Source organism: Onychomys torridus, chromosome 5, assembly GCF_903995425.1.
Source record: "Onychomys torridus chromosome 5, mOncTor1.1, whole genome shotgun sequence".
Classification (NCBI taxonomy): domain Eukaryota; kingdom Metazoa; phylum Chordata; class Mammalia; order Rodentia; family Cricetidae; genus Onychomys; species Onychomys torridus.
The window spans coordinates 12,807,608-12,878,896 of NC_050447.1; the positions used below are offsets into that span (position 1 = coordinate 12,807,608).

General features: G+C 46.2%; 2 protein-coding genes across 2 annotated transcripts in view; one reads left to right on the plus strand and one right to left on the minus strand.

Moving 5' to 3' along the window:
- The first annotated feature begins 9,871 nt into the window (after window positions 1-9,871).
- On the plus strand, window positions 9,872-44,710 carry Gpt2 (glutamic--pyruvic transaminase 2). The gene is made up of 12 exons (XM_036187696.1): window positions 9,872-10,017; window positions 10,234-10,498; window positions 20,605-20,694; window positions 22,532-22,640; window positions 26,107-26,237; window positions 28,443-28,686; window positions 32,705-32,784; window positions 34,583-34,719; window positions 35,883-36,057; window positions 37,977-38,132; window positions 40,160-40,272; window positions 42,419-44,710. Exons 2-12 carry the CDS (start codon window positions 10,256-10,258, stop codon window positions 42,507-42,509), a joined length of 1,569 nt encoding a protein of 522 aa, XP_036043589.1. The 5' UTR covers window positions 9,872-10,017; window positions 10,234-10,255; the 3' UTR covers window positions 42,510-44,710.
- Window positions 44,711-52,377: 7,667 nt separating this feature from the next.
- The window catches only part of Dnaja2 (DnaJ heat shock protein family (Hsp40) member A2), a 21,374-nt gene continuing 2,462 nt past the window's right edge, over window positions 52,378-71,289 (minus strand). Inside the window, exons 4-9 of the mRNA XM_036188052.1 lie at window positions 65,497-65,577; window positions 65,128-65,261; window positions 62,814-63,010; window positions 54,825-54,969; window positions 54,563-54,690; window positions 52,378-54,149 (exon numbers count right to left, since the gene is read on the minus strand). Of these exons, the coding sequence (XP_036043945.1) occupies window positions 53,958-54,149; window positions 54,563-54,690; window positions 54,825-54,969; window positions 62,814-63,010; window positions 65,128-65,261; window positions 65,497-65,577 (877 nt within the window). The 3' untranslated portion in view covers window positions 52,378-53,957. The remainder of the gene's footprint in view (window positions 54,150-54,562; window positions 54,691-54,824; window positions 54,970-62,813; window positions 63,011-65,127; window positions 65,262-65,496; window positions 65,578-71,289) is intronic.

Here is a 71,289-nt window from a genome sequence, read left to right on the forward strand (position 1 = left end):
ATTAATTTGTTTCTCTTCATCTACATTTTGTCTCCGGCTTTTTACCTTTCTTTCTTCTGTGCTACTCCATGTCTGCTGGCTGGTGGCAGCCTGGCTGGCTGGCCCTGGGCATTGCCCTCTCTTTCTCCCTCATTCTATCTTTGTCTTGTTCTCTCCCTAGCCTAGATTCCTCCTCCTACTTATTCTCTCTGCCCGCCAGCCCTGCCTAGCCCTCTACTGCCTAGCTATTGGCCATTCAGCTTTTTTGGGGGGGAGGGGTGGTATCGAGACAGGGTTTCTCTGCAACTTTGGAGCCTGTCCTGGAACTCGCTTTGTAGACCAGGCTGGCCTCAAACTCAGGAGATCCACCTGCCTCCCGAGTGCTGGGATTACAGGCATGCGCCACCACGGCCTGGCAGACATTCAGCTTTTTATTAGACTTTTTTTTTTTTTTTAATCAGGTGCCTTAGGCAGGCAAGGTAAAACAGAAACACCTCTTTACATCATTGAACAAATGCAACATAAACAAATGTAACACATCTTTACATTGTTGAACAAATGGAGCATAAACAAATGTAGCACATCTTCATATAGTTAAACAAATGCAGCATAAACAAATGTAACACATCTTTGCCTAGTTAAAGTAATATTCCGCAACAGTGTTTTGCCATGCAAGCATGAGGAGCAGAGTTTACTGTCCAGCATTTATATAAAACAGCCAGGGGAATGGAGAAATGTTTCAGTAGTTAAGAGCACAGGTTGCTATTCCAGATGACCCAAGGTTCAATTCCCAGCACCCACATGACAGCCCACAACCATCAGTAACTCCAGTTCCAGGGGATCCAATATCCTCTTCTGGCCTCCAAGGCACCAAGCATAATTATGGTGCACAGACATACATGCAGGCAAAAGACCCAAACACATACAATAAATATATTGATTAAAAAAATCAAGCTAGGTATGGTAGCATGCACTTGTAATGTCAGCACTTGGAAGGTGGAGACAGAAGGATTCCTGGGGCTTGCTGACCAGCTAACCTAGCCTAATAATTGAGTACCAAATCTCTTTGAGACTATCTAAAAATAAAACAATATAGACAAGTCCTGAAGGACAACACCGGTTGTGGGATATTTGTACATTGTGTGAAAATGTATTGCTGTGATTGGTTAATAAAAGCCAATAGCTAGGCAGGTGATATAGTCAGGACTTCCAAGCAGAAAGAGAGAGAGAGAGAGAGAGAGGAAATAGGAGATGAATCTAGGCACACGAGACGCTAATGAGACATGGATGGAGTCAGACATACAGAATGAAAGAAAGGTAAAAAGCCACAAGACAAAACATAGATTAATATAAATGGATTAATTTAAGTTATAAGAGCTAGTGAGACAAACCTAGGCTACGGCCGAGTTTCATAGTTAATAAGGAGTCTCTGTGTCCTTATTTGGGAGCTGGCTGGTGGGACAGAGAAAGATTTGTTACAAACACCCAAGGTTGACTCCTTGCCTACACACCCATATGCTCCTGCCCCCCACAGAACACACAAAAGAAATAAAAGGCAAAAGAAGTGACTTTAAAAAGGAAGATTTTGTATATATACCTTTATATAACAAAAATATGCCTAACAGAACATTCTGATATCTAAGAAAGGGATGGAAGAGCTGTGAGGGAAATAAGATGCCAAGCCAAGGTGCAGAGAATTCAGCATTTGAGTTTGGAAACGAAGACCGGGAACACAATCATCCTTTGTGTCTCAGGTCTAATTAGCATGTTTGAGGCCTGGGATTTAAAAAGTTCTATTCAGAAGGAGAATTTACACTCCATTATAGCAAATGTTCAGTTGGAGTCCACAACTTCCATCCAGCTGTGAGTTAGTTGAGTTTAGGAAACAGCTGTGCAGGCAAGGAGCGTGACAAATAACAGATGGTTTATTAATCAGTGTGTTGTATCATATAGCACAGACTGAGAACCAAACTGTGACTCAGAGTCCTAAGGTCTAGAGCAGTATTAGTGAATCAAACTTCATGTTGGATGTCCCATAAAAGTAGTTATTCATCAGCTATCCCTGAAACCCTAAAACAACCTCAAAACAAAATAAGCTCCATTCTGCAAATGGCAGGAACTTGGAAGCTGATTGGGGTGGGGCGGGGGCAGTGAAAGAGACAATGAAAAGAGCCGTTTCCAGCCGTCTATCCCAGACACTCGAGGAACCTGCTTGGACCCCCAGTGCTCTGCCTCCCTGGCTAGAGTCTTTGTTTTAAGCAGCACACACTGGTCTTTATCCAGGCAGTCATGTATTTACTAAGTACTTGGCTGTGTAATGATTACCCTATCACACACTGTTACCAAATATGAGGGTCACGGTAATGGTAAGGACTTATCAACGTTCTAAGCATATTAAATCAATTTTGTGTCTCACGGATCTTAAGAGGGAGAAAGCTGATAGCTCCCATTTACACAGAGAAGTTTGATAATTTATCAAGGTCATCCATGCTTAATTGGGAAAGCCAGTAATAGAAGCAAATGGTCTTCACTACAACCCACACTCTCAACCATGTGATATATGCTGCTTCTTAAGAAAGGATGCCATCGTCCCTGCCATGGTCCCTCTGATAAGTATGCCTTGTTTTCTACCTACCTCTTCCTTCAAGAGTTTCTGAAGGAGCTGCACTCCCCATTGCTAATCGCAGCAGGGTAGCCTGGGACTAGATGGGAGCCCCCCAGCATGCCAGCTGTCCCCTGACCCTCGAATTGTCTCAGGCTGGAATTCTGACCCAATGAGATCCAGCAAGTTATGAAAGAGCTGCTTCTTAGGCTTCCAAGACGAACCCCTGTTTTCTTTTCTTGGGGTTTTGGCCTATGAGGAGCAGCCACTTCAGCCCTTTGCTACTGTGCAGTAGGATTATCCAGGGGGACAAATAGCAGGGAAGACAGACTAGAGAAGGACATAGGTTCTGTACCAGACCTACAGTGCTCAGTTTTCAAGAATACAGGGCCCCAGATGTTGCCCAAGCCTTTCCTTCTTTTGTCTTTATTTATTTTTATTTATTATTGCCATTATTAATTTATTCATTTTTATTTATTTATGTATTTATTTATCTGGTTCTTTGAGATGGGTAACATTGTGTAGCCATGGCTGGTCTGCAACTTACTTTGTAGGCCAAGCTGGTCTTGATCCCAAAGAGAGCCACCTACCCCTGTGTCCCCATTGCTGGGAACCAAGAATGTGTGGCCACTGCCATCCCTATCCTGCTAAATGTAGCCACTTTTTTTTTTTTAATCCATGAGCTGGAGAGATGACTCATCAGTTAAGAACATGAACTGCTCTTTCAGATGACCCAGGTTTTATTCCCAGCACCCACGTGGCAGTTCATGACCATCTGTAACTCCAGCTTCAGAGGATCCAATGCCATAGTATGATTTTAGAAGTACCAGGCACATAATGTGGTATACATACATACATGCAGGTAAATCACCTGTACTCATAAAATGAAATTTTAAAAATATATCTATTCATTTAACAGTTTTAAATCATTGACTTTCTCAATTTTTACCCAGAGCCAAGTCTATCTGTGAATAAACCCACAGCATCAAGTTCCTAATAGGGAAATGCAGGTGCTCTAAAAGTGTCCAATACCTCCACACAATTTGGGTCTGTTAACTAATATACAGTGGACATTTTGTTTTTGTTTCTGAGCTTGCTTTGTTTTTGCAGTATCAGCAATTGAACCCAGGGTCTTATTTATATCGGGCAAGTGCTCTACCACTGAGCTGACATGCCCAGCTCTGTTTCCTTTTATTTTGAGACAGGATCTTCCCCAGTATGCTCAGACTGGCCTGAATCTTGTTAGCCTCTCCAGCAGCTAGGATTATAGGGGTGTACCACCACACCTGGCCAATATGTAACTTTTAGTTTTGTATTGTGTGCCAGGGACAGGGCTCTAAAATTTTAACTACTCTTGGGTGTTGTTACAAAGGACAGCAAAAGCATAGATAATCCTTTAAAACTGTTCATTTTCATCATCATCATTGTCTGCTGTTAATGTTAGAATTCCCCAAAATGCTGTCTCAGCAGGGCGATGGTCAGGGACCAGAGTCTATTGAACAAAGGGCGAAGTCAGTTCAGGCATCAAAAAATAGTTGTCAATGATAAGATGACGCAGTAGCAGGTAAGAGCACACGCTGTTCTTGCAGAGGATCCAAGTCTGGCTCCCAGCACTCAAATTGGCTACTTCACAATCGCCTGTAACTCCAGTTCCAGGGAATCTGTGGTGCTTTGAATTGGAGGTCCTAGATATTCTCAGGCATTTGAACACTTGGTCCCCAGGTGATGGTTCTGGGGATCTTAGGAGGTGTGGCCTTCTTGGGGGAAGGTCTGTCACTGGAGGGTGGCTTTTGAGTCTGTTTGCTCTGCTAGGTGTGAGCTCTCCGTTTGCAGCTCTAGCCTCCTTGCTTGCTGCCATGCCTGCTGCTTCCTCAGGATAGCCATGGTCTCCATCCCTCTGGAAACTTAAGCCCAAATAAATCCTTCTTCTATAAGTTGCCTTGGTCATGGTGTTTTATCACAGCAAAAGAGAGGTGACCACTACAAGATCCAAAGCCTTAGTCTGAATGAACTCTGAGGGTGCTTGCACACATGTGCACATATCTGTACACACACACACACACACACACACACACACACCACTTTAAAATAAGTCTTTTTAAAGATGTAAAACATAGTGATTTGAAATATGTACATCATGAAATGATTACCAGTCAAATGATTTACACAACCCCTATCGCACAGTTATTTTATGTGGTGATAGCATTTGGCTTTTAGATTCTGCCTTCTGAGATAGGGTCTTGCTATGTGGCCACAACTGATCTCAAACTTGCAGCAATCTTCCTGCTGCAGCACCCCAAGTGCTGGGATTATAAGTACATGCCTGCTGTCATGCTCAGCCACTTCTTAAACTGAGTGTACATTAAAAGCAGGGAACAAGTCATGGGTGACTTCATTACTTTTTTTTTTTTTTTGGTTTTTCCAAGACAGGTTTTTCCACATCATCAATCAGCCTTTGCAAACTCAGCTTCTTTCCAGGGATTCTTGTTCACACACATGATAGCTGCTCTAATTATATCCCAAGAACAGCATATAAGAGTCCCTCTCCTCACATCTTATCCAGTGTGCGCGTGCGTGCGTGCGTGCGTGCGTGCGTGCGTGTGTGTGTGTGTGTGTGTGTGTGTGATAATAGCCTTCTAATTGGGTGAGATGACATCTCACTATGGTTTTGATTTGCCTTTCTCAGATGATGATTAGTGATATTGAACACCTTTTCATATATCTGTTGGTCATTTTTCTTCTCTTGAATGTCTATTTAGCTCACTGTCCCCTTTCTCTCCTGTGTATATGGCATGTGCATGTGTGTGGGAACATCTGCATGCACACATGTTTGGAGACCTGAAGTTGAAGATAGGAGTCTTCTTTGATCACTCTTGACCTTCCTCATTGAGAAAGGGACTCTCAGCTGATCCCAAAGCTTGGTGGTATGGTTAGTCCACAAGGTAGCTGCCTTCTCAAATCAGGTTATTATTATTATCATCATCATTATTATTATTATTATTATTATTATTATTATTATTATTTTGTTTTTTGTTTTTTCAAGACAGGGTTTCTCTGTGTAGCTTTGCGCCTTTCCTGGAACTCACTCTGTAGCCCAAGCTGGCCTGGAACTCAGAGATCTGCCTGGCTCTGCCTCCCAAGTGATAGGAAATCACATGTCCACACGGTTGGGCTTTCCCGGTGGACTGCCTAGTTATTTCCGGTTCAAAATAGCCATTTCCAGGTCAGAACATCTCGCATGGCTTTACATGGTTACGTAAAGCACGCGGCCAGGTAATCTACGCGCATGCGTGGAGTAGCCACATGCAGTCCTGTACACATGCGTGGTCCACTCTTTAAAAAGCCGGCACCATTTTGCACAGGTCTCTTCTCTCCCTCTCTCTCTCTCTCTCTCTCTCTCTCTCTCTCTCTCCTCTCTCCTCTCTTCTCTCCTCTCCTCACTCATGTGTGTGCTTCACACAGGCCTGTCACATTCACATTTCTATCCTCTTTAATACAAACTCTTCTGTGGTCTTGTCGTGTTCGTGACGTGTTCCTCGCAGGGTAAGAGCGCCATAAATAACTAACACCGAGTGCTGGGATTACAGGTATGCGCCACCACCGCCCGGATTATTATAATTAATACTATTATTATTATTATTATTTTGTCCCTCAGTTTCTTGGATATCTGGATATTAAGCCCCTATCAGACTTGAATTCTGTATATTGTTTTGATGGGGGGCTAGGGAGAGATTTATTTATTTTGTGTATGTGTGCTCATGTATGTGGAGGGGCACGTGTGCCTCAGTCATGTGCGGAGGTCAGAGGGAAATTTTAGGAAGTCAGTTCTCTTCTTCAGTTTACATGGCTAGTCTGTTTCCTGCTTCAAGAAGACCCTTGTCCCCTCGAAGACCACACTGTCAATACTGCTGTCCTTTATTATTCTCCAAAGCTCACAGGCCACTTAATCTAGCTAATTCTTACTCAGGCTTCTTTGCTCTCCCAGAATGCCATCCCGTTCTTGCCAGTAGTTATTACAGTTTGGGTGTGGGATGAATTCAATGGCATCTGCTTTTGTTACGAAACGGCTCCATGCAGGGACAGTCTGTCTGAGTTACTGATTTCTTAGTACTCAGCACAGTGCCTAGCACAGGATGGGGCTCCAAAAAGACCTTGTTGCACTAAGGAATGAAGTACCAGGTCTTCCAAACTCCTAACCAACTGTGTGGGTAGACTGCATTTGCTGCGTGTTTGGAACACTCGTCTTGCTTTGGGGAAGGACATTCATGATCGTTTCAGTCAGGTTTTATTTTCAATATTTAGGCTCTTGTTCATACTGGTCCCCAGCTGGGAGAGCAAAATAAAAGCAAAGTTCACAGACTTGCCACCCCCTATTACAAGTACCATGAAGAAACTTTTCAAAGCTTAGTGCATTGCAATCAACAGTTCAGATTTCCAAATTCAGAGAGTTACACAAGACTGGTCCTAGAGTCCCAGCAAATTGGAGGGGCAGGGGTGCATAGGCAAGGGGGGCAGACAGGACTATAATGCCTGGTTTGAAGCATAGTTCCTACTCCATGCTCCTGGCTGGCTGAACAAGTTGCTTAACCTGAGACTGCCGAGTAGAAATAATATTGCTTGCCCTCTTGTGCTTTGTACACAGTTGAGGGTGGTTCACAGGAGAGGCGTTTTGTTTGTTGTTTCTGTCGGGGCTCTCCCTCCCCACCTCAGAACTGAACTCTGGACCTCAAGAATGCTAGACAGGCCGTCTGCCACTGAGTCACACCGCCAAGCCTGGGGGTGCTTTCTTATGCAATCCCAGGGACACGAACTGCCCGTGTTTGCAACGACGATGTGGGAGTGGGAGTATGCAGCGTGCTGCGCCTTCTGGGAAGCCTCCTCCCCGAGCCCTCATTCCTACTGATGAGGGTAGAGTCAGCTAGGACAGTACAGTGACTCAAAGGACAGTGAATAGATCAGAGTTAAGGGTGTTTTGGAGGTGGAGGGGTGTGTTTGTGCGGCGCTTCAACTAGTCAGCATGATTAATAATGGGACATAAAAAGCAGTGACGTACTCAGAGGTCTGACGCCCCTGGGAGAACCTTCAACCTGGAGACTGAATGTGTGGGCACTGAGACAAAAGTCAGGAAGGAGACCTGTTGACAGAGGTGCTGGTCAGTTAAAAGCCCAAACATGGACTAAAGAGATGTTCTGTGGTTAGGAGCACGGATTGCTATTCCAGAGGACTCAGGTTTGGTTCCCAGCACGGACAGGGCCACTTACAACTGTCTGTAACTCCAATTTCAGGGGATCTGACCCCCTCTTCTGGCCTCCATGGGCACTGCACCCACATGGTGCACACACATGAAGACAAAACACTTGTACACATAAAAGAAGAAGAAGAGGAAGAAGAAGAAGAAGAAGAAGAAGAAGAAGAAGAAGAAGAAGAAGAAGAAGCAGAAAAAGAAGAAAAAGAAAAAAAAGAAAAGAAAAACAAAAGCCCAAACAGCGCCTCTTCCTTCTTGCTTTCTGGGATGCAGGCCTCAGGGAAGCCTGGCTCACCTCTGTGCTCCTCTGCCTTAATGAACTTTCTCTTTTCTTGTAAGAGAGGAAAGACAATGATGACAGAGCAGAATGGGGAGAGGCAGCAGCACTTCCTACGCCACCCAAACGACTTCTTTGCTAGGGCTTGAGGAGTCAGGCCAGTGTGCTAAGGAGGGAACACTCAGCGCCATGTTTGGCTTCTGCTCACATCCCTGTCTCGTGAGTACCCAATGTGTTTGATCAAAGCATTCGGTATCCCTTGAGGAGGGACCAGCAAGAGTGGGGTGCGACTTCAGGATCCAAGTTCTGCCAAGCTCCTTTGAAAGTTTCTCCTCAGGTGCACATGGTAGGTACTGTTCGCATTTGTGGATGGTGACTGTGCTTAAAGTCAGGTGACTCAGAAGTGGTTGTAGGGGCTAGAGAGATGGCTCAGAGGTTAAGAGTACTGACTGTTTTTTCCTAAGGGACCCTGGTTCAATTCCCAGCACCCACATGACAGCTTACATCTGTCTGTAACTCCAGTTCCAGAGCATCTGGCACCCTCATACAGACATACTTGTAGGAAAAACACCAACACACACAATAACTAAACAAATTTAATTAAATTACATTTTTTTAAAAAAGAAGTGGTTGTATAAAGTTATTCTCAGTGCCCCCACTTCCCGCCACTGTTTCCCCTACACTGATGTGTTCATTCAGTGTCTCCTCTCCCAACTTTCACAAGCCTTATGTGTCTGTTTGTTGGGGCTGTGCAAGCCCTGGGCTCTTCTGTCTGAAAACTCCCAGAATCACACAATTTCCAAGGCAACAAGGGAAAAGACAGGCCATTTAACCCGATTTATCTTGCCAATGGGGAGTCTGAGGAAGAGAGATGGGACGCACCTCCTCCACCATGTCCTCTTTGTAGATGTTTGTGGCTAGCTTGGGTGACCCTACATTTGCACCAACTGCACACCCAACCCAGTCTTGTCCCAAGCTTGCTCCACACATTCAAAGCCCACGTGTGAAGGACCCTACTGGCTGGATACTTTTGCCCAAAGTAATTGCCACCATGTCCTGTGCATTCATTGTTCAACAAATATTTACTAAGTGCCTATGTGCTAGAGATGTGAAAACAGGCAAGAAAGACGTTGTCCCTGCCCTTCTGAGCACGAGCACGTGAGAAGTATCTAAACGAGGTAATTTTAGATGGGGCGGGGTGGGAGGATAGAAAGAAAATAAAATAGAAATAATACAGGTGAGGCTTCAGACAGTGGTATTGAAAAACCTTATCACTCGGTGTGTGGTCCTTTCTGATAGCCCTCCTCCCCCCAGCTCTTTGCTGACAAGAACACTGAAACTGAGAAGCCTGGGTGGCATATGAAGTCGTAGTGGCCCTACTCCCTAACCAACTGCCCCTGAGCGGCCAGTAGAGCCATCTGGCCTGGATGATGAAACCCAAGGCGAAGGCTGCATCACCTCGCCGTCCACGTCTCCATAGGTGTCGCGAGGTGAGGTTGGAGGGAGGCGGAGTCTGCGGCTAGGGAGAAGCAGCCAAGCAGCAAATAACTAAATTCCAAAAGCCTCTTCTGGAAAGGACAGCTGCCGCTGTACAGCCGGGATTCTCTGTCCCCACAAGAGCCCGCCCAGACGACCACTCCCCGCCCCCTGCACAGCCCGGTCGGGCCTGCGCCAGGCCTTAGAGGACTTGTAGTTTATCTGGCTCCTCACAGCATCGTTGGTACGACCAAGACAACTACAAGACCCAGAAGCCAGCGCGCAGGCCCGAGGCGGAGCCGGCGGCGGTGGGTGTGCGAATGCAGGGGGCCAGGAGGTGCGGGTGCCTGGCGCCGGGATGCGGTGGCCGGCCACTCAGCTTGGGAGCAGCCCAGGCGCTCACTGACCGGAGCGGTGCGGGCCGTCCGGCGGCGACAGGCACGTTGCATTCGCACCTTAGGTTCAGCCCCGGCCACCCAGCGCGGTGCAGCGTCTTAGTGCTGCAGTGGCGCGGTGCGGTGTCCCGGTAACCAGGGGGTGGGAATCCAGCCCTGGAGCTAGGCTGGCTTGCTGGCCCAGAGCCTTGGGCTCTTGGGGGACTAGTGTCCACCCGGGGCTGTGCGCGATGTCTTGCTCTTGTTCTTTCTGGACCAGGGTTATCCTCGGCAGGTTCGCGATGCAGCGGGCAGCGGTGCTGGTGCGGCGGGGCTCCTGCCCCCGCGCCTCGGGCCCCTGGGGCCGTAGTCACAGCAGCGCTGCAGCCGAAGCCTCCGCGGCGCTCAAGGTGCGACCGGAGCGCAGCCCTCGGGACCGAATTCTTACCCTGGAGTCCATGAACCCGCAGGTGAAGGCGGTGGAGTACGCGGTGCGCGGACCCATCGTGCTCAAGGCCGGCGAGATCGAGATGGAGCTGCAGCGGGTGAGCGCGGGGCCTGCGGGGCGCGAGGCCAGGGGGCGCTCGTGGCGGGAAGAGCCTTAGGAAACCCCTCTGGGGTCCTCCAGCGGGGCCTCCATCCCCGACTTCCAGCTTCTTCATTGTGCCATTGTGGGCTGGAACGAGAGAACGCCCCCTCTCGCGCCCGTCACCCACCAGTGCCCCGCATCTGGCACAAAGTGAGGCCTTCCGACGGTTCACTTGTTGAATTGTACCCAATTATTGAGCGGCCTATGCTGCCAGGCACTGCATGTTCCCTAAGTGTCCTCGTGGAACCAAGATCCCTTGAAAGGAGGAAACAAGTGAATATGGAAGTGAGAGTTTCAGATAGTGAATAAGTGTGCTTTGAAGAAAGTAAGAAGAGCGAGCCTGGGGGTGGTGAGAGGAAAACCCTGTTAGGTAGGAGCGGAGGGAGGAGGGGAGGTTGTGCGGCTAGTTTGTTCCCGAACCTTTTTTCAGACTGAGGCTTGTTGGGTCTTTGCCAGCCACAGTTGCTTGACAAGAACCGGACTTAGCAGAAGAGACCGGCAGAATGCCTTCTTTTGTACCCCGAGAACTGTGACTGCTGTAGTCAGAGAGCTGGGTCCTTGTGGCCGGAATAAGGCGACCCTGGGACTTCATCTTGGTGGTGTCGGGGATGTTGGCTTGAGTTCATAGCTGTTGTAAAAATTTTGGGGTGATCTCTCCCTGCCCCAACCAGGGTGGCTTGGCTGTATGTAAGACATGCCCTTGGATGGAACCAAGTTCTTTGTTCTGGGGACAAGGTCTGGCTGGCTGTTGTAGCCCAGTTGGCCTTGGACTTCACATCCTCCTGCCTCCACCTCTCATGTGTTGGAGCTTACAGGCACATACCACAGCGCCCTGCTAGGAAACTGAGGGTTTTGTTGTTGTTGTTTGTTTGGGTTTGTTGTTGCTGTTTTAGTTTTTTGAGACAGGGTTTCTCAGTGTTGCTTTGGAGCCAGTCTGTAACTCGCTTTGTAGACCAGATCCGCCTACATCTGCCTCCTAAATGCTGGGATTAAAGGCATGGACAGCCGCCACCACCCCCACCACCCCCCAACCCCTACCCCCCGCTGGAAACTGAGTTTTAACCTGGGTGGAATTTGGAAGGCAGAGTCAAGAGGGAACATCAAAAGGAAAACTCCCGAGATGAATAAGAATAGCCGGGCGGGGGTGGTGCATGCCTTTAATCCCAGCACTTAGGAGGCAGAGGCAGAGAGGCAGAGGCAGGCGGATCTCTTTGAGTTCAAGGCCAGCCTGATCTACAGAGCAAGATCCAGGATAGGCACCAAAACTACACAGAGAAACTCTGTCTCAAAAAAACAAACAAAAAAAAGATTAATAAAAAAATGTTAGCCGGGGGATGGTGGCACATGCCTTTAGTCCCATTGTTTGGGGAGGCAGAGGCAAGTGCATCTCTTTGAGTTCAAGGGCAGCCTGGTCTACAGAGTGAGTTCCAGGATAGGCAGGGCTTCACAGTGAAACCCGTCGACAGATGGGAGGGTTTCTTGATTTTGTTCCCAGAGTCACCAGATCCCAGTGTCTCCAGGACAGTGTGGTCACTCAGTATCCTTGATAAGTGAAAGGAACTCTCAGGGTCTCCTCTTTCCATGGAGTTTGATGAGGCCTACCAATACCTCCTCAGACACTCAGTTCTACTCAGACAAATTCGAATCCAGTGCTGACCCTTTTGTGGGGCTGGTTTTCTGGTTTTTTTTTTTTAGATTTATTTTTATTATTTTTAAAATGTGTGTGTGTGTGTGTGTGTGTGTGTGTGTGTGTGTGTGTGTGTGTGTCCAACCAGAAGTTGGACTTCGCTGGGGGATGAGGGGTATATCACATGCCTTTAATCCCAGCACTCAGGAGGCAGAGGCAAGTGGATCTCTGTGAGTTCGAGGCCAGCCTGGTCAACAGAGTGAGATCCAGGACAACCACAGCTACACAGAGAAACCCTGTCTCAAAAAAAAAAAAAGACAAAACAAGAGTTGGATCTTCTTGGAAGCTGAAGTTACTGGTGCTAGTGAGCTACCTCACGTGGGAACTGAACTGGAGTCCTCTGCTAGAGCAGAGTGTGCTGTTAACCCTGCACCATCCCTCTACCTCACAGGCTGTTTAACGTTGGCCCAGAGAAGGCTGGCTCCATTCTGTGCCTGCCTGACACGCTGGTAGGCATAGAGCATGAATTTTTCTTTTCCAGACTTTGGTATCTGGGAGGCCACAGCTGTCCCTCCTTGAGGCAACAGTCTCTCTGCTAAAACAAAGCTAGGATTAAAGTGTTCCCTGTTTTATCATGTCACAGTTGATTTCTCTGGTTCCAGAGCTGGGAGAGATTCCAGGAATTATCTCTACCTTTTGCAAAATAGCTTCCATGTTGGCTTCATAGTGTAGAAGATGATGAGGACCAAGGGAACACTGACCTTACTTTCAGGCTGCCATATTGTTAGTCCAGTCCTGTCTCCCCAGTTCATTAAGGTTTGGTGGGATGTTCAGCAGGCAGAGAATATGTGTGAATGTTCCAAGAGCAGGCAGTGCTGTGACCAGTGTCGGGAAGTCGGGAAGTTCTAGGTTTGCAGGGAGGGGTCAGTGCACTCCGTGGAAGCCTGTGGCAGAGGGAGGCAGGGTGAATGAGATGGAGAAGACAGACAGAAGTCATTTGGATGACTCAGGACTTTACCATGCAACTCCATGCATCTTGGCTGGACATGGGGGCGTAGGAAGGGTTTCTAGCAGTGGTGTACAGCTTATACCACATGTAGTCATTGGGCCAGAAGCATCCTGAAGTTTGAGCCAAGTTTGAGCCCCCAAGTTAGCTGAGAAGTTCTCTCTGTCCACTACATTCTCTGATGTCTAGTTTTCTTTTTTTTCTTTTTCTTTTTTTTTTTTTTTTTGAGTTGAGGACCGAACCCAGGGCCTTGCTCTTGCTAGGCAAGTGCTCTACCACTGAGCTAAATCCCTAACCTGTCTATTTTTCTTTTAAGACAGGTTCTCACCATGTAGACTTAACAGAACTGGAACTTTCCATGTAGATCAGGCTGGCCGGGAACTCAGGTCCATCCACCTGCCTCTGCTTTCCAAGTACTGAGATTAAAGGTGTGCACCACACCCTCTCTGGTCATATGGCTCGACTGTCGGCCATCTTTGTGAGTTGTTTCATTTCTTTTGGGAAGGGGCGCTGGTTGGTGCTGGGGACTTGAATTTAGGGCTTTACTGATGCCAGGCAAGCACTCTACCATTGCCCTAGACCTGTATTCTGAGCCCCGTTTATTTATTTTTTGTTTGTGTTGGCTTTGCACAGGTTTATTTTTTCTGCCTCTGTTTTGAATTATAGCAATCTAAATTGAATAAATATTCTAAGGGGTTTTATCTGGTCAAGGGGTTTGCATGGAGTATGAAGACTGGCAAATTCCATGTATTCTCTGGGCATCAGTTTCCCTGTCTAAAGGAGGCAAACAGCTTAGCTGGCCCACTTGTTCCATTCTCTAAGCCTTGTCCTCCGGGAGCTGAGATGACCTCTGTGATGGGTCCCAGCACCTTATGCAGCTTATGGAATTGTTTCAGTGAGTGCTTGCCCATAGTACCGGCTGGACACGTGGCCTGGTGTTTGTTTTCAGGGCAGCTGGCAGGGCTTAGTCCCCATGCTTTTGCTTCTCTGATAAGGTAGCCTGAAGGAAGAGGAAAAGAGGCTAAGGGGTAAGAGCCAGGCCAGGGGCCATCTCTCCCTAGAGCAGCTCCACCATGGGAGAGCCTGCTGTGGGGTTTCAGATCCCATTGTTCATTGGGAGCAGCACTTTTTAATAAGCTGCGCTTAAACAGGGGTTTGAGAGGACCTGACAGTTTGCTCAACCTACTTCTTTTTATGTTGCTTATTTAAGGACAGGGATCAGAACTTGGCACCGTAAAGCGAAGGAATGGCTTTACTTTGCCAATTGTAAAGCAAACACCAGCGAGGGGTGGGGTGGGGGTGGGGCTGTAGATCTAGCTACTTGGGAATCTGAGACAGGGGGATTACTTGAGTCCAGGAATTCAGGGCCAGCCTGAGCAATATAGGAAAGCTCTGCTTCAGAAATTAAAAATATAAAAGTGTTTGCCATATAAGCATGAGGGCCTAAGTTTGATTCCCCAGAACTCAAATGAAAAAGCCAGGCATGGTGGTGTGCACTTGTATCCCCAGTGCTGGGGAGGTAGAGACAGGAGGATCCCTGGGGTTCCCTGGCCATCTCAAGACCCCGTCTCCAAACACAAGGTGGATGGCTCCTGAAGAACCACCCCAAAGTTGACCTATGACCTTCAGCTGCACACATATACACACCTGCACCTAGAGGAACACATACAAAGTAAATAAAACAAATAACCGAAAGCTCACAAAGAGCCAAACGGTTTAGAATTAGGAAGACTGGTTACTTGTGTTACCATCAGTGTGTGTTACATGTAAACATGGGGTCCTGGCACGTGCTGTCGTTAGCTGGATAAAATTCATAGCCCTGGGTGTGCTAAGCACAAATGGTTGAATCTCACTGGTCATTTTCAGAGTTTAGATTTTACTTTAAAATGTGGAAAATTGCCAGGTGTGATGGCGCACATCTCTAATCCCAGGACTGGGGAGGCTGAGGCAGGTGGCTATCTTCTGAGGATTTGAGGTCAACCTGGTCTACATAGTGAGTTCTGGGTCAGCCAAGCAGCCAAGGCTACAAAGTAAGACCCTGTCTCAAAAGAAAAGGGAAATTGAATAATAAAGAAGAAAATGATAAGATTTCCTCGACAGGATGAATCCTGCACCCTGTAATGGTGGTAGACCCGCACCCCAGACTTCGAGGGGTGTGGCCCTCAGGCAGTTCATCCAGAGTGTGTTGGCCTCCATTCACTCTTCACAAGCTGGTTTGCATTTTAAACAGAAGCTAATTAAAACTGTTCAACAGTCTTTATTCTCAGGCCAGTGTGGCAAAGCCTGCAGTCCCAACTACTCTGTTGACTGAGGCAGGAGCCCCGGACCGATCGTGGGCAGCACAGCAAGACCCCTCTTTGCTCTCAAACTTTTTCTTCTTGGTTTTTCGAGACAGGGTTTCTCTGTGTAGCTTCAGCTCTGGCTGTCCTGGAACTCGTTCTGTAGACCAGGCTGGCCTGGAACTCACAAATTATCTGATATATGCACCATCGCCCTGCTTTTTCTCAAACTGGTACAAATTGCTTGAGTGCAGAAGTACACAAGATTGCTTCCTACCTCTGAATCTCTCCATGTGGGGCTTCCTGGGCTGCAGCTTTGCTGGAATAAGGATCCTGAATGGAAATCATTCAGTTTTTAATTTATTTACTTCAAAATTTTTATCCTTTTTATTTATGTGTATGTGTGTTTTGTCTGTATGTATGTATATATACCGAGTGGGTGCCTGGTGCCTGTGAGGCCAGAAAAGGGTGTCAGATCCCCTGGAACTGGAGTTAGAGATAGTTGTGAGCTGCTATATGGGTGCTGGGAACCAAACCCAGGTCTTCAGAAGTAGCAGCAAGTGCTCTTGTCTGCTGGGCCATCTTTCCAATCTTGCTCCACATAAATCTTGATTTCCCTGGTTGTCTGTGGGGACCAGGGCTTGCATTGTGCTGAATCTTAGCGTCTTCTGTGATCTATCTGTTTTCAGGACCCGTGGGACCTGATAGGGTTTTGTCTTCAGAGCGTCTTCAGGACTTCTTGCCTGCTCTAGTCTGATTAATTGTTCATTTGAATCTGGGAGGGAGGGACTTTCATACAAGCTTTCTGGGGTCTGGAAAGGCCTTGTTCCCACCCTGTACCCAACCCCTTTCCTGTACCCACTTTTGGAAAAGATTTATTTGTGTGTGTGTTCAAGTGTATGTTAGTAGAGGTGCCCACAGAGGCTGGAAGGCATGGAGCAGGAGTTAGACAGCTGTGAACAGCTGGCCATGAGTGCTGGGAACTGGGCTCGGGTCCTCTTACCCGCTGAGCCATCTCTGTAGCTCTGTACCACTTCTTATTCTTCCTGTATCTGGTCCCCACCCGCCTTCTCTCACTATCCTGTTTGCTCTATGGGAATATTTGTTGAACAAAGGGGAGACTGGTCTTCTTGAGCATATGTCTCAGGAAGTGACTTGAACAAGGAAATTAACTTGCTCTTGTGTCTGCCTCCTCTCCAACTCCGCTGGGGTGTGCATAACTGGCAGACACAAAGTGTGCCCATTTAAGATGTTCATCCTGGGGGCTGGAGAGACGGCTCAGTGGTTAAGAGCACATGCTCTTACAGAGGATCCAGATTTGATTCACAGAATCTATATTGGGAAGCTCACAACCACCTGTAACTTGAACTCCAAGGGATCTGATAACCTCTCCTACCCGCTGAGAATACCTGCACATGCCTCCCAAACCCTGGGATTAAAGGCATATGCTGTCATACCTGACTAGCTCTTTTTAATAGTGTTTTGTGTGTGTGTGTGTGTGTGTGTGTGTGTGTGTGTGTGTGTATGTGTGTGTATGTGTGTGTGTGTATATATGTGTATGTGTGTGTATATGTGTATGTGTGTGTATATGTGTGTGTATGTGTGTATATGTGTATGTGTGTGTATATGTGTGTGTATGTGTGTATGTATATATGTGTGTGTGTATGTGTGTGTATGTGTGTGTATGTGTATGTGTGTATGTGTGTATATATGTGTGTGTATGTGTATGTGTGTATGTGTGTGTATATGTGTATGTGTGTGTGTATGTGTGTGTATGTGTATGTGTGTATATATGTGTATGTGTATGTGTGTGTATATGTGTATGTGTATATGTGTATGTGTGTGTGTGTGTATGTGTGTATATATGTGTATGTGTATGTGTGTGTATATGTGTATGTGTGTGTGTGTGTGTGTGTGTGTGTGTGTGTGTGTGTGTACACATGTAGGGTGCACGTAGAACCCATAGGACAACATTGGAGTCATTCTTTGGATGCTATACACCTTAGATTTTAAGATGGGGCTCCCATTTGCCTGGAACTCATTGAGTCCTCTGGGCTGGTGAACCCTGGGAGCTCACTTGTCTTCTGTCCCCAGTGCTGAGATTGCAAACATACACCGTTGCATTTTTCAGTGAGATTCTGGGGATTGAGCTCGGGTCATTGTACCTGCCTGAGCCATCTCCTCAGCCTTGTTCCTGTTTGACTTGTCTACTAGTCCGGTGACCTTTAGAGGTGCTGGGCTGTGGACTGGAAAGTCAATGATACATCTTTTTCTTCCTTCCTCTGGAGAAATGTTTCCCCACTGTTGACCCCTGCCTAAGTCCAAGTGGTAGGAAGAGAGCACCCTCCATCCCCTGGACCCTCTCAGTGCCGCCTGGGATGCGGCTGTGGGTTGGACATGGGAAAGTAGTAGACAGATGAACTCTAGAATGTTCTGAGAGACAATCAGAACACTGCGTGCTTGTTAGCCCCTCTGTCAAGGTGCCTAGCTGGGGGCAGTGGCACCACTGAGCGTACATACCAAGCCTGGATAAGCACTTTCAGCCAGAATCTTTCTGGGGTATCTTGGTATTTCCCAGCCCATGTGGACCTTGTCTGAGTGGTTGCTTTTGGCTGTGTAGAATGGACTGCTTGTCTATTCAAGGGAGCTGCTTTCCTGGCCCAAGCTCATCTGTCATGCAAAGTGTCCATGGTCTGTAGGCACAAAGACCCAAGAAAGGGGGTGCTTAGTGTTCCCAGGCTTTGTCAGCAAGCCCTGAATTGGCTAAATAGTGCCTGAGGAAGGGCACAGGGAAGGGACTTCAGGGCAAGATTCCAGGTATTATTTTCTTCTGTAGTGGGCTGGCCCAGGGCCCAGGCCTATAACTGTGTGTTGAGTCTTGGCCTTCTTGGCTGTGACAGATTTATTTCTTACTGAAGAATAAGCTCTGGCCATACCACAGAAGTCACCTGTGTTCAGTAGCTGTGGGCGTAGAGCTACTGTGATTTAAAGGCTGATGTAGGGCTCCTCAACAGGAACCCAGGACAGTGCTGGGGGGTATGGGCCTGCCTTTTGTACATAGTGACTTAGGTAGCCTTCTCATGGGCCCCCAGCCTTCGAGGCTCCCACCTGTGGGATGAGCCTTGCAGCTACGTGCCCACTTCTCCTGCTCTCACCCCGACCCAGCCTGGTGCAGTAAGTGCTGCCACCACCTGCCCTGGTCTAGAGATGTTTGACTGCCAGGGGAAAAAAGCTCCATCTTGGCCATCTCTGACTATCTCAAAGGATGGGACACAGGTGTTTGCAGGGTTCCCTGTCTCTTAGACACATCTTTCAGAGACTCGGGCTCTGTTTGTGAAGCTCAGAGACCCTTTCTAGGCTTCTTTACCCGGCCTACTTTGCCTTGTAAATAAGGGCTATAAAGAAGGTTCAGGAAAAAACTTACTTGGCAGCTGCTTTTGTTTCTGGAGCCCACTGTCCTTTTATTTATTTATTTATTTAAATTGAGTGGTACATTACTCATCGTAAAAGAAAGCATGGTGGGGAGGGCCGGAGAGAAGACTGGGTGAGTGTCCATTATGTAAGCGTGAGTCTGAGTTCGAATCCCCAGTGCCCAGGCAAAAAGCCAGGCCTGGTCCCACCTGTACCTGAAACTCCAGTGCTGGTTGGAGCAGACACGGAAGTTCCAGGTCTGGCTGGCTGTCGGCCTGGCCCACAAACAGCGAGCTCCGGGGGCAGTGAGACATACTATCTCAGAGCAACGGGGTGGAGAGCTATGGAGCAAAGCTGAAATGCTCCTCTGGCCTCTCCGTTTGCTCATGTTCAAGCACACATCTAAGCGTGTGGTTCGCATACATGCACACACATGTGCAGACACACAGATGCACCTGTACACATGCATGCGCGGGCACTCGCACACACACTCAGGAGAACAAGCTTCACCAGTGTCAGAACCGTAGAGGTGGATCTTCAAGGACTGTGTCTGGGAAAGCAGGGCTGGAATTGGGAGGCAGCCAGGCCTCCCACCCTTACACCTTCTTCCCCCAGTGATACTCCGGCCTCCTTCCTGGACTAGCTGCTGGGTAAGCTGCTGTTCCCTTCTGGTTATCTTCTCAGTCACCCAGGTCTTTCAACCTGTCTAGTCTTTTCCTCCAGTAGCTAATTCTGTATTTATTGGGGACCTGTGTAGAATCCCATGTTTCCACATCTCTGTGATCCATTTTACCTTTGTAGCAGCTGAAGTGTCTGGAAGTGTCTGTCACCGACTCCCTCCCTCGTATCATCTACTCTCTCTTTGTTTTGTTTTTTTAGACAGGGTTTCTCTGTGTAGCCCTGACTGTCCTGGATCTCGCTCTGTAGACCAGGCTGGCCTCGAACTCACAGAGATCCACTGCCTCTGCTTCCCAAGCGCTGGAATTAAAGGCGTGCGCCACCACCGCCCGGCTCAGATTTCTCCGAGTTAGTCCCTCTGTGGTTCCTGTCTAGTGCTCACTTCATTGTCTTTTATCCTTTCTGCCAAAAAAGAAAGAAAGGGAACTAGCCATTGTGTAAAACCAGGGTTGCGAGAGAACAAGGCCAGGACCTAATTCCCAGGGATGGATATCTTCCGGAGGGGACCATGAACTCTGTCTCACAGGGGACAGGGACATCGACGCTCTCCCCCTCTGGTGTTTGTCACGTTTTGCTGCTGGCCTCTGCTGCTTCTCTACCACAACGTTAGTCCCAGGGCCTTCTTTTAGACATCCCAGTGAAGTGATGCTGTGGAGCTGTTTCAGGATGCTCCAGCCACCTAACAGCGCTTCCAGTTTGTGCAGACGGGGGCAGGAGGGAGGGGCGGGCAGGCGGGCGTTAGAGCAGAGCATCCTGGGGCCTGGATTCCAGAGTTCTAATCCTAATGCTTGTGTTTATCAGTTGTGTGACACCGAGGAGTTTGTTAGTCTTTTGGAACCTCTGTTTCCTCATGGTGGAATGGGGTTGCTGCTAGCTCTTCTTCGTGGTTGTGAAGATTAAATGGGACTGGGCGTATCACAGGCTTAGTTAACACTGCTTGACATTTGGTGAGGCTCAAAATAGGATTGCTTATTAATATCTTGTGGTAATTCTACAACTTGGCGTCGGGAATGTAGGGTCTAAGAGTTGTTAAATAACCACCTGCCACCTTCTCTCTGCAGGGTATCAAAAAACCATTCACTGAGGTAATCCGAGCCAACATTGGGGATGCCCATGCTATGGGCCAGCAGCCAATCACCTTCCTTCGTCAGGTGAGCCAGCCCTCTGGAACAGGCCTTCTGGAGCCCTAAACTGGAACCTGGGAGGGGCCAGTACAGCAAACACTAGAATCCCTGAGGGATGTGCCATGGAAGTAGCAGCCCTTTCAGGCACCTGATGTCCCGTTTCTCTCTCTCAGCAATTTCCTTCCAAGGGTATCAAAAATGCCTTGACCCATTTGGGGTGGTCTAGGGTAGGAAGCTTCCAGGAAAGCTCTTCTTCGGTGCCCAGTTGTGTGTGGGGTAATGCCATGGTGAAAATACAGCCCAAAGGGAGCCCCTGGGTGTGAGTGCTGGCTGGCCTTGTGCAAGTGGAAACCATCGGGGTGCCTTGGAGGGCAGTGGAGGTCTCCCTCTGGCCCAGCGGGAAGTTCAGGCTGTCGCCATCACTGCCCCGCTCTTAGTTGTCTGCAGTGTAACCCCCCCCCCCCCAATAAGGGTCCTGGGCGATGGCGGGTTTCAGTGTTCATGTCTGAGCATCGGTGACAAAATGTCGAATGAGCTAACGGTGTAGGATCAACAGGCTAGAAAGAGGGAAAGCATGGTAGGAAAATGCCACCGGTCACCCTGATCAGGAATAGGAGACCTAGCTATGGAAAGCTTTTTCCTGGAGAAGGATTGGGCCTGTTTTGGAGTACTGTGTGTGGTTAAGGTTCACAGGCAGGGCAGGTAATGAACTTTCCCTTTTCCCTACTACCTTCAGAAGTGGCACACAGTGGGGGTCCCCTCATTTTATACAGCCCCTGTGTATAACAGAGGAGAGAGCATACAGCTCGTCCTGGACTGACGAATGCCCTGCTACCATTACTGCTGACCTTCAGAGGACTGTGGATATGGGTGGATTAGGGCCCAGGATGCAGAAGTGGGGAGACAAGCAGTAGCTCTGTCAGAGTGGAAGCAGGTGGGAGGAAGGCCGAGATCCCTGATTGTCAGCAGAGGTTCCAGATGTGGGCCTGGTCTCAGTTCATGAGTAGGTTCCCAACAGTACTTACCTTTACAGGCTCTCAAACTCATCCCCAAAGCCAACCTAACCCTGGACCCCAGTTGTCCTAAACTTGTCTTGCATGGTGTCAGCCACTTGTAACCTTCATCTGCCTCCTGTGAGATGGGTAGGCTAGGCTATTGCTCATTATCCAGAGGAATAAAAGCCGAGAAGTGGGTTAGTCACCTGACTGGTATCAGAGCTATGCCCTGTTCTCCCCTGTGGTGAGCCTGGCTTGGTTCCTCAGCTGCCAGCTTTAGACAGGTGTGCTGGGTTTTACTGGCACCTTGTCACACATGGCCTTGGTTAATCCTCTCAGTTTGTGTGTTTAGGGTGATTTTATGTTACAGGGAGGTAAAAGCCTTTCCGGCTTTCGGACCTGAAGATTAGTCTAGAGGAAGAACAGGATGAAAAGGGCTTCAGGCTGTGTGTCTGCAGGGGTGTTACAGCCTTCTTCCTGTCAGCAAGATTTTGCTGCCCACTGGAGCCTGGCCCCTTGCCCAGGAGACCCTCTAGTTCTTATGCTCCTGGATGTTTGGGTCCAGTGTTCTTCATGGATGAGTGGAGGCCAGGGCTGTGGAGCATTCTCACACTCTGCCTTGGCTCCTCTTCTGACACCTCGTTCTTGGGCCAAGCCTTGGGAGTGGTGCCTTGGCCATCAGAATCTCTGCTGCCGCAGAGTCAGCGTCTTCCTGTTTGCTGCCCTCAGCTCCCGTAGCCTTGGCTCTTGTGGAAAGGTGTGCTGCGGTGTGGCGTTTGGAGTTGTCATCTTCTCGTTGTAGCTGCCCAGTCAGTGTCCTCTGGGCTCGAGGACCATAGTATAAGCTCAGCTGTACCCTCTTTCTTTAGGTGATGGCACTCTGCACCTATCCAAACCTGCTGAGCAGCCCCAGCTTCCCAGAAGATGCTAAGAAGAGAGCCCGGAGGATCCTGCAGGCCTGTGGTGGAAACAGCTTGGGTGAGACCCAACTTGCAAGGTCCTCAAGGACATGAAATGAATGTGGGTTCCAGGAGGGGTCTGGGCCCATCACCAAGCACAGGGCTCAGTGTGTGGAAGGTGGCCGATGTGCAGAGTGTGTGCAGATGTGCCTGCTCTTCCTCCCTCCAGTTTACTAAGTTAGTGGTATACATGCCATCTTTTGGTGGGTCGGATACTCAAGTTCAGGTACCTCCATTCTTCTGGATTTGGTTTGTTAGGCTGGCGGAGGTTTAGTTCAGCGACCAGCTGGAGGCTAAATAAAAGGGAGTTCCCAGCCCTGCCCAAGCTTCTTGTGGCTGTGGCTTTGTCTGAGAAATGGCTGCTGCCTTCTGAGGACAGGAGCATCCGGGTCCCCTCTGAGCCCCCTTTGTTTGGCTTTCTTCTCTTTAAGTGTCCCCATTACCCCTCCCACTCTGTAATGTCCCCTCCAGCCTGCCTCTGTTCCTCTTTGTGGAGAGTCCAGGCCCAGGCCCAGCAGTCTGCCTCCTGATAGAAGCAGTGCCCTCTGGCTCCATGCAAGGAGGCTTTGAATTTGACCTCTGTAGATGTGAAAATGATATTCTCCCTCCCTACCCTGCTTAGAATTCAACGCTTGGCCCCTAGCTCTCTGTTCTCATCTCATTTTCTTTCCTGTTTATTTCTCCCCCACTTTCCCCAGGGCCTGCACAGCATGTCTCAATCAAAAATCCAGTTGTTCTTAAAGCTTTCTTAGGATATGTGCCCTAATGTTCTGAGACCTAGAGTCAAGAGTGAGACAGATATTTTTCTGAATTGCTCAGTCAGGGAACAGCTCCTTTGTCTCTGCCTCACTCCCCGATCCTCTCCCCCTTTTCTGCTCTGTCTCTTATGGGCTCTGTGCTTACCTGCTGGCTGTGGTGACCCTATTGGCACTCTCGATTTGGGCACTGTGGTATGTCTCTTAGGAACAGCCAGCGCCCTCTGCTTCCCTGCCTGCCCACCTGAGGTCTAAATCATGTGGTACAAAAGCATTTCTTGTCCTGTTCTCTGCCCAGCACGGAGGACAAATGTATTTCTCAGAGACCCGATGGCCCTGAGATCTCCAGAAGTTCCACTGGAGAGGCAGAAGGGGAAGGGGAGTTTGCTTTAAGTGTGTCTGATGGGGGGGGGGGTAGGGAATGGGCCTTTGTTCCACCCACTAAACCTTATCTGAGTTTTACCCCTCCTTGTCAGCTAGAGCTAGGGGGTTAGGTGAGAGGCTGTGTCTATGGAAGGGTCGTCTTGGGGTGTTATAGCAAGACACTAGTAGACCATAAGGGTTTTGTGGCCTACACTAGGCTCTGTCCCAGGAACACAGATGAGGGAAATGGATTCTGAGCTATCCTTCTCATCTTTCAACCAGAACTATTTTGTCTTGTTAGAAAGGCTGACGTATCTGCTAGAGCCGTTTATTAGATGTAGAGATGTAGCCAGGTCCTGTCCAGGGCAAGGAGCAGTTAGTTAATTTCAAACATTTTTGTTTTATATTATGCATATGGGCGTTTTGCCTGCACGTGTATCTGTGCACCATTTGCGAGCCTTGTGTCTGTGGAGGTGAGGCGAGGGCATTGGTTCTCCTGGAACTTGGAGTTAGTTATAGATGGTCGTGAGCCACCATGTGGGTGCTGGGAGTTGAACCCAAGTCCTCTGGAAGAGTAGTCAGTGTTGATGACCACTGAGTCATCTCTCCAGTCCGTTTTTAAGTGTTTTTAAAATGTATGTATATGTTTATGCCTGCTGCTCTGTGCCCCAGGTGTGCAGTGCCCATGGGGCCAGAAGGGGGTGTTGAGTCCCCTGGAACTGCAGTTAGTTACAGGAGGCAGTGAGCTACCACATGGGTGCTGAGGATTGAATCTGGGTCCTCTGCAAGGACAGCCAGTCCTCTTCACTGCTGAGCTGTTTTTCTAGGCCCTGGGCATGAAGTCTTAAGTCTTAAAGTTCACCCATGTTTTTCTCATGACCTTTAAAATCGTTTTTTTACTTGGTAGGGCGTGGTGACATGCCCTTTAATTCCAGTAGTCATGAGGCAGAGTCAGGCAGAATTTGAGATCAACTACAGCTAAATAGAGGCACCCTGTCCAAAAAAAAAGTTTCTCACTAGTGCTTTCTTTATTGTCTATCTGACAAGTACTTCAGTCCTTAGGCTGTGTCCTGGTTACTAAATACCCTGGAGGAAGGAGGCGGGAGCTGTGAGCTCTGTCTAGCCTGACTCTGGGGACATAGCATGTACCAGGTGCTATTCCTCACACTGAGGGACACAAGTGATTGGGGTGAGGAGTTTCTGTGCCACTTTTGAGAGAAGCAGACACTAACAGTAGTCAGGGCTGGAGAGATGGCTTAGCTGTCAAGAGCGTGTACTGTTTTTGCAGAGGACTGGGGTTCAGTTCCCTGCACCCCTGTCAAGGCTGCTCAAAGCTGCCTTTAACTCTTGCTCCGGGATAGAGGAGTGTCCAACAATTTGGGCTTCAGTGGGCGTCTGCACTCACGTGCATATACCCACGCATGGACACATACACATATGTAATTCTTAAGAAAATAATTACTGTGAATTTTATGTCATTCCCAGCATTCATGACTTACTGGAGAAGGGACATAAGCTATAGGATTACATCAAGGGGTCCAAATGTAGAGGGAGAGTTTAAGAAACCAGATTGGAGCTTGGTGTGATGGTACACACCTTTAATCTCAGTGCTCAGGAGGCAGAGGCAGATGATCCATTGTGGTTTACATGGTGACTTCCAGGCCAGCCTGGGCTAGATGTAGAGACCCCGTCTCAAAAAACCAGAAAGAAAACAAGGGGACAGGGTGGCATTCAAGCTCAAGAGGAGAATGAGCAGAAGAGAATTTGCAGATGCCTTCCAGATAGGGCGCAGCCTGGGTAAAGACCTTGAGGTGCAGGACAGTGTGATCCAGTGAAAGGACTAGGTTATTCAGGGTGGCTAGGGAATCTGGCAATGGTGATGTGCCAGTTTATAAACTGAAAAGTAGGGGAGTGACTTCTAAGCAGAAGTGTAGTGTGGAGGGGCCCGTGGTGACCAGATACTAGGATCAGTCTCCAGGATCTGTGTTGGTGCCACTGAAGAGTCCTGAGCTATTTTGGAGTACTAGTGTTAACCCATTCTCTCAAGTTCTGTAAAACCATGTGTAAGAAACTAAAGCATAGAAACCCCAGATCTAATGGGTATGGTATCATAAAACATGTCTGTGTCCCAGGTATTCAGGGCTTACTGTATAATAGGTGCTCAGTAAACATTGGGTGGATGGGTGGGTGAGCCCAGATAAATAGGTAAGCAGCTTGCCACAGTTCCAGAGCCCAGAACAGCAGGAAAGAGGCCCTACTTTAGTGTCCACGGCCATCTTTATTCCCAGTTAATTATATGGATGTCACACTCATTTTGTTGAATGAGACATCTTGCCCCTAATCATTATCTTGCTTTTTGTCTCACAGGATCTTATAGTGCGAGCCAGGGTGTGAACTGTATCCGTGAAGATGTGGCAGCCTTTATCACCAGGAGAGATGGTGTGCCTGCAGACCCAGACAACATTTACCTGACCACTGGAGCTAGCGACGGTATTTCTGTATGTGCAAAGATGGCCCATTCTTATCTCAGAGTTCACTCGTGTGAAGAGCAGCCTTGCAAGTTAGGGCCAGGGGTTTGAACTAGCTGGCCAGGAGACAGACTGGGTGGGCAGAGTGGGTCACCCGCTGGTACCCGAGTCTTAGCAGCTTCTAGTGCCTGATAGTTTCATGCCCCTGGATACAACTGCAGTGTCAGTTTCCCTCCAGGGATCCACCAGCAGGTCTGACTGGTGGGGACCTATGGGATGCTTGAGGGTGTCCCTTGGCCTCTCCGTTGTCAGCACTTACTGCTGTTTCTCCTCTGCTAGGCATTGTGCTAGGTGGTGAGGCCTTAGGGAACCAGGTTCACCACTTGGCCTCTGCCTGCGTGCCGATGTTCGTTGACATTCTATGACATTCTAGCATTAACACCATGTACAGAAAGGTCAGCTCAGGAGTTTTCGTTTCTGTTCTGTAGTGAAGAGAGAGACAAGTGCTGTAATGGCCATGGTGGGTCTGTAGAAGGCTCCTCTGGAAAAGTTGGAAAGATACAGGCATGCTTGGGAAGGTGGGGGACTGCAGTTTTCTAAGCTGAAGGTCAGTGTAAGAAAAGATCTTGATCTGGAAAGAGGCTTACTGTTTTGGAAATGAATTCAAGGTGGGTGAGCTCACACTCTGAGGGATAGTTACCAGAAATAGGACCAGGGAAGTGAGTAATGGCGAAGTTCTGTAGGGTCCTGGAAGCCATGCTGAGGATTTAGACCATCCCAAGAAGAATAGAGAACCATCGGCACTTCAGTAAAGGGAGGGAGGCCACATGACTCAATCCATAGTCAGTTCAACTTGGGCCTGGCCAGAAGGAGCCCTTAAGAGGTGAGAGAAGAGCTAGCCCAGGCTTGGAGCCAGTCAGCAATGGTATGGGGTATGTGGACTAGAATCAGTGGTTACGTGGCTGATGAGTCAGTGATGGCATGAGGGCAGGTGGACTGGAATCAGTGGTTACGTGGCTGATGAGTCAGTGATGGCATGATGGCAGGTGGACTGGAATCAGTGGTTACGTGGCTGAAGTCTAGAATTCTAGGCTTTGGGAGAGGGCTTGTGGCCTCCTGGGGTTCTGTTGTTGGTTTGTTCTGTTTATTCTTCAGTGCCGAGGATCAAATCTGGCCCTCAGTATGCTAGGCAAGTGCTATACCACTTAGCTGCACACACCCTGGTCCTCCATTCACTTTCAGCGTGTTTCTCTCCGGCTCCAGCTCTGTACTAAGTGCCATTAACTCATGTATCCTCCCGACTTGAGCTGTTGTTATTATCTTTTCCATCTTATCAGGGCTCTTCGTCTCCTGACCTCACAGGCTCTTGTTTTGATGTTGAGTGTTTGTTTCCCAGAGCCTTTAAGTAGAAGCATTGATCTCATACTCAAGCCCATGAGGAAGTAGGTCCTGAGCCAGTAAATATCATCATGCTTTCCAGGCTGGTGGGATTCTTGCAACAAGAAATTGATCCTGAGATGGACCTTGTGCCCACGTGTGAGATGGAAGGTCTTCCTGCAGAAGATTTTGGCTTACTAATTCAGTGAACTATTGCCACTTTGACCAACACCTCACTGGATGCCCATGTTTTCTTAGGGCGTCTATAAATATGTGCCCTGCTTAGCTTGAAAACAGGTGAAAGTGGCTCCTGGGAGCTGGTGATACCATTTCAACAGTCTCCTGTTTAGAAGTCCGTCCAGCCATGTGTGGGCAGCTGATGATTGTTGATGAAGTGGAGTTCAAATGAGAATATCAGGGTGAGGTCAGAAGAGTTCTAGGGCAAGACCGGCTGGGATACTGTTTTAGAAAGTGGTTGGTTGGTTAGGCCTTTTGAGATAGGATCTCACAGTGTAGCCCAGGCTGGCCTCAAACTCATGCTGGTCCTGCCTCAGCGACCCAAGTGCTGTTATTATGCATGTGTTGCTCCATACCTATCAAGTGTCCAGTCCTTTACTCCATGCCATTCATATGTCAAGAAAGAACTTGAAGACACTTTGTGTTTTGCACTGCCTACAGCACCCCTCATGTTCCAGCTAGGAAACAGGGAAGTGATGCAAACTTGATGGGGCCACACTAGAAGCAGACAGTGGGCTGGGTGGAGAGCCGAGGCTGGGCCTCCTCAGGCTTGTCTGCTCATGGCCTCTGGAGGGATGAGAAGCAGCAGCAGGGACCCTGTAGATGTCCTTTTCGTTGCAGACGATCCTGAAGCTCCTGGTCTCTGGGGGTGGCAAGTCGCGGACAGGCGTGATGATCCCCATCCCACAGTACCCTCTGTACTCTGCGGTCATCTCCGAGCTGGACGCCGTCCAGGTGAACTACTACCTAGACGAGGAGAACTGCTGGGCCTTGAACGTGGATGAGCTCCGGCGGGCAGTGCGGCAAGCCAAAGACCACTGTGACCCCAAAGTTCTCTGCATTATCAACCCCGGGAACCCCACAGGTCTGCATTTCACTCTCTTGCCACTTTCTCGGGGCTTGGAGGGGCTGGTATGCCAGATGCGTGACTCCGGAAGTATTCAGTGACAAACACAAGGTTCTCTCTGTCCCAATTTCCCAATTCATCTCACATTTGCTAACGCCTGTGAAACTCACCTCAGGCCACCTCAGGAGATGAGGAGCAGGTGGTTTTTAGGGTTGTACTACCAACAGGACCTGTTCTTTTTCCTATTTTACCTCCATTTGTAAAGACTCACCTCCTCAGGTAATTCACACAAACTGTCACCATCCAGCCTGGGGTGCATTTTATGTTTACTTCCTTTTGTTTTTCTCAACTGGTTTCAGAATGCTGGTGCGTGGAGTTTGGCTGGTTCTTTGAGAAGAAAATGCTGTATTAAAAACAAACAAAAGAAAAAATAAGCCTGTCTCTAGAAGTTGAAAAGCACCCCAAATTCTGCATGTTTTTCTTAGAGAAAAAAAAGTATGCGGCTCTGCCTGTTTTCATTCCCGACTGCTGGTTCATGTGTCTTTAGGGCTGTTTGGATGAGAGGACAGAAACTCCCTTCTCCTTCTTTGTTGAGCTGAGTTGGATTGGGGCCAAAATACATCAGAGTTGACGGTGGAATCTGCTTCTCTGAAATGTGAAATGATGCTTCAATCAGTTGAAAGCAGCCACTTTAATTCCTGAATGCAGCAAGGGTGCACCCAGTGCAGACACTGGTTTGGGTGCTCCCGTGCCTTGTAGGAGTGGTGAAGAGTCTGTTCTACCCATGATGCATCGGGGAAATGACACAGAACTCTGTTCTCAATTAGGCTTTAGATCAGTATCACAAAGCGAGCTTTGAAAACCTCCCAGGCCAGTCCAAACATCAGCGTTCTTAATGCTGATGAGAACTACTTCCTTAGGACACTGGTTCCTAAGTGTCTAGCTTGTTAAAGTACAGAATGTGGACTCTGCTCACCACTATTTTAATGACGGGTAGGGCTGGAGAGCTGGCAGGTCCACCCAGTCCAAGATGACACTCCTGCTGGCCCCAGGCTCCTGAGTCAGTCCTTTTTTGTCTGTGTCTTTGGAGACAGTGTATCCCTAGCTGTCCTAGCACGGGCTGTGTCATCCAGGCGGGCCCCAGAGTCACAGCAGTCCCCTCCTTCAGCCTCTGAGTGCTGGGATCACAGGCATATGCCGCTGGCCTGTCTTTGAGTCACGATTTTCTGCTCAGGTATTTATGTAAGTCTTTTTACCTCCCTGCCTAGGAGAACATACCTCCACCAAAGACTTGCCTGTACTAAGTAAAGGAATCCTGTGAATGTGTATTATAAGTAATTCATTCTCTTTCTCTCCCCCCCCCCCCCCCCCTCTCTCTCCCTCTCCTATGTTTTTTTGAGACAGGGTTTCTCTGTGTAGCCCTGGCTGTCCTAGATCTCACTCTGTAGACCAGGCTGGCCTGGAACTCACAGAGATCCGCCTGCCTCTGCCTCCCGAGTGCTGGGATTAAAGGCGTATGCCACCACCACCCAGCCTTACAAGTAATTCTTATGAAGAGTGACTTATGAGCAGGTGCCATCTACCTTTGTTCTCTGGGGTTTTAAAGTTTGGAAGTCAGTCAGCTGCTGGAAGAGGGGTGGCAGGAAGTGAAGGCTTCCAAACCACACACCATAACCAGCTTGGCTAAAAGATGTCAAGGTAGCCTGAGAGGTTAAGCTTTGGCTTTCAAGAGGAAAGACCCGTGGTGGAACGTGAAATCTGGTCATAAGGCAGTATGTGAATCAACATTATTGTGGGAGCGGTCTCAGTTCACACCTAAGCTTTGCTGTCATCTGGGTCGGACTCATTCCTCGGATCTGTCCGTGGAGGGCCTTCGGCAACTCCATCCCTTGCCCACCAGCTGAAACCTCAGAGTCCGTCTCCTGTGATATCACTGAGTCCTACTTACTGGCCCATCTCAGAACCAGTCAGATCACTAGGACTTTGATAAGACAGCAGAAGTCCATGATAGGCTGGCCTGGAGCTCCCAGCCCTCCTGCTTCAGCACACCAAGTGCTTGGATTAGAGGGGTGTGCCTAGGCCGGTGCCATTTCTTTTCTCTCCTGCTGGGGGTCTTCACAAGACAGCTGTGGTATGCTACAGGCATGAGGGGATGAAATCACAGATGTCCCTATCAGTCTCTGGGGAATTCCTTAGGCCCATCTTCTGGTGTGAGGCATCAAAGCTGTGTCCTGTGTCACCCAAGCTGGGCATAGCCTGGCCCCTGTAAAGCCATATTCGACTCTCTCTTATTCTCCATAGCTGTTCATGTTTGCCTCTTCGGTGTCTTCATGGCTGTGCCCTAAGTGATTGCTGAACCCCAGGCCCCGGGTAAACATCAGCTTGTCTTTATCTTCAAGTGTGCATATCAGGGGAATTTTTGCATCCATTCGATCTCATTTCCTCCACCAGGCTGAAGCCCTGTCAAGGCTCTGGTCCTTCAGTTTCTCCTTGTGCCCCCCTTAGCAATCTGTGAACATGGTTTAGTAGATTCCAGTGCTCACATCTCTGCTGGTGTTCCAATAGGATGTAGTTAGGAGATGACAAGATTCACAGAGGCTTTGCAGGCAGGCTCTACCCACAGAGAGGCCAGCCCCATCTATGAGAGCATGCTGGTAACATAGCAACCAGGACCTGCTACTCTGCCGGAGTCCCAGAACCCTGAGCTTCTTTTTCTTTCTTTTTTTTTTTTTTTTTTTCCGAGACAGGGTTTCTCTGTGTAGCTTTGCGCCTTTCCTGGAACTCGATTTGGAGACCAGACTGGTCCTCGAACTCACAGAGATCTGCCTACCTCTGCCTCCCAAGTGCTGGGATTAAAGGCGTGCGCCACCACCGCCTGGCGAGCTTCCTTCTTATGAAGCCTGGCTGGCACTCTATGGCCAAAGAAAAGTCAGTCCCTTACTAAAGAAGTTGGCTCATTCTTGAGTAGAGGAAGGTAGAAATCCTGGCTGAATCATAAGATACATTTCTATACTTTTATAAATATTTTTCATGTCATTCCATAGATAAGTATATGACATTTTTTTTTCTTCTGAGCCCAAAGAAAACAGTCTACATGCTTTTCTGCATTAAGATGGCTATACATGCAGAAATAATACATGTATATATGTTTATATGTTATAACATAGATATGATGGACACACAGTACAGAAGTCAGCAGGCCTGATTGAGCACACCAGAAACCCCTGGTGTTCCACTCAGAGCAGGAGAAAGTACAGGGAGAGCTCCACCTCCGTCTTCTTACCCTCCGCTCTCTGTTCCTGTGGTGTGCCTGTAGGCTGCTGACTGAACCATCTTGCTGTTTGCCCCCATTCTCTGCCGAGAGTGGTGGGTGTCTTTCCTGCTGGTACTGAGCATGTCCTGAAGGAGGCCAAGGAGCACTGTGGTGTGCTCCCTCAGGGTCCCTGATGGTGCCCGTTCTCTCTGCAGTAGCAGCTGACAGGAGACACCAGCCTGGCTCATTCATTTGGTATTCTGCAAGTACTGATTTGAACACTTGCCAGCTCTGAGGGTAAATGATGAGCTGAGCTGGGACAAGCCTGTCGCTTCCTTGTGGGCGTGTGCACCTGCCTTTCTGGGAAGACACCCACAGTTCTTCAGTAACTCCAGCTCAGTTACCATATCAACCAGTGCAATTTTCTGCATTACTTGCTGCTGGTGCATAGTAGAGGAGTTGGGGGTAGCTGACGAAATTAACTCCTTCAGTTTTATTTTCCTGTCCACTCTGACATGCTCATGCCTTTCTGTCCTCCAGAAAAGACAAACATCATGCACACATGTGCATGCCTCAGTCGTAAGAATAATGAAAAAGTTAGGCGTGAAATGCTCTTCCTTGCCCGTGCCTGACTTCATTGAATTAGGCAGAACAACTAAGGGGATGGTCTCCTGGGCTCTTCAGGGAACTCAGAACACCCAAGTGATTCGGGTGGGAGCATTACTTGGGGACAACTTCAGTAGCATTACAACCTACATGTTGGTTTTTTTGGGGATTTTGTAGGCCAGGTACAAAGCAGAAAGTGCATAGAAGATGTGATTCACTTTGCCTGGGAAGAGAAGCTTTTCCTCCTGGCTGATGAGGTAAGAGCAGTCCCAGAGATGGGTGGGCAAGCTCAGAGAGGGAGGGGGCAAGCCTTCTCTTATAGGGGAGGGAATCCAGGTCTGGTTATTCTATAGCCAGAGAGAACATTCTAGGCAGAGTGATTCTGGGTAAGCAAAGGTGAGGATAGTCATTCTTAACCTATGAATTTGGGACAGAAGTTATCTCTTTGTTGGCTTGGACTCTACTTGTAGTACACACACACACACACACATGTTCTCCACATATGTGGGGAAAGGGAGACTGAGACTTTGTTATGTAACCCAGGCTGCCCAAGAACTCACTGTATAGGCCAGGCTGGCTTTAAACTCATAGCAACCCTCCTGCATCAGTCTCCCAGTGTTGGCACTACGGGTGTCAGCTTTAAATTACTTTAAACTGGGATGATGATGATGGTGGTGGTAATGGTGATGATGGGGGTCACAGATATATGGCTGGACCCTGGATTCAAACTTTGTCTTCCAAGTCCTCTCCTTTCATCTCTGTATGACAGACTGATTATCTTCCCAGCCTAGAAAGCAGCTTTCCATCCTTGTAGTTCCAGCAAGTTTACACCTGATTGGTTCCGCCACAATTATTGGACCAATCACTATAGCCTGGGGTTGTAATATGCAAATTGACCAGGCCCAGGCAAGGTGCAAGTTTGTCTGGTCTGCCCTTCCCAACCTCCCACCCAGAAAGCTAGGGGGGGCCGTCCCTGAGGGAAATCCATGGGCTCCTACCTAAGAGTGGGGTGTAGCTGCCCTGCAGCAGAAATGGCCCACGCCACTCTGAAGGTGTAGTTCTGGGCCTCTTGGGAGTTCTCATCATCTGTCTCGTTTACTCTCCTACCGCCTGTGAGCCTGTGAGGATCTCGGGTCTGTAATTGTGAGGCCTGGGCTTGCCCATTCTTTGCTGCTTTGGAAGAAAGGAACTGAGGATCCATCACATTCCATTATCACTTTACCTTCATTGCCCCGTGTTTTCTGTTAGTTGTAGTTTCTAGAATACTGCTTTCTTTTCTCCTTAAGCATTCCGTTCTATTACCACATTTAAATTGCCATAATTAATCATGGATCTAAAAACCTTAATTTCTAAAGAAAAAAAAAAAAAGAGGCCGCAGAGAGACCTGGGGGTTCCTTATGACAAAGTACTAACTACCCCACCAGTCCAGAAAGCCGATTTCCCTGATGATGAACAGGCAGGGTGGTATGTGTAGGCTGTGAGTACTAGGTCTAGAGACAGGGAAGAACAAACTGAGTGTGGGTTCTGCTCTGGCAAAAAGACAAATGATTCCAAACCTGGTTAGTGGCATAAAGGACACCCGGTGGAGTTGACCCCTAAACCAGAGAGAGCAGAGGACAGGAGGCGGAGTGAACACTGTCATTAGGAGGAGAGTTTGTGTGGGAGGAAGGGAGTGCCTGGTATCATCACTGGCCCAATGCCTTAGACAGGCTAGGGATGGGGTAGGGGAAGTGTGGGAGACGTCAGGGAAGCTCCTACACTGTCTTAGGCTGAAGCATCTGGTCTGAGGCTTTCCCTTGCTTGTTCTGAAAGGTTCCCTCAGGTACATTCTGGCTTCTCTGTGGAAATAGCATGGAAGCTGGGCTGGTTGGTTGGATCAAGGCTGGACTTTGTGACCCACATCTGACGACCTGTACTTATGCACGTTGTACCTACGCACGACAGGTTCACCCTGTGCACCCCTCTTGGGTGTGGACCCTTGGCGACTCTCAGCCACAGCCTTTATTTGTTCAGACCCTCCAGGAGAACTCATTGCAACTGCTGTTTCCTCTGCAGGTGTATCAGGACAATGTGTACTCTCCTGGCTGTAGATTCCATTCCTTTAAGAAAGTGCTCTACCAGATGGGGCACGAGTACTCCAGCAACGTGGAACTCGCCTCCTTCCACTCCACCTCTAAGGGCTACATGGGCGAGTACGTTGACCTCTAGTCCTGCTGCTGGCGGGTCTGTTTCCCAGCACTGATTCCTTCTGTCTGCCTGCCCCTCTGTTGGCCCTGTGGTCCACCCACGTGGTTGGGAAGCAGCCCTCATCCTTTGCTGCTGCTGTAAGAATCAGGAGACAGGCTGCATCTCCCGGCAGATCTAGTGGTATAAGAACTGTCCTTGTGCAGGCGCTCAGGTCAAATGCAGCCATGCTCAAAAGAAACCAGACTGAGTGATGGGAGTGAAAACAGCTTCCTCTAGCAGCTCTAAGCTTGGAATCTTCTGCTGTAACATTGACGGAATCTGAGGGCCCGTGAGGAAAGGAGTTAGCTGGACCAGCTCTGGGGACTCAGCTCTGTCCAAGGCTGCCTTAGCACAGTGGGGATTATGAGGCCAAAGGGCCAGTTTGGGGCCCATCTTTGTTTGACTATCATTTCCCAAGCACCCCGAGTTTGCAGCACTGGGGACCCTGCCGTACTCAGCCACCATGTTGTCGAGGAGTGAAGAACTTGGCAAAGAGGAAAGTCATGTGTCAGGTGGAGAGCCGAGGTCACAGAGGAGGTAGAAATGCCAGAAGGTGGGACTGGAGTTGGAAGAAGGGAGACCTTTGGATGAAGAACATTTCTAGTTGGAAGGAATGGTATATGAAGTCTGAAGAAATATTTTGCCTAGGTCATGGGAGCTGTCTCCTTAGATTGTTTTTTGCTTAATTTGATGTAGACTAGAGTATGAATTAGGTTTCAGGTTAAGCAGCTATAACAACATGGCTCTAAAATATAGAGGCTCCAAATGGGTGAAAATGTATTTATTTTTGACATAATGATTCAAAGACACCAGGAAGACAAGGCTACACTCCTTGAGGTCATTTGAGGACCGTGGCTTGCGAGTCTGCTTTCTCAGCATGCAGTCTCCATGTCTAGGATGAGGACTGTCTCCACCCCTTGGAAGCAGGAAGGGAGAAGAAGGAGAGCGCTTGCTTTCCCTTGTAGGAAAGTGTCTTTGTCCTATCACATGTTCACCTGCCCCTGGCAAGAGCTCAGCCACAGCTGCCTGCCTGGTACTCAGGCTGTGCTGCTGGAACGCTGGTGTCCAAACTGCATTGGTGAGCTCTTCCTCTAACTGGTGGGTGTGCTCCCTCTCCTCAACTCCCCAGGTGTGGCTACAGAGGGGGCTACATGGAGGTGATCAATTTGCACCCTGAGATCAAAGGCCAGCTGGTAAAGCTACTCTCAGTTCGTCTCTGCCCGCCAGTGTCTGGACAAGCCGCCATGGACATCGTTGTGAACCCCCCTGAACCAGGCGAGGAGTCCTTTGAGCAGTTCAGCAGGGTGAGTCTGCTTAACCTGCCTGCGCCACTGCTATTGTCAGGGCCATGGTAAGTTAACAGCCACCACTCCAGGTGGCCACGCATTCCATAGTGTGTCTGCGTGGCCGTCCATGTCCATCCTTCAAGGGGCACCCATGATGCTTCTTGGTGGCTGAACCATTCTCATGAGTTAAGTCCAAAAATGGAATGTTTAGAAGTGGGAAGACTTTCGGTGTGAATGAATGGACTCTTTTTTCTCATCTGTGTGCATCGTAAGTGGGTAGGACCCCAGGAGGAGCACCCCATGTCTTGCAGACATTTTTGTTGCTAACTGAAAAGAAGGGACAGTAGATAGGAGGAGCAGCATCAGTTTAAAAACAACAAGGGCCTGGGGACTTAGCTCAGTGATAGAGCACTTGCTAGAAGGCCCTGGGTTCGATCCTTAGCTCCACATAAATAAAAAATAAATAAAAAATAAAAACAAAACAACAAAAAAAAAACAACTAAAACCATTTTAGATGGTAGACTCTAAAAGTCAGTTCCCAGATGGTGTAAATGCATCTCTCTCTCTCTTTTGGGGGAGGTTATAGGGGGAGATTTGCTTGTTTATTTTTTGGACACAGGGTTTAATAGCCCTGACTGTTTTTGAATGTAAGGTCCTATAGCTCTAACCTCCTAAAGGCTAGTCTTACAGGCATGCACTACCACATACCCGCCCCCCAAAGGCTAGGGTTACAGGTGTGCACTACCACATACCCCCCCTAAAGCCTAGGGTTACAGGCATGCACTACCACATACCCCCCACTCCCCTTCCTAAAAGGTGGGATTACAGGCATGCACTACCACATACCCCCCCACATCCCCCTCCTAAAAGGTGGGATTACAGGCATGCACTACCACATACCCCCCCACATCCCCCTCCTAAAAGGTGGGATTACAGGCATGCACTACCACATATCCGTCCACCTCCCCCCCCCACCCCCCCCCCTCCGCCCTCCTCCTTCCTCCTCTTTTTGTTATGGTAAAACACATAAACTTTTTCTCTTTTTAAATACATGGTTCTAGCCTGCTGTAGTGAATGCCTCTAATCCCAGCACTTAGGAGACAGGAGTTTGAGGCCAGCCTGGTCAACATGGTGAGTTCCAGAACAGCCAGAGCTACACAGTGAGACCCTGTCTAGACAGACAGTTTGGTTTCATTAAGGAAAGACTTTCAGATTGTGCAACCATCTCTCCCATCCATCTCAAGAGCATTTCCATTCTCCCCAATTGAAATTTCAGACCTAGTGAATACATGGCTTCCCACTCCATTTCTCCAGTTCCTGGAAGCGTGAATCCCTCTCACATACATATGTAGAAATGGAATTATACAATGTTTGTTCTTCTGTGACTGGCTTATTCTACTTGGCACAGTGTCCCGGAAGAGTAGATATCTCTTTGGGATTGAAGACTGGGTTGTATGTGATTGCATGGATATACTATGTTTCGTTTTTGTGCTCATCTTCAGGACCCACCTTGTCATCCCTCATACAATAGTACTTGCAGGAAGCCTGATTGATCTGTTCCAGTCTTGGACGCTTTTCCAGCTCTGCTGACTCTGTTCTGTCTGGGTCTGGGTCCATACACACCACACTCACAGAGAATGCAAAGGGGTAGTCCCTAGATTACATGATGGGGCTTGGCTGCTCTCCAGCGGGACCCATCCCATGACTCTCATAGAAGTGTTTCTAGGGTATTCCATCCACGGTCAGGATGAAAAAAATCATCCCTACAGAAAGACCTGTCTATCTGTCCGTATCCACTCCCTTCCCCGTCCTATTTACAGTGCTGTGCACACACAGTCGTCTCTTGTCAATGTGTTCTATTGCCTATATGTTGAAAGAAGAGCCTTCCATTGCTTTATCTAGGATTATTGATATCTGTGCTTTCTGTCCGTCGTCAGGAGAAAGAATTCGTTCTTGGAAATCTGGCCAAAAAAGCGAAGCTGACAGAAGACCTTTTTAACCAAGTCCCAGGGATTCGGTGCAACCCCCTGCAAGGAGCTATGTACGCCTTTCCTCAGATTCTCATTCCTGCCAAGGCTGTGGAGGCGGCTCAGGTCAGTGGAGGGCTGGCTGTCTTCCTGGATTCACTTGAGCTGTCTGGGTCATGGTTGGCTTTCTGCTTTGGCGAGCAGTGGTGCTGGCCTTAGGGGTTCTGGACTCTGTGATCCTCTTGGACAGATTCAGTTTACCGGGTGGCAGCTTCTTAGAGTCCCAGCTGCCGCAGAGTATGGTGGTGTTAGGCAAGCATAGGCCAACCCCAGTGGGAGTCCAGTGTGGACCTCCACAGTGCAGCTCTGCGGGTGGGGGCATAGCTCAGCTGGCAAGCTGGTAAGACTTGCTGCTTGCAGGAGATCTGAGTCTGGCTTCCAGCACCTACATGGTGCCTCACAGCCATCCATAACTCCAGTTTTAGGGGACCTAACACCCTCTTCTGTTGTCTGAGGATGCTGGGCATGTGCATAGTCCACAGTTCTACATTCAGGTAAAACACTCATGCACATAAAATAAATTTAACATATATGCTGGTTGTGAGGGGCAGGACCGGGTGGGAAGTGTGCTAGTGAGGGTGGAGAAGTGGTGAGGGTCCTCAGCTCCCCCCGGCCATTGCGTCCTGCACAGTGATTCCTAAGGCTGAAGATGCCCAGTGGGCACCTTGGATTTGGGCAAGAGCCACTTCTAGTTCATGGAGGCTTTGAGGAGTTGAGCCTGCACCTCCAAGTCCACAGATGATGTTGCGGACCCCACTTTGAGGTTTAAGGGCAAAGCACTTTGTCTGAAAATAGCATCCTCATGCTGCCTTGGAATACCCGACTACCTTGTTAGACACTGGGAACTCCCAGATACACAGAATCAGACACCCAGTGTCAGGACCCAGGCATCCAGGGACTGTAATATAATCTTGTGTATTTTTCCTGTTGTCACTGCTGTGACCAAACACCTGACAAGGTACAATGTGAGGGAGAATGGATTTATTTTGGTTCCTGCTTTATGAGTATGGCCGTCTATGGTGGGGAAGGCATGAATCACTTCATGGGATTCAGAATGCAAAGGAAGGAGAAGCCAGTGTGTGTGTGTGTGTGTGTGTGTGTGTGTGTGTGTGTGTGTGTGTGTGTGTGTGTCTGTCTGTCTGTCTGTCTGTCTCCTTATATTCCCAGCCCATGGGCAAGTTTTCCACAGTCAGGGCAAGTCCTGGATTACCTCCTCTGGAAATGCTTTCAGCCACATGCTTAAAAGTGTGCTCCAGGGGCTGGAGAGATGGCTCAGAGGTTAAGAGCACTGGCCGTTCTTCCAGAGGTCTTGAGTTCAATTTCCAGTAACCACATAGTAGCTCACAACCATCTATAATGAGATACGGTGCCGTCTTCTGGCCTGCATGTATACCTGCAGGCAGACTATAGTATACACAATAAATAAATAAATCTTTTTTTTTTTTAAAGAAAACCTGTGCTTCCCTGATGCCCTCGGCTTTTCCTAACCCAATCAGGTTGACTTTCTTAGCCATCATTAGCAGTGTCAGTGGTAACTCCAGGGCTTATCCCCTCAAGCCTTCACTGGGTTTAAATCCCAGGGCCTTGTTTTCAGATCATTTTTGTGAATTGGCACATAAATGACTTTGCACTGTGTCTGCAGTCGGTGACTGTTGAGCAGTTGCTGGGATGGGGACAGGAAATACCTGACCCCTTGAATGAAGATCGGAACCCTGGAGTGAAGATCGAGAGTATCCTCAGATGTTTGGGCCCCAGAACCAGCTTCCTGACTATGGCCTGATGTCTTGCCTTATTTTGCAGGCAGTAACTGGGGAAGGAAAGGCTCCGTCACAGAGAAGAGGGCCTGGCATTTTGCATTCTGGTTCTGACTGGCTTTGATCTCCCCACTCTGAACAGGGTCTTTATAGCCCAGGTGGGACTTCACTATGTAGCTCAGGCTGGCGCTGAATTCAAGGCATTCTTCCTGTTTAAGCTTCTCAAGTTCTAGGATTATAGGTCTGAACCAAAACCAGCTCTGGCTTTGTTTTGGTTTTAATGTGTGCTGGTCTAGTGTAAAGCCAGGCATGAATCTCAAGTTTGTCACCCTCCTACAGTCCCATAAGATGGCCCCAGACATGTTTTACTGCATGAAGCTCCTGGAGGAGACTGGCATCTGTGTCGTGCCTGGCAGTGGCTTTGGGCAGCGAGAAGGCACCTACCACTTCAGGTAAAGTACTTTCTATGGGGGCCAGGGAAACTTGGGTTCCTGCTTTAGGATGCTGATGAGTGTGAGCCTCTGTTCTCCGTGTGGATCCCACCATGGCAAGCTTAGATCCTGTCAGAAAAAAGGAAAGCTAGGACACCGCACAGCCATCTCCTCTAAGTGATCCTGGACTCTTCTGTCTCTCTGGGCCTTCCTGTCCCTTGCACACCCTGTGCTTCCGGATGCATGGGACAAAGCCTGTGCCTTAGATTTCTGTTAGGATCGTAAGCACCATGACAAGCAGCTTGGGGAGGAAGGTGTTTATTTGGCTCACAGGTTACAGTCCACGATCAGGGAAAGCCAATTCTGGAACCTGGAGGCAGGACCCGAAACTGAGACCACAGAGGAACACTGCTCACTGGCTTCTTCCCATGGCTTGCTCAGTCTGCTTTCTTATATAATCCAAGACATCTGCCCAGGGATGGTACTACCCACTGGGCTCTTCCACATCAATCATCAGTCAAGAAAAAGGCCCCACAGATTTGCCTGCAGGCCAATTGAATGGAGTTATTTTCTCAAGTGAAGTTCTTCCCAAATAATGCTAGCTTGTGTCAAGTTGATGGAAAAACCAATGAGAACAGCTTGGCACAGGACAGGTGCTCTGTAGCCCCTTGGCTACACCATGGGCCATGACACTACTCTAGGCCCCAAAGCCTGTTAAGGTCCTACACTGACAGAATTAGATCTATATACTGAGAGGCCGTTCACAGCTAGGTCTTGTCCAGCCCTGCATAGATGTGAACATGGATTCCCTGAGTTGTTCAGCAAGTGTTCCACGCCAAGGCCAGCTCTGTTCAGAATTCTGTCATTTCTTCACAGCTCCTGTGACAGTGTCCCTTGTAGCAGATGCTAAAAAAAGAAATGTCATGAGTGGCTGGCATCTGCAGCCAAGCCTTTGCTTAGTCAAAGATATGGGTTGTGTCCTAAGAGGGACAAACTGCCTACCTGGCCCTTTTACCCTTGGTCAGGTTCTCTGCTATGATTTATGACCCATCCATAGAAGCTGGGATTGCAATGTAGCTCAGTGGTAGGTCATATGATGACCGTGAGTCCTGGGTCCCATGCCCAACGTGTCCCCCAAAGTGTTGTTGAGTTGGGAAGCCTGTTGTCAGGACCAGAGGGAGAGGTTAGGTTATTGTGGCAGCTGGAAATATCTTTGAAGTGAAAGCTGTGATTTGAGGCTGGCTTCCTGTCAGAAGCTGAACACTGGGACACAAACACACACCCAAAGGGTGAAATGTTTAATTTCTGAAGAAATAAAAAAGACTAAACCACACTCTAGGATAAGGATGTAGTTCGGCCATTTGCCTAGCATCCATGAAACCCCAGATTCAACCCCTAGCACCACAGAACGGGGGAAGTGCTCATATTCTAGAAAGTTCTCTATACTAGATAGAATGTGGTGTTAGAGCCAGATGTGGTGGTACATGCCTATGATGCAAGTACTTTAGGAAGCAGAGGCAGAAGGATGACTGCGTTCTCAAGGCCTGCCTGAGCAGCAGTGTGAATTCCAGAACAGCCAGTACCATATGAAACCATATTTTATAAAGGAGGAAGAAAGTGGGCGGGGGGGGGGGGGGGGCGCCGAGGCAGGTAGATCTCTGAGTTCAAAGCCAGTCTGGTCTACATGGCAAGTTCTAAGGACAGCCAGGGCTCCATAGAGGGATGCTGTCTTAAAACAAATATACAAGCAAGTAACAGCCACGAACCCACAACCACGGCGCTGGCTTTCTGCAGTAACGAAAAATACATTTTGGTGAGTCTAGCCAGTTTATTGCTTTAGTAGACAGGTTTTACTGTAGCAGAAATGCCTGTGTATGAGTCACTATGGTGGTGTGTGTTTGTATTCCCAGCCTCCTAGAGGCTAAGGCAGGAGGATTGCTCAGACTCCGGGCTTCATGGCTTGTCTGGGCAACAGATGAGGACGGAAGGAAGGCCTAGAGGAGACTGTAGTTTCACAAGTGTCCTCTAAATCATACAAGGTAGGGCCGAGTCTCTGCACAGGGCTCACCCTCCACCCTCCTGACCTTGTTTCCACTCAGCAGTGCAAGGAATGTTGTTGGAGTCATCCTGTGAACAGCCAGCCTGATGTCGTTCTCTTTCCTGACAGAATGACAATTCTCCCTCCCGTGGAGAAACTGAAGACGGTACTCCATAAGGTGAAAGATTTTCACCTCAAGTTCTTGGAGAAATACGCATGAGGACGCCTCCGGCGCCAGAGGGTCTCGGTCCCAATGCCACCCAGGCCTTCCTCATGGACTCTGCCTCTGACCTCACGCAGGTCGCCAATCCTGTTCATCATCATTTTTCCCAGGAGACTTCTTTCTTTGTGCCTTGATGTTGAGAGCTCTCTTCTGAGCAAACAGTGATTTTGCAATGTCTCACAGGCCCTGTTTTTTAAATGCAACCAAAGCGGAGTCAGCTTGCTTGGCAGATGTGGCTGGAATTCTCTGAATCACCTCTCATTGTGTTCGAACGTTCCTTTGTACCTCCAGGGTACACTGAAATAAGATAGTTCATATCTGCAGAAACAAGCAGGTGTTGGGAAATGTGTGACTTAACATGGTGAGGACTGGAAACCCGAAAATCAACTGAGATCCCTTAGCAGCATGGAAACAGTGTTTTGAACAGTAAACCTGCAAATCCAGCCAGAACCCCAGAGAAAGCTTGTCATTCTGGTCTGGAGATAGGCAGCTCATCACAGAACAGAATACTAAAGTCAGCAGTGGCACAGCGGTCACATCAGATACCAGGCTAGATTGTACTGAACATAGGCATGGCCTAAGTCACAGGTCCTGAGGGGAAGTGGGTGGAGGGCAGGCTGCAAGTTGAACTGGGTCTTCTGAGCCGCATGATAGGTGGTGACTGAGCACACTGAGCTTTGCACATGCTTTTGCTGCGACCTTGGTATATAAGGTCTCCCCAGGCTTCAGGGACACCAGGGAGAGCCCTGAAATACCTTGGTGAGTGAAGATTCTCCATCGCACTGGTAACCTAGGGAGAGTTTTCTCCCAAGGGCTTGTCTGAGCTTTTATACCTATTGCCCTCTGCTGGTGGCAGTGGAGATAAGCAAAGGCTGAAAATGCCCTACATTAGGTGATCTTTGTAATGATCTGGCAGTTAAGCCCATGCAGGTCTTTTTAATTGTTTCAAATTAAGTTTGGTTCATTTTGTAAATTTAGTTGATCACAGTGCCGGGTACACTGACTGCCAGGAAGGAGTCCACAGTCTGAGTCTTCATATATCTCTCCACATCAGTTTCCTGCCTCCCTCTCTGATCTGTGGACAGTGTGTGTCCTACATCATCAGCCATCCCTCCATGTCACAGAGCAGCAGCCACCAAGCAAGTATATTTCTTGAATTAGCGCATTTGGGTGGAGCCATGTGCACGCCAGGGAGGAAGGTGCTCCAGGGAGCACTAGGCCAGGTTTTCTTCCCCAGCATCCTGACTGTTTACCTTCTTCATGAGAAGTGAGGGAAGCCATGACCAGCTCAGGAGCCTGGGGACCCAGTGAGTGGGGGAGCGCAAGGAGCTAGAGAGAGCAATGTGAACGACTGTGGGGTAAGGCTGGAGACCTACCTCCTGCGCTGGGATTCCACACTGGGTCTTTGCAGGATGATGCAGTTTTTGAAAAGAACTTCAAGCTATTAACACTCACGAGCATTACATTACTGTGAAGGAAGCAGCCACATTCTTAACAAAATGGAATGTTCTGGAACTTTTCCTTAAAAATTGAAAAGGCAGCATGTGTGCTTGCTAGGCACATAAACCAGATGTGCTCCAGCGTTCTGAGATTCCTCAATGAAAGGTTAACTAGAAGCTAGTATATTTTTTATATTTTTGTAACAATTGCTTTTTTCATGGGGGGGGGTGGAAGGGTTAGTATTTATAGTCCTAACAAGTCCAATAATTTTTATAAATCTCTTCAGATTATAAATAATCCTCCAAATTTTGCAATGTTTACATGTTTTTTTTTTTTTTAAAGATGATAAATATGCTAGGTTTGCTTTTTAAATAAAAGCTTAAGTATTCTAAGAGATTAATAACTTCAGGTAGGAATACTGGTTATGGTAGTTTGGACTTTTCTACAGATCTTATTCCCATGCCTTTTCTGTTCCAGCATCACTCAAGAAAGTTGTTTGTTGTTTGAGGTTTCCCTTAAGAGTCTACACCTGAGAGGTTTCTGTCCCTCCAGAGATGCATGTGGGTGGTGCTGTGAAAGCCTGAGCCAGGCTGGACCTGGGGCAATCACACGCCAAAGGCATTGTTTCCGTTGGGCGTCAGAGCAGGTGCAGACTTCCTGTTCTCCATCGTCAGTTCTTCAGGCCTCCCCCACGGAGGTCCTTGGTTATAGCTGTGCTGGAAAGATCTGAACAATAAACTATGTGCCCAGAATGGTGACTGTTTAATTGTGTCAATTAAATCTAAAAGCTGAGTGAGGTTGAGTATGGTAGCATACGCTTTAATCCCCAGCATTGGGGAGGCAGAGGCAGGCCGGTTGTCTGTGAGTTGGGAGTCCTGCTTGATCTACATAGTAAGACCCTGTCTTAAAACAAAATCAGAAACAAACAAGCAAATAATAAATGAATAGGTGAGTGGATGTCACTAATTCTTTATATTTGTTCCTGAACAGCAAATCTGTCTAAACATCCTAAGCTCCAACCAACAGCTTCTGGCTAGGGTTTGACCCTAAAGACAGGGAACTGCTGAGCTGGAGGAGCTCCATGCATCTTTGTGTTTTTGCTTTGAATCAGTGTCTTGCTCTCTGGCTTCCTAGCATAATAGTTCTTGCCATGTACCCTAGACTGACTTCAGTCACTGTGGGCTGGGGAGGCCTTTGACTTCCTGGTGTTCCCTCCCTTCCCTTTCTAAGTGCTAGGTCATAGGCATGTACCACCAGTGCCTGCTCTAAGAAGACATTAAAACGAACATGGACTTTGGCTTCTGCTGGCAGGGGAAAAGAGAAGAGATAGAGCTGGGCGGTGGTGGCACACGCCTTTAATCCCAGCGCTCAGGAGGCAGAGGCAGGCAGATCTCTGTGAGTTCGAAGCCAGTCTGGCCTACAGAGTGAGTTCCAGAACAGCCAGGGCTACACAGAGAAACACTGTCTCAAAAACAAAAAAACAAACAACAAAAAAACAAGCGCGCGCGCGCACACACACACAAGTGGTAGAATCTTCACAGGGCTGGGAGAAGGAGAGGTGGGGTTAGGAGCTGAAGAAATTGGTGGGTGTGGGACAAGCACATCTAAACAATACGATATTAGTTTTACCCAGGTTTCCCATTCCACAATCAATTTTGAAGTATGATTTAAAAATGTAAAATTCTCCAAAACTAAGCTTTCTATATCTTTATTAAAATTTAAAAAGTATACACACACACACACACACACACACACACACACACACAATTAGGACTCTTACTTGGAATCATTAGGAACGCACTTACCATAGTTTAAGCAGAGAATCTGACTATCCTGTGTAAGTTGTAGGGAAACTGGCTCCATTTCTAAATGTTTAGTAAATGTAGAGACTGACTTGCACAATTGCACACATACAAATCTTATGGTCCCAGCCAGGCGGTGGTGCCTTTAATTCCAGCACTTGAGAGGCAGAGGCAGGCAGTTTGAGGCTACTTCCCATTGAAAAGGGGTCAGGCAGTGCTATGCCAATAAACCTCATTTGCCACAAGGCCACTTTAGTGTGGGGTGGAGGAGCGTGTGTTCAAGAGGCGGGTGTCACGGCTAGTTTAGAGCTAAGTGGACAGGAATGTATATTAATTACTGATCAGAAACTGAAGTTACCATTCTAAATGTGAGGCGGAGGATAGTGTTGAGACAGGGTCTCACTGTGTAGTCCAGGCTGGCCTGGAACTCTAGACCAGGCTGGCTTTGAATTTAGAGATCAAGCCAGGTAGTGGTGGTGCAAGCCATTGATCCCAGATGCAAGCACCTTCTGTGAGTTTGAGGCCAGCCTGATCTACAGAGTGAGTTCTAGGACAGCTAGGGTTATAAGAGTGAAACCCTGTCTTGAAAACACACACACACACACACACACACACACACACACACACACACACACAGAGTCACCTAATCTCTCTCATGCCTGATTTTAAAAAGTTGTCTTTTTTTCTTCCAGACCATTTAAACTATTGACTTAGACACTATTGACTATTATCCCTAGATAATTCAATGTGTGTCTCCCTGCCCCCATTTTTTGAGGTAGCACGTAGCTCAGGCTGGACCTGAGTTCCCCATGTACCGTGCTTCAGTGTCACTAGGATTGCAGTCATGTACCATGACACAAAGTTGAGTCCATCATTGAAAAGGACACTGCTTATTTGTTTGAGAAGGGTCTTGTTATGCACCCCGGGCTGGTTTGGAACATGTGTAGACAGTGGTCTGCCTCCCAAGTGCTGAGATTAATGAGGTACCACCTCATCCTGCGCTTATGTGTGCGATTCTTTTCTGGTTGTTGTTTTGGTTTAGGTTTTTTGTTTTGTTCTTGTTTTGTTTTGTTTTTTTGAGACGGTCTCACTATATAGCCCTGGCTGTCCTGGAACTTGGTATGTAGACCAGGCTAACCTCAAACTCAGAGAGATCTGCCTGCTTCTGTCTCCCAAGTACTGGGATTAAAGGTGTGCTTCCATGACTTTAATGTCATTGTATCTAACAAAATTAACAAACCATATTGTGCACAACTCAGGTTATATTCACATTTCCATGAGTAATTTTTTTCACTTTTTTTTTTTTTGTGTGTGTGTGTACATGTATGTGCATACATCATGGTGCACATAGGGTTGAAGACAACTTTCTCCATGTGGGTTCTGGGGACTGAGTTCAGCTCATCAGTCTTGGCAGCAAGCACCTTTATCCAGTCAACCATCTTGCTGGCCCCTTTAATAAATTATTACATAACTACCATGTCATAAAACAACACATTCTCTGGTAATATACTATATATTGATGGATGTAACAAAAATATCACTGATGGTGCTCGGGTTACTTTCAGTTTTGCACAATTTTAAGCAGTATTTCCACAGTCTTTCAAGCTTGGTTACCAGCCTATGGCACTATTAAGAGATGGGATCTAATGGAAGAAAGTGGGTGTGGAGGCACACCCTTGAAAAGGGATATTGGCTCCCTAGTCTCTCATCACTGCTGTGTGCTCTCCACTATGACATGCTGCATCAGCAGAGGCCTGGAATGAGACAACAAGCCTTTAAATCTCACTTGATTCAGGCTTGTAAGACCCCAGCAGGACATGGGCAGAATATTTACCAGAATATGACATGAATGGCTCCATCCTCCATCCTCTCTGGGTCCTGCTCCCCTCTGGACCCTCATGAACCAGGTCTCTGCTGTTCTCATTCCTCTGTGTTATTCTCCAGGCTCCCACAGGCATGGTCCATTACACTGCTTGCAGTATTCAAAGGGAGGGTTTATTTGCGACTTATGGTTCCAGAAGAATGAGAGTCCATGATGGCCACGCAACATGGCAGCAGGTAGCAGGCGTCCTGGCTGGAGCAGGGCTGGAGCAGCGCCGAAGCATACATCTTTAACCACAAACAGGAAGCAGAGAGCTGGCACCAAGTAGGGAAGAGTCCTTTGAGCCTCAAAGTCCACTCCGGGTGATAGCACTTCCTCCAGCAAGGCCACACTTCCTAATCCTCCCCAATTAGCCGCCAACTTGAAGCCAAGTATTCAAATGCCCAAGACTAAGGGGCGAGATCTCAGTCAGACCACCACACTGGGGGACCTAGAGTCTGAAGTTTCAGCTAGAAGTCTGTATCTTTCTGGAAAGAATGGGATGGGGCTGTTACCATATTGTCCTAGCACGCCATTCTCACTCAGATTAAGTTATTGGAGACCCCAGGAATCAAGATTTGGGGTCAGGGGCCAGCTTGACCTTCAGAAGGACTAGCTGTTTTCCTGATGAACTCTGCAGAATTAATCTTTAGATGTCCATGAAAAGGCCAAAATTTAAAGATTCCAGTCCAGCTACACCAGTGGCCCACAGAATTCAGCGTCTAGTCTATCAGCTTCTTCAGCTGTGTGACAGCGATGAGGTCTGATATTTTAGCATGTTTATGTTGCTTTCACAGCTGGAGTTTTTCCAGGTCTTAGCTTGGAGTGTAAGGTCAACAAAGCAGTGTCTGTGTGTGGCCATTACACAATTCACTCTACCAATGAGAAAGAGTGTATGAGTCGAACTGTTTTTAATAGGAGATCTGGAATTGGCCTTTAGTTTCTAGACCTTCCCTGACTTACTCCAATCTTCATCCAAGTCACAAATTCTGCAGTATCCCCATGTGGCCTCTTATAGACATCGTTAAATACAGACCCCCATTTTATGGGTTTGGTTCTATTATGAGTTATGCCAGTTCTCTATATGTAAAATTGCACTTATGTACAAATGCAAATAATCATTACTTGTTTGGGAAGCCAAATATTTCAGCATGAGAGCCTTGATGATTAAAAAAACATTTACAAAAAAATTGCTGGTGTCCAGCACTGCAGAATTACATTCATTTTAAACGTATTTGAGAGCCAGGCATGATGGCACAAGAGACTAGTCCCAGGAAGAAGTGGAGGAATCTTGAGTCCAGGTTTTGGGGATCAGCCTGGGAAACACAGAAAAATCCCCATCTGAAAAACAAAAAATCCAAGCATGGTGGGACGTGCCTAGCCTATAATCCATAATCCCAGCACTAGGAAGGCATAGGGCTCTACTGTTCTAGAATTTGTTTTCAGGTTATCATTTCAGATTCTCCATATCTAAGATTTAGCGAAAAAGGAGTATGAAGTACTTCCATCAGTAGTATGTATTTAGTGTCTACTTTGTACCAATGTTTGTGCACTAGACATGTTTGTGTTTGGTGCTGCAGATCCAATTCAGTGCCTTACTCGTACAAGAAAGTGCTCTGCCACCAGTTCCATGTCCAGTTGAACTGACACTCTCTTCTGGCCTCTGCACAGGCACCAGGCACTGACATAGAACACAGACAGACATGCAGAAGAAACACCCACATACACAAAATAAGTCAATGATTTAAAAAAAAAAAAATAAGGAAGAGCTAGTTCTCTTTCCCATCTCATAAGATGGCAAGTGAGAAAGCCGGGAAGCGATACAGGGGAACTGGAAACATGGAGCCACAGCTGGTGCGCGGCGGTGTGGTTAAACAGTAACCCTCAGCAGAGAAGCCCAAGAACAGTATCCAGCAAGCGTTCTCCACAGGAAAAGAACCGATAGCATGGGCATGACTGGATTAGATTGGCTTACATGATAGGATCTGAAAAGGCCAACAAGGGCCAACAAGATGCTGGAGGGCCGATAACACAGTAGCTCCTCAGACCAGAAAGATGGCTACCTCAGCAGTCCCAGTCTGGCACTGAAGGCCTGCGGGATTAATTCCTTGCACACCTGAGTTCAGACTGAAGCTGGATTCAGATGTCACTTAAGGATGGTGGCAGCCAGGTCAGCAATGGGATGACACATCCACTTAACAAGAAGCAAATGTAGGCAGACAAGCAACACTGATTTCCTTCTGGCTACTTTATATCTGGGCCAGCTGCCAGAGGGTGCAGCTGCCTGCTCTGCCCTTAATCCCTTCCAGAAATGCCCACAGACATGCCTGCCCTGAAACATGCTTCCTAGTTATTTAAGATACCATTCATGTAGACAATCTGGATCTACCATCACAATGGGAAAGTTCACTGTTTTAGTCACGTGAGTGGAATGGACAGATACTCTCCATCTGCCATTCATTTAAGAGTGGCCCTGCACTAGAGGAAGTACTCACTTGCTAACTTCAAAGTTGAAACTTGTTCTTGCTTCTGTCACAAAACCAGTTGGTGATGACAATGGTGATGGCTAGGGTTAAATCTTGCAAAATATCCTAGGATGCGTGGAGGAAGAGGTGTTATGGCAAAAATCCCTTTGGTAAGAAAGCTGCACCCTAGCATTGTTACTGAACTTGATGGTTATGACTTGTGCCCCAGTAAGGTCTGGCCACTCACCCTCAATAAGCCAATAAAAAGAGCCAAATAGTGGAAAGAAAAAGATTTATGTAGCCAGTTTTCCTGGTCCTGTCTGGCCCACGGTCAGGACAAATCTCTCTTACCCGCCAGTCCCGCAGCTGCTCAGACCCAACAGAGTAAACACACAGACTTATATTACTTATAAACTGCATGGCCGTGGCAGGCTTCTTGCTAACTGTTCTTATATCTTAAATCAACCCATTTCTATTAATCTATAAGTTGCCACATGGCTTGTGGCTTACCGGTATCTTACATCTTGCTTGTCATGGTGGTGGCTGGCAGTGTCTCTTTGCCTCATCCTTCCACTTCCCAGAATTCTCCTCTCTCCTTGTCCCGCCTATTTGTCCGGCCTGGCTACTGGGCAATCAGTGTTTTATTTATTAACTGATCAGAGCAACACATTTGACATACAGAACATCCCACAGCAGATCTATTTATTCAATGTGGCCACACTGGAAGTGGGACTTGTAATCCCACTGGTTGAGAATAGGGCCACTACCAGTTTAACATCAAAATGAAGCAAGCTTTAATGAAATACTGGCCAGGTCGATGGGCTCTCTGGCCAGGTCCATCTCTGGTTTCCCAGAAAATGGTACCAAGTCACGTTTTGCAGAGGCTTCAAAGGGCAAAACCCTTAGTTCACTGCATTTCCCACGAGGTCCAATCAGGAGCAAGCAGACAGCCTGATTACTTCCTGACCGAGTGCCTCCCTGCTACATTCAGTCAGGGGCAACTATACATTCTGACATATTCCCTGCCCACGTGTGATCAACCCCACATCCGGTGGGTCAAACTAACTTGTTTAGAGGGGTGAAAACATGTGGCTTGTTATCTCCCATAAGCAATAGCCTCCAGCATTTCAGGAACTATCTGTCCTTGGCTAGGGGCTTGCGTATCAGAGGCATTTTTTGCTTCATGGATCTCGTAGGCATAGTAATTAAAATTTAAAAAGTGACTTTGGCCCCCACAGGACAAGAGATTCAGCACATCTAAACAGTTCCAGTCAGGGTGTGGTCCCACCCACCACTGACCCACGGTTGGGCTTTAGTCTCATCCTGTCAGGGAGACTAACTGAATGAAATCCAGTTCCTAGAAATAAGCTTGTGGTTTGCCTGGCAACCCTTTTCTTTCCCCAGCATGAAATTCCTGGGGAAATTCCCATTCTTTGGGAGGTCTATTGTTTGGTCAGATAGATTGAGAGACAAGCCATGTCATTTCTGCCAGATGGGCTAAAGCACCATCCTGGACCACCACAGAACCAAGAGTAGTTTTTCTGAAGCAGCCGAACGGTGGCTTGCTGCTCATGCATGGACCTCTTTCCTCTACAAAGTTCCTTTTGTAGACTGCACCAGAATTTTATCACACTATCACAAATACCTAGAGACAGATTCCTACTTCACCTGTACTGCTGGTAGGGTAAGAAGGTGCAGCCACCCTGCTTGGTAGTTCCTCAGACAGTTAGTTACCATGACCTAATCCCATTCCCGGGTATGCATTTAAATGAATTTATCCCGCACAAAACTTTCATGTAGCCACAGTATACTTCAAATGTCCACTAGGAAGTGAATAGAATGCATGATATACACTGAATACTACTTTTTTTTTTTTAAAGTAATGCTATATGCTGGATAAAAGTAAAACTCAAAACCAGATTTCAGTGTAATATTTAGAAACAGAATAACTGCATTAAAGGTTGGAGAGAAAATGAAATGAGACTAATTAGGACTCGGTGTTTTTATTTTGCTACACAAATCTTAATATATGGGAAACCACCGAAATGGACATTTTCTTACAGATAAAACTTTATAGTATGGAAACTATAAAGTGATGTCGTTAAGACACTTACAAGTCAAACAGCTTCCCTGCTTGCAAACTTTTCTTGTTCTAGTAATAAAAGTGAGTAGCTGGGGATTGCTCAGCTGGGAAAGCAGCTGTTTGGCATATACATGGGCCCGAGTTCAGTCCCCAGCACCCCCACACCCTCCCCCCCAACACACACCCTAGGCAGAAGAACTGAAGACTGCTGAGCAACTGTTTTATAAACCTTTATTGGAAAGGCTACAAAGTTTATATTATCACTGCATTGCTTAGGCTTAAAGTGATGTGGGGAAATAACGCCAAATACAAAACTATTGTGCTGCTGAACCTTGCCCAGGCTTCTTGTGAAATATTTTGTACAATGGAGGTAGAGTCAATAGGGCGGTAATTTAACGCTCACAGGTCTTGATTAGTTTGGGGACACTTTTTTCATCCAGGTTCTAATATCTCTAGAAATGTACTCCAGTGCCATTAGGCTCAGAGATGGTATGATACACTGAAAAAGAATCTGAATTTCCTGTTCTTCCTTTGACAAATGTAAAATGTGTGTAGTTGGTGTCATCTGGACCTTAAATGACCATGTTTTAAAAAAATATTCCAGAGAGAGTGAAAAAAGTAATCATCAGAAGATGGAAACACATCCTTTCATTCTATTAAGATGGTTGTAATTAAAGCTAGGTGCTGACTAGGACATTCAAACTGAATACTCCTCACCACTGTTTCAGCCACTTTGTGAACATCTGCTATCCTAAGCGGCTGAGTTTTCTACGTAGACTATCAAAAAGCCAATGCTTCCTCAAATTCAGAGATTCAACTTAACGAGACAGCAATTTCTCCTAATATTTAATGAAAACAATGTTTCAACAGGTCTGTGTAAACATGGTTCTACTATTCATCTGCTATGACCTTATTTTCAAAAAGTGGGGTGCGAGAGAATAACAGAGGCCTGGGCTTGTCCCAATTTTTAGGGTAACCTGGGAGTTAGATAACTTGGATGTTCTTGATGTCAATAAAGCCTGTTTCAACCAACCTTAGTGTTTGTAAACTATAAAATGGGCAGGTACCTGAGGCATAAAAGCTTCAAGCCAATGGATTTTTAAGGGCTGCTTAAAAACCAGAACCAAAGATCCACTCCTCAGTGTAAGGGTACTTTTTTATAGTTCAAATATGCTTTTCTTTCTAAAAATGTGACACAGAATAATTTACACCAACTGCTTTTTATTATCAAGTTTCAGAAACCTTTCACAAAATGGTTTTTTAAAAAAAAGCCAAAAAACTTTACAACCATGGCTAATGTAATTTTTCTATGGTTCTCAGTCAGCTTCAAACCCATTGTGTGCAAAGCCCATTTTTCCATGCATCTGAATGATAGATACAGGTTATGAATTCTTTATTCTAGTTGTAGCAGCTTATGCAGGTGCAGCCAAACACAAAGCTCCAGGACAAATTGTACAAACTTTACAATGCTGGATTTGAGTTTAAAATATGAAACATAAAGTCTACACAAAACTGATAAAAATCAAGCAGATACCAGGACTGAGACTTAGAACCCACATGTGAAAGGGAGTCTTATTTCAAGTGCTTTACTCTGCTACAGAACAGTCGACATGAGGATGGAAAGCTTCGTGGTTAGTTTAAATTATACACTCTGTGGATGATACTATACCAATTTTAGAAGTTACACATAGATCAACAGACGTCCATCAGTTCATCTGGACTCATCAGGTACTCCAGCAGCTGGCAAATCCGGCAAATGTGGAAAGAAAATCCACCTGTGCAGCCACCTGCAGTTTACTGATGGGCACACTGCACTCCAGGTCCATGATGGCTGCTGCTCTCTTCATCAGAGCTATCGTTATAGGCCTCACGCCTCTGACCACCTCCAGAGCCTCGAGTACTATCAAATTCCTGAAGCTCCACTTCTTCTGTCTCTCCAATTACATTAGGAACTTCTGGTCTAGATGGCAGGAGATCTTCTAATTCCTTCATGAAACAAAACAGGAGATATGTCTCATGATGTATCTGACATTTGCCCAAATTAAACATCCATAAACACTAGAAAATTGCACAGAGGAAAGGTTCCCTGATACTTCTAAACAGAATGCCAGCTGAGGGAGCTGCTTTGCAGAGAATTCAAAGACTCTCACCAGCACCTCACACCCAGCCTGCTTGGTCCCATAAACATTTATATTAGCTAACCTCATCTTCAGAATGACCAGCAGTGACATCATTGGTGGAGTGTTTAATCCTACACTCAAGAGACAGAGGCAAGCAGATCTCTGTGAGTTTGAGGCCAGCCTGGTCTACAGAGTGAGACACACAGGAAGCAAGCAGGAGCGAGAGGAAGCAGAATGGACAACCACATCAGCTGCATGAGGAACTGAAAAAACGCTTACAGAAAGCTTGTCTGGGTTAATCCAGTTGTTTTCAGGAAACTGCACATCAAATTTTATGTAAAGATCACCCTTTTCAAAGGGATTACGATACTGTGGCATTCCTTCACCTCGAACGACACGAACACATCCTATTATTAAAAAAAAAAAAAAATTAGGTAAGAATTTTACCCAAGAAAGGTATTCAATAATATTCCTTTGTTACCCACTATAAATACAAATTTTAACAACACATGGACAACCTGGATCAGATGAAATCCTTTACCTGGTTCAATTACTTTGCCAGGGGGATATTTCACCACAATCTGACGAGCATCAAGATGCTTAAATGTGAACTGAAATCCACATAGAGCTTCCACAAGTCCTATCTTATATGTCATATGCAAATCATTCCCGTCTCTCTGGAATACCTAGAGACAAAGCACACGCAAAACAGGGTTTTTGTTTTGTTTTGTTGTTTTTAAAGATTATGAACCCACACCATCCTGTTGCATTCAAGTCAATTTCAGAATCTTTTTTTTTTTTTGAGCTGAGGATCGAACCCAGGGCCTTGTGCTTGCTAGGCGAATGCTCTACCACTGAACTAAATCCTCAACCCCAATTTCAGAATCTTAATTCTACCACCCACTGCAAGATCTAAAATGCCACTGTCCCTAATTTCCAAAATTTTTATTGGCAAATCTAGGTATTCTAAAGAGTATGCCAGAAACTTCTATTAGGAAGGCCTATTAAGAACAATACATAAGAACACAGCTGAAGGTACTGCTGCAATTGTATTCCATTTCCTAAATCTAACACCAAATGAGCTTCAAAAGAACATATTCAACCTGGAATGTTCCCTAGACATGATCCCAATGAAGCAAAAAAGGAGTTTAAGTTCAGTGTTAAAGAGCTCAACCAATTAGACCCAGCCATCAAAGTTATGGGTTTAATTCTGCACTTCATACATGTACAGTGAAGTGTCATCTCACTTAAAATTCAATCCTGGGGATGGAGATAGTCAGTGGTTAAGAATACTTGCCGCTCTTGCAGAGAGAGGTTTAGTTCCCAGCACCCACATGGTGGCTCACTACTATCCATAATACCAGTTCCAGAGGATCCTTCCAGTGGGCATCAGGCACACATGTGGTACACATATATACACGCAGAGAAAAATGCATAAACATAAATTAAAAAACACGGCCGGGTGGTGGTGGCGCACGTCTTTAATCTCAGCACTCGGGAGGCAGAGGCAGACGGATCTCTGTGAGTTCCAGGAAAGGTGCAAAGTCACACAGAGAAACCTTGTCTCGAAAAACCAAAAGACAAACAAACAAACAAAAACAAAAAAATTAGGCCAAGTATAGTGGTGCAATCTTTTAGCCCCAGCACCCAGGAGGCAAAGGCAAGCAGGTCTCTGTGAGTTCCAGTACAGCCAGGACTGTCACACAGAGAAACCTGGTCTCAGAAAAACAAAAAACAAAAAAGAAAACTTAAAAAAATTTCAAACTTGGGCTGGAGAGATGGCTTAGACGTTAAGAGCACTGACTGTTCTTCCAGAGGTCCTGAGTTCAATTCCCAGCAACCACATAGTGGCTTACAACCATCTATGAGACCTGGTGCACTCTTCTGTATACGTAATAAATAAATAAATAAATCTTAAAAAAAAATTCAAACTTGCTTAATGTAAATTACACAGCAAATGCTAAAGTTGTCTTATTCCATCTTATAGTATAAGCTTACAGACTACAAATTTCTGTGAAGAAGCTACATCTGTGAGGATGATAAAACCAGAACACTGCAGGTCCAGAGCTTGATGACAATTTACCTTGGGCTATCTTTAGTCCCTAAATTAGCCATTTGCCTACTGTTGTATCAGACCTAACATCCTGTGACTTAACAGATAAAAGCTTTTTGGAATGTATTAACAAAAAGCTGTAGTTTCTACCTAGCTAGGGGTCATCAGACAAGCCTCCGAGGCCTGTCGCTGAGGCTGCTGTACTTTGCTCTAACTGCCTACATTTGGATATGTATTAACTACATGCATTTGCATAGTGTCTTGTTTATTACTTTCTTTGTTCTATTACTGTCCCCATGTTAGAACATGGATTTTGCTGCAACTTGAATCCATGTTACAGGTGATGGTCATTCAGTTAGCTCCAGAATAAACTTTCTTGTCTCCTTGGAGGTGAGAGCTGTGTTTCTACACCAATGTTGCAAAGATTACTGAGTAAGTGCTAAGAATGTCCTGAGCTTTGATGTTTAGAGAAAAAAAAAAAAAAAAAAAAATCAACTTCAAAATATCTAACTTGTAATTTTTACTTAAATTTGCCAAATCTACGCTTAAATTTTGAAGTTTAAGTTGAAATAAACTTAACTGTAGTGAAAAGGTCACCTATATATTTGTTCAAACGAAAGTGTGCTGGAGCCAAGAGTATAATCACAGCACTTGGGAGACAGGATGATCTCTGAGCTCAAGGCCAGCCTGGTCCACGTAGTGAGTTCCAGGACATCCAGGGCAACAGAGACACTGTCTCATAAACAAAAACAAAACAAAGCAAAACAAAAAAAGGTCTTGGTTATCCTGAGTAATGAGTGAGCCAGCTTAATTTCTACCCAAGGTAATCCTTTGAATCTATAGGCAATAAATAGGCTAAAAGAAACTGGTTGGACCAAAGACAGCCACCACAATGGCTACCAGATCATCTTTAATTTCATTTTAATCCCATTTGTATGCTAACTGACATAGCAACCCCTAGAAAGAACCATGAGAAGAATTAACACCTACATATCAGGGAAATCGAGTCCCAGTCCTAGAAAACACACGACTACTTCTTCCATTTATTAGCCTCTCTCATTTCTTTTCTTTTGTTTTTGTTTTTTGAGACAGGGTCTCTGTGTAGCTTTGTGCCTTTTCTGGAACTCACTCTGTAGGCCGGGCTGGCCTCGAACTCACAATCCACCTGCCTCTGCTTCCTGAGTGCTGGGATTAAAGGCGTGCGCCACCACCGCCCAGCACCTCTCCCATTTCTTCAGATGGACCTTCTCTTCTGTGAGTGTGATTTACGCAAACGTGTTCACAGAGGTGTAGAGAGGCCAGAGGAAGACTTCCGGGTGTCCTGTTCTATCACACTCACTGAACCTAGAGCTAGGCTAGTGGCCATTAAGACCCAGCAATCCTGTCTATCATCCACATGTCAGAGGGGCACATGGGGTCATGCCAACATTTTATGTAGGTGCTGGAATCCAAACTCAGGTCCTCATGTTAGTTCAGCCAGTATTTTTATTATCCATTGAGCCAGCCCTCCAGCATGGTCTCCCATTTCTTTATTAACCTCTAGCCCTCTGAGGGTTTAAGAACATGATTTGCAAGTTCATTTCATACTTCTATGTTGGCAGAGTAGAAATGCCCTGTCAGTCAATTGGTGCTCTCTCTTACTGGTTCCACATATCTGAGATGCAAGACCCAGTAACATCTCTGAAGAACAATCTTGGCTGGTTTGTAAGACACCTGAAAAAAATTGTTCCTTTCCTAAATGATTCTCCTAAATCTATCCATGAAATAAATTATCCTAAGCATGGCTTCCGAACATCAGCTTCAACAGTATTGGAAGCATGTTAGAAATAACGTTTTGGCCCAGCAATCCAGAATGTAGGTTAGTTAATGCACATTTACTCAGGGTCCTTCATAACAGGATCATCAAGACTTTAAAAAAGCAGAATGCTTTGGGGCTAGAGAGATGGCTCAATGGTTAAGAACACTGGCTGCTGTTCCAGAGGACCCGGGTTCAATTCCCAGCACCCACATGGCAGCTCACAACCGTCTGTAACTCCAGTTCCAGGGAATCTGGCACCTTCACACCAATGTACATAAAATAAAAAACATGTTAGCCAGGCGATGGTGGTGCATGCCTTTAATCCCAGCACTCAAAGGCAGATAGATCTCTTTGTGTTCCAGGCCAGCCTGGTCTACAGAGTGAGTTCCAGGCCAGCCAGGGTCACACAGAGAAACCCTGTCCCAAAATACCAAAAAACAAAAGCAAACAACAACAAGAAAAAGCTATATATACTACAAAATGCCAATGTTTCAGGATACCAACAGTCCAAGAATAATTTTTACCAAATAAGGAGCAAGAAGTAACACCATGTTCTGGTGTAGGTGTTCAATCAAAGTAACTACAACTAAACAATACCAAAGAGGTGGTTGTTGTCTGGGGGCAAGAGGGGTGAATGACTTGATAATCTGACTCTAACATTTAAACAGGAAAATGTCTAACTTCCCCCTTTGTGTTGCCATATGAAGGACTACCAGGCACCACACAATTGAACATTCAGAAGCTGCAATAATTCCTGAAGCAGTTATGCGCTTGTGCGTACAGACAGACAGCGGCACTCAGAGAGCAGCACAGCAAGGATGAACACACACAACACAGCACTCCCAAAGCTCATTAGCTTTTACCACATTTCAGCCACCCAACCTAATAATGGTCTCAATTTCTTCAGTCAGCTATTTGGAACAAGGGGAGAAAGGCCAAAATCACCAATGCTTTTTGTGAACATTAGCAAGCCCTATGTTCTAGTTCAAACTACAGTAGGTTTGTTTGTTTTTTTCTTCCAAGGGAGATGAGTTAAGCAAGCTGTCTAAACCTTATCCTTGGCTCACACTGACTGCCCTAGTCATAATAAAACCAGAACCTGCACTCTAACTTCTGCCCTTTACTACTTTCTAGCCTATGCAATCAATCCCATGCAGTCCTACTGCTGATTAAAGGTATGTGCGACACTCAGAATACCCAAGTGACATCTGTTCCACAAAACACCGTTGTTTAGTCTACACTACCAACTTTCAACAATGCGGCTATGTATTTAGCTTTCTACCTCTTATGTCTTACTGGTATTGTGGATACCAACATTGAATAAATGAGGAAGTAGCTAAAATGTCATCAAATAAGAATCTTGAATAACAAAATTTAGGGCTTGGAAATGTGGCCCAGAGACAGAGCATTTTCTAATACCTAACAAGACCCCGGCTTCATCAAAGAATGATGAACATTTTATCCTTTATGACCTAAAGCAGAGTTCTGGAAACTGTCCTTATTTTCCAGCCATCTAGAAGATCCTCGCCACCTCAAATATGCAACACCGAGTGAGGAAAAGGGAAAAGAACCAGGAACACACCTCTCTTCACGAGAACAGAAAGGGCAGTCCAGAGAGCAAGTCACAAGTTTGTGAGAATAAGTCAAACTCTACAATGTTCTTTTCAATATGGCCTTGTTCACTACTGAAATTTTGAAGTGATTTTACTTGTAAAATTGCAGCTTCTTCCTTGGGGAAAAAACAAATGGTGAATAGAGGAAGGCTTGGGAGGTCACAGTGGCTACAAGAGGATTCAGCCCTGCCTCGGTATCCAGCACCGGGGTCGTGGAACACAAGGAGGCAAAGCCTGTAACCAAGCTCGACTGCCAATCAAAGACATGAAGATCCAGCCCCAGAGATCTACTTGTCTTCTCTGCTCATCAGAATTGGAGACTGTCAAATTTTACCTAGCAATTATCTCTATGTATGCTATGTTAATTGTGATGACTATTCTTGGTTGTCAACCTGACTACTAAAACCCAAACAGCTGGGCACACATTTGAGGGATTTTTTTTTTTAATTAGTTAAATCATTTGAAATGGGAAGACCCACTCCCATTCTGGATCTCTGAGATGGAGATATACTTTTAATTCAGATCTTTTGATCTGGGCCACACCTTCTGCTAGCAGCCTATATAAAGGACATGAAAGAAAGAAGCTTGCTTTCTCTTTGCTTGGTTATTCTCACTCTTGACAGCAAGTCCATTCCTTCACTGGCATTAGAGCCTACTTTGGGATTCCAGTGTACACTGAAGACCAGCTGAAGCATCCAGCCTTGTGGACTGAGCAGCTACTGGATTCTTGGGCTTTCTGTTGGTAGACAGCCATTATTGGACTAGCTGGAAGACCACCTGTAAGCCATTCTAATAAATCTTTGCGCGCGCTCGCTCTCTCTCTCTCTCTCTCTCTCTCTCTCTCTAGCTATATTCATTCATTCTGTAAGTTCTGTTCCTTTAGTGAACCCTAATACATGAATTTTATTTGTGTGTGCGTGCATGTGTGCATGTACATACTTATGTGCACCACATGTATACACGTACCCAAGGATAAGAAGAAGAGGGCATCTGATCCTCTGGAAATGGGAGTTAAATAAGGTTATGAGCCACCACGTAGGTGCTGGGAACTGAAACAGGTTCCTCTACAATAGCAGCAAGTGCTCTTAACCACTTAACTATCTCTCCAGCCTCTGGCAAGCATCTCTTAAGATGAGGTTTTGAAAGATCGAGCCAGTGCAGAAGCAGATTTGGCCTGGCCAGTAGACCCAAAAATCAAGGCTACTGGGGGATCAAGATTAGAAATCCCTACACTACTATATGATGGGCCCTGGGGCTCTGCGCTGGTGCATCTCATTCTCGCCAGAGGCAATGGCACTCTCTCTGTTCCTGTGCCCAAGAAGCTGCTGCTGACGGATGGGACTAATGCAGCTTACAGGCTATACTGCCAAGGGTAACTTTGCCAAGGCCACCTCTGATGCCACCTCTAAGACCTACAGCTACCTGAACTCTGACCTCTGGAAGGAGTCCATGTCTATCAGAAGTTCACCAACCATCTTGTGTGAACCCACACCAGTCTTCAGGAACCAGCTGTGGTTAGCACATTCTTATTTTTCAGAAACAAGGTTTCTTTGTGTTAACAGCCCTGGTTGTCCTGGATCTCACTCTGTAGACCATGTTGGTCTTGAACTCAGAGATCTGCTTGCCTCTGCCTCCTGAACGCTGGAATTAAAGGTGTATGCCATCACTGCCAGGCTTTATGAAGTTTTTGTTTATTTTAATTTTATGTGCATTAGTGTTTTGCCTGGGTGTATATCTGTGTGAGGGTGTCAGATCACTTGGAACTAGAGTTACAGAGTGTTGTGAGCCATCTCTCTAGCCCTGCACATAGTTTGTATATGAGAAAAACAAAGTGAATCAAGTCTGTCTAAAACAAATAAAAAATAAATGCAATCTTTTAGAGATCTCTTGAATAGGCCTCATTAAGCACAAAACAGAACCCTGTCAAATATTTTCAAATGCAAGGTCTGTGTGCTTCCTGAACACCTCTTATAAACAAACAGCCACAGACACATTCTTTAGGACAAAAGTTGACAGGACACAACTATGTTAGGCCATTAAATTTGTTTGAGGAAGAGCCTCCCTATATAACCCTGGTTGACTTCAAACTTGTTCTCTCCTGTCTTGGCCTCCTAAGTGCTGGGATTATAGACATGGGCCACCAGCCATTACAAAATATAGGTGAGCCAAGCATGGTGGTAGAGGACAGAGAAAGGAGGATGGCAAGTTGGAGGTCAGCCTACTGATAAAACAGAAAAGGGGGTAAGGGGAGTAATTAAAAACAAACAAACAAAACCATGTTCAGTGGTATGATCAAAATAAAAATGGCACACAATGAACCTCATTGCTAGACAGGTTCATTTTGCCTCAAACATAACAGATATAACCAATACACATTCAATCAGAAACTAATTAAAAATGTTTTAAAGCTCTAGAACTTGGGCCAATGAGACAGCTCAGAGGATAAAAAGTACTTGTCACAAAAGACTGACCACCTGTGTTTGACCCCCAGAACCCACTGTGGGAGAACCGATTCCAGAAAGCTGTCCTCTGATACATATGGTGACATGAATAAACCCCTTGCTCCTATCACACCAATAAAACAGAGTACTTTAAAAGACAAACTCCTGACCTCAGAAAACTCAGCTGCCTATCCATCAAGTATGGTCAAATTAGTCAACGGAGACTCCGGTGCTGAGGAGTAAAGCTCTATCGGCCCACCGTGCAGCCAAGGAGGTCTACAGTGAGACTGTTGCCTGACACTGTCTAGTCCAGTGCTTTATTTACATAAAGGACAAGGAGGTGCAGAGGCAAAAGGATTGATTAAGGCACAGTGCTGAGTTACAGTTACAGACTAACACCACTGGGCTTTTGACTACACCTGTCATAATGGTTTTATTTACACGAGTCATTCTTTAAGTAAGCCAGGCTCACTGTGAGCTACAAATTAACTCAGCCACGTTCCCTTAACAACTTCATTTGTTCTCAGTTTCACTCCAAGGCATCTATCCTATTTCTCATAAGCAAGGCCAATTTTTAATGAAACAAAAAGGGAAAAAAGGGTAAAAAAAATCAAAAGGAAATTACCTCATGTTCTTTTTCCTGTAGCAAAAGAACAATGTCTCCAGGTTCCACTCCTGGGGCCTGGTCTGCTTCCCCAGTGAATGTAATCCTCTGTCCGTGTTTCATGCCTTTGTCGACATGAACTTCAAGAATCTTGACTTCCTTGATCACCTTCTTCCCCTCACATTTTTTACAGCGGTCTTTCTCATTAATGACCTCTCCTGCAAAGAGAGGGCATTCAAGCTTGTAAAAGAAAGAATACCCCAGTCTTAAGCTGAGTCTTGACAGGGCCCTTAATTCAGAAAGATACATTTTGAACATTAATGGTTACAGTTACTGAGAAGGACAAAACTTCTATCTTACTAAAGATCACCCAAAGGGTCCAGCTACCCAAGAGTACAGAGTGAAACACCTTGACATTTTCTTAATTCCTGGCTCTACTCCCTAAAACTAATGAACAGGAATGTTTGGGCAGTTAGATGCTGGAGCATCTATGAACACTTCTGCAAAAGTTTTCAATTCCAACTCCAAGCAGGTTACTACCAGACAGAGACAGTCCAAGCCAAACCTTTTCTTTCCAGTGGGGATTACTGAACCTAAAAGCTCGCTATTGATCTGTATTCAATCCTAAGTATCCTTGATGGCCTATTACTAAACTGTACAGTTGGTACTGGAGTTCATTTGAAGATTAAATCTTGCTCAGATACCAGCTGGGCATTAGCCCAGGTCTCTGCACAGGCTCTCCCCTGAGCTGTCCTCCCACCCCAATCCCGCTTTTATATAGTTTGATTATTACTGAAAATTCTCAAAACCAACTAGAGATGTCTGAGTGTTTAGCTAGCACTGAACATCTCTGTACAAAGTTTGGGACAACAGTTTTTCTTTTGCAGATATTCTCCTCTAATATTTGTTTATGGTATAATAAATTAAAACTCCAGACGTATGTAACAGTATGGAAAAAAGGACAAGGTTTTCTAATCACTGAGCACTGGTGCACTTGTTTGTAAAAAGAGGTCATGTTATGTTACACCAGCAGGCCTGAAACTCACTATCCTCCTGCTCTGCTTCCTGCTGTTAAGAGCTCTGCTGACTTTGGTTTCTTGATTTAGTGAAGCTAGCAATTTTAACAAGGTAATGCAGAGACACCTCAGGAGAATAGAACATGTAGCTGGGGAGGGTGACAACCTCAAGGTATCATTCCTCAGCTGTCCTCCACTCCACTTTTTACAACAGAATCTTTCACTGACCTAGAGGTTAGTAGGTTAGGCTGGCTGGTCAGTGAGCACTTGGGATCACCTCTCTCCTGAGCACAGGGATTTTAAGGGTGCACTACTGGCTTTTCTTAACATGGGTTCTGGGATTGTACCCATGGCTGGGCTCTCATGGTAGCAAGGCAGGGACTTTATCAACTAAGTTATCATATTAGCCCAATATACAACTTCTTAAAATTATCACTTCCAAGAACAATTTGGGAAAGGGAGTTCTACAACTATACTAACAACCACTAACCAAAGGAAAGGCTGGGAGTGTGGTTCAATGCTAAGAACCCTAGGTTTAATTCCTAGTACCAGTGCTGGTGTAGGCATAGGTAACGTAATTAGTCAGAATAAGTGCTGGTGGGCAGAGTTCAATACTTGCCAAGCACACTACACTCATGGACTTGGACTTGGGTTTACTTTTCATTGCTAGTGAGGAAAAATTCTACCACATAAATTAGTCTAATTAAAAACTTAATTTCTAGCTGGGTAGTGGTGGTGGCACACGCCTTTAATTCCAGTACTTGGGAGGCAGAGGCAGGCGGATCTCTGTGAGTTCGAGGCCAGCCTGGTCTATAGAGCGAGATCCAGAACAGGCTCCAAAGCTACACGGAGAAATCATGTCTCAAAAAATAACAACCTCCCCCCGCCCCCGAAAAGCCCACCAACAAAACAAAACTTAATTTCTTGGTTACACCTCTCCTTTCCTTGATTAAAGCCACTTCATTTAAAAAGTAAACTATTAAAAACGGATTCAGAACTTGATTTAGGACTTTTTAGAATGCCCCTGAAGTCCTACAAGTTATGTGGTAAAGATGTCTAGCTGGGTTGGCACACTTATCTCAACACTTCAGAAGTAGAGGCAGATTAAGAATTCAAGATCATCCTTGAATACACAGTTCAAAGTCAGCCTCAGTTAGAGACACTATGCCCAAACAGTAATGGTATATAATAAATCTTCTGTTAGATCTCATTTTTAGAATAAAATGAATATAAGCATATTTAGAAAAATTATAAATGTTTCCAACTTCCATGTTCCCAACAGACTAATACAAAAGCAATGAAAGCATTGGTGCACTTACCTTCTCCATTGCAATCAGAGCACACAGACTGCATCTGCTGCACCATTCCTGGAGCCAGCTGTCTGATCATAATGCGCACACCTCGTCCCCGACAAGCACTACATTTCTGAACAGCTCCAGACTTTCCACCTTGGCTAAAGCAGAAGTATAAATTACACTCTTGCCCACAAACCATTACAGTCATTAAAAAATAACAAATTGTGTTCTTTACTCCCTGCTATAATTACTTTAACTGGCCTTCAGAGGTATCAGAAAATGCCTGGTTGCTTATTAAGCTTTAAAATCAAGAAAATATTTTATCTGGTATAGATTTTGAGCAGGCCATTCAAAAAGGAAACAGAGATACTGCCTAAGCAGCATTGTACTTACCCACTACATGCACTACAGAGCACATTCTTGCTAAGTTGTAGTTTGGTTGTCTTGCCATTATACAGGTCTTCTAAAGACACTCTGCAGAAAAAGACAAGGTTCAACCTAATTTTACAAATATTATTACAAGATTTCACTCTGACTTTTTAACAAAGAACCCAAGAAAAACTTTATGAATATGGACAATACATGTGGTATTATTACCACTCTTTAGAGGACAAAAGTTTCCTAACCCCACACTGGACCACTGTAACTACATCTCTAGGGCATCTAATGCCTCTGGTTTTATCAGGCACTTGTACACACATGCACATACCCATAAGCAGGCAAGCGTGTGCGCGTGCACGCACGCGCACACACACCCTACCCTAAAACAAGGACTCTCTGTATAGCTGCCCTGGAACTTGCTATGTAGACCAGGCTGGCCTTGCACTCAGAGATCCAACTGTCCCTGCCTCCAAGTGTTGGGATTAAGGGTGTGTGCCACCACTACCCAGAAAAAATAATAAATCTTTGAACCTACTTGGTCTAATTTATACAGTGATGACTCCAAGTCATTAGTAACACCCTAAAGACAGGATTTTGTGGTTCACACTGGCTTCAAGCTCAAAATGCAGCCAAAAATTACCTTGAACTTAATGGATATCCGTGCCTCTACTTCCCAAGTGCAAGGATTGCAGACATACACCATCTTGCCCAGTTTTATATGGTACAGAGAGAACCGGGGACTCTTTTGTACCACACAAGCACTCTAGCAACTAAGCTATATCCCTAGTTACTAATCGTAATAATTATCCAATTTTATATGAAAAAACCAAAGGAGAAGTTAACTAACTTGATCAAAGTCAGAGCTTTTAAGTGGAAGCAAGCTATAGAAGATTAGATTACAAATGTGTATTATAGCTTAAGACAGGCACTTAGGGAGCTGGAGAGATGGCTCAGTGGTTAAGAGCACTGCTGCGCTTCCAGAGGACCTGGGTTCAATTCCCAGCACCCACATGGAGGCTCACAACTGTCTGTACCTCTAGTTCCAGGAAACTTGACTCTACTTATCTCCACAGGCACAAGACACATGTGGTACACAGACATGTATACAAATTCGCATACACATAATTTCTTTAAAAAGCAAAAAAAGTACTTAGTTGTGCATGTTTAAAAAGTCACATACTGGCTGGGCAGCGGTGGCTCATGCCTTTAATCCTCACACTTGGGAGGCAGAGCCAGGCAGATCTCTGTGAGTTTGAGGCTAGCCTGGTCTACAGAGCAAGATCCAGGAAAGGCGCCAAAACTACATAAACAAAGAAGACTTGGGGGAGGGGGGAGATACTGTTGCAGAAGAGGAAGGAACACAGTTTCAACAGAGAAACTTTCAATCTTTTCAGTTTCTAAAGATCCTGCCAAATCATAATACAGTATATCTGAACAACTTTTATTTATTTATTTATGTCTCTAATCATTGATTTCTCCTGTTAGGAGGTAGACATCACTATGGGTATATGAACACAGAACACTGCATGCAGCAAGGCTCCCAAGAATGGAAGTGCAGATAAGTCAGGTCAGTACTCAAGTGAAGATGGAAACATTCCAGACCTGGTTGGGCAAGTTCAAGTCAGAGTTGATGTAGATCTGGTCTGGGCTGACGCACAGGCAATCAGGCCACTAGGTCATATAGCAGCTTGCTGTGGCCTGTACTAGCTGCTGGGCGAGTACAGAGATGAGGCCCTCTGACATGGAGGCATGGGGCACCTTGGTGTTCATGATGAGTAAGAGCATGGTGGCCCTGAACATTCTTTAATATATCTTCAAGAATATAACTCAAAAGGTAAAAGGTTGAATAAAAATTACCAGTCATTTGTATATATCAAAAGTATACAATATTTTATATTTTCATCATACCTTAAAAGTGGTACAGAAAAAAAAAAGGCTATTTAGAAATATACATGGAGGCTAGAAAGAGGGCTCAGCAGTTACTTGCTGTTCTTGCAGAGGACTTGGGTTCAATTCCAACGACCTACATGGAGACTAACAACTGTCTGTAATTCCAATTCCAGAGGATTCAACATCCTCTTCTGGCCTTCACAGGCACTTACTGCACATGGTACACAGATATACATGCAGGCAAAATATCCATACATAATTTTCTAAGTAATAAATGGGGGCTGGAGAGATGGCTCAGAGGCTGCTCTTCAAGAGGATCTGGGTTTAATTCCCAGCACCTACAAGGCAGCTCACAATTGCCTGTAACTCCAGTTTCAGGGAATTGGACATCTTCACACCAATGCACATAAAATAAAGTTAAATAAACTACCAAAAAAGGAGTAATGGCCGGGCGGTGGTGGCACACGCCTTTAATCCCAGCACTTGGGAAGCAGAGCCAGGCGAATCTCTGTGAGTTCGAGGCCAGCCTGTGCTACCAAGTGAGTTCCAGGAAAGGTGCAAAGCTACACAGAGAAACCCCGTTTCAGGGGGGGAAAAAAAGGAGCAATGTTTCTTAAACATAAAACAATTTAAGAAGTATATCTGCTAGGTGTAGCAGTGTATACCTGTAATTTCAATACTGAGACAGGAAGACCGACAAAAGTCCAAAGCCAGCCTTTTCCGTAGTGGGTAGCCATCCCAGCATTGGCCGGGAAGCTCCAACCTCCATTGAGGCTTCAGTAATGGTCACGCCCACAAGGCAGGGCAGAGGAGGGAGCGGAAGACACAGGATCAGGAGGAGGTCTCTCTCTTGGTTCGGGGACGCTAGACACTGGAGGTAGACCGAGCAGAGTTCTCCAGAGAACACCCCCGGACTGCGCTATACCTTTGCCAGACCCTGCAACCTACCCCTTCATTTGTAAGTTACCCCATAAAATAAACCTCCCTTTTAACTACGTGGAGTGCCCTTAATAATTTCACCAATACTTTTCTACATAGCAAGTTCCAGGCCAGACGAGTTTAAACAGGAAAACTCAGTCCTAAGCAAACAAACTATATGTACATGTGTGTGTATGTACATATAAATAACTCATAAAACACAACTCATTTTCATATTTAGCATACTTCAATTATAGGATCAATTTCCAAACTAATCTCAAAAAACAAAACAGCCCCACCCCTCCCTGAGGAGCTGTAGCTAATGGATGCTGAGGGAGGGGGACTCATATTCTTGGTGATGTTGCCAATGGTAAGCTGCCCTTGTTCAAGTAAATAACCCCACCATCCCTGTTCATGGAGGAAACTAATTAAATACAAAGGACCAAGGGAGGAACAGAAAAGAAAGCAGGAGGGGCTTGTTGGGAAGAAAGGAGGTTCAGCTGGAGGGGAAAGCATAAGAAAATGTAACAGGAAAATCATTTGTGTATGAAATTGCAATAGAATTAAATTCTTTTTCACCCCACATTACTCAGGGTGAACCCAGGACCTCACCCATGCTAAGCAGGTGCTCTTATGCCACTCATCTATGCATACCCAGCCTTTAAGCCTTCTTTCTACTTTAAATCCCTTGAATTTAGGTAAAGGAACAAAGAAATGGTTCAAAATCATTCTCCAAGGCACCCACATTAACAATTTTCACAGAATTGTTACTTTAAGCTTAAACTTTTTTTTGGGGGGGGGGGCTGAGACAGGGTTTCTTTGTGTAGCTTTGCGACTTTCCTGGGACTCACTTGGTAGTCCAGGCTGGCCTCGAACTCACAGAGATCCACCTGGCTCTGCCTCCCGAGTGCTGGGTTTACAGGCGTGCACCACCACGGCCCAGCAAGCTTAAACTTTTTATACTGCAGGAAGTATAAAAGGAACATTTATAGGTGGGCAAGATGGATCAGCACTTGCTGGCGACCCAAGTCAATCACTGTGGAGAGAACTCCCACAAGATGTCCTCTGACCGTCACACCCCTCCCCAGTGCATATGTAAGCGTGGGTGTGCAGTGAAAAATGTAAAACCACTATGGATGAAAAACTATCAACAACACACCATCACATCCAATTTAATGACACAGTGATCTACATCTTGAGTCTTACAAAACAAGGAAAGGAAAACTGTCAAGAATGATCTGAACATTGGCACTCTCTGGTGAGGCTTAAACTGTCAAAATTCCTCTATAAAGCAAATTAGCTGGTTTTTTTGTTTGTTTGTTTGTTTGTTTGTTTTTTAAATCAGCTTCAAAACATGGATGTCAACTCAGGAATGGTGCCTCACACCTGTACTGCTGTGAAGTTAAGGATAGCCTTGGCTAGTGTGATACTCTATCTCAAAAAGAAAGCAAGCTATGGATCTTGGCTGGGAATCTGCCAAAGAGAGAGAAAATTACACAAAGAAATGCACAGCAACAATATCTATTATAGGTCCCCTGCCCAGCACATAAAAGATGAGTGACTAATCATCATGAAGTGAGATTACAAAGCCACTCAAATGACTATGTTACTAGGCAGGTATGGTGACAATACTTGTAATCCTAGCATTCAGGAGGGAGAGATAGGATATCATGGTGTGTTGGAGGCCAGCCTGGACTACTTAACAAGCTCCAGTTTAAAAAAATGAGTGTGGAACACTCTGAAGATAGATCAGCTGGTAATGTACCTGCAGCACAGCATTAGTATCCGGGTTCAATCTCCAGCACTTATATAAAAAGACAAATATCACCGGTGGAGCTGCAGAGCTTATTCCTGCAGAGGACCTGGGTTCAATTTCTAACACCCACCTGGCAACTCACAACCGCATGTAACTCTAGCTCTAGGGGACCTGACACCCTCTTCTGATCTCCTTGGGCATCAGGTACTCGTGTGGTGCACAAACATACATACAGGCAATGAAACACTTCAAAATCAAGTAGATAAAGCTAAACAAACAACAGAAAAAGGCACTCACCACCATGCCTGCCTCCCTGAGTTCAATCCCTGGAACCCACAGGGTAAAAGGAAAGAACCAACTCAATCACTTCCACATCACGGGCACTGTAGCAAGCACGTGCCCCCATAACAACAACCATAACTGAAATACTTTCAATAAACAGCTGAGCATGATCATACACTCCAGTAATCCAGCACTTCTGAGGTGGAGGCAGGATATCAGAAACTCATCACACACACCTCTCTCTCTCTCTCTCTCTCTCTCTCTCTCTCTCTCTCTCTCTCAATTCAGTCTCTAGCATTAGTTACTAAAACAATTATTCATGAAAAAATTCACAAAATAAAGTGAAAGTGCAAAATGAAATGGCTATTTTCAGATTGTAGAGGGATTGTGGAGTCTCAGTCCAAAATCAAGGTTCACATCATTTGTTTGTTGGCAGGTTAATGCCAAGTTGGAAGCCAGTAAGTTCCATGGAAACCAACTTAGGAGAGTTAGCATTGAGGATCAGTTAATGAGGGACTTTACCATGTAAATAATCTAAGCAAACAACCATTCTTTTTAAAGCTTGGATTTAAATGCTTTAACAAATACAATCTTCACACTTCAAAATTTGAAATCACATAATAACAAGCAACCTCAACAACATATGAAAAACAAATCTCAGTAAACAACTATTCTTTAAGATCTTAGTTGTTTTGTTTACAGACAGGCTCACATGTATCTCAGGTTGGCTCTAAACTAGATATTCAGCTGAGTATATATGACCTTGAACTCCTGATCCTCTCGTCTACCCCTCCCCAGTGCTGTAGTTATAGGTAAAGACCACCAAACCTAGTTTATTAGCAGTGCCCAGATTGTGTGTGTGTGTTAAGCACTTTATCAACTGACCTACATTTCTAGAGCACCCCCTCCATCCTTTAAGATCTGAAGCAAAATACATTCGATTAACTAATTTATTTAGT

Bases quoted from the DNA above. Each gene is read 5' to 3' on its own strand.
- Gpt2 (XM_036187696.1), top strand. From the start codon at position 10,256: ATGCAGCGGGCAGCGGTGCTGGTGCGGCGGGGCTCCTGCCCCCGCGCC. The intron at 20,695-22,531 runs GTGAGCCAGCCC...CTCTTTCTTTAG, and splicing joins CAATCACCTTCCTTCGTCAG to GTGATGGCACTCTGCACCTA. The intron at 22,641-26,106 runs GTGAGACCCAAC...TTTGTCTCACAG, and splicing joins CTGTGGTGGAAACAGCTTGG to GATCTTATAGTGCGAGCCAG.